At 55.0% G+C, this 53,115-nt stretch overlaps 1 protein-coding gene across 1 annotated transcript; it reads left to right on the top strand.

The window, feature by feature from the left end:
• The first annotated feature begins 10,328 nt into the window (after nucleotides 1-10,328).
• On the top strand, nucleotides 10,329-27,784 carry LURAP1 (leucine rich adaptor protein 1). Its single transcript, XM_048861511.2, has 2 exons — nucleotides 10,329-10,761; nucleotides 23,213-27,784. The coding sequence occupies exons 1-2, from the start codon at nucleotides 10,567-10,569 to the stop codon at nucleotides 23,948-23,950; spliced, it is 933 nt and encodes a 310-aa protein (XP_048717468.1). The 5' UTR covers nucleotides 10,329-10,566; the 3' UTR covers nucleotides 23,951-27,784.
• Nucleotides 27,785-53,115: the final 25,331 nt, after the last annotated feature.

The raw sequence follows: 53,115 nt of genomic DNA, 5'->3' as shown, positions 1-53,115 counted from the left end.
TTTGCACAGAAGAAACTTTTTGTGCACATGGCCTGTCAAAAAGTTGCACAGAAGAAATTTTTTGTGCACACGGCCTGTCAGAAATTAGAGGGAACATTGCCCGTGGGCCATCCAAGCTCTGCCTGATCTCCTCCTGCCCCAGTGGGGCCAGACGGGAAGTGCCACTCATTTCCAGCAGCTTCCCTTACTTGGGACCTTGGAGAGCCTAAGGCTGCTGCTGGAGGGGGGATGTCTTTCTCCTCTGGCCCAGATCCCTTCCACCAGGCTGCATGGTGAATCAAGATGGTCAAGACCTCTGAACTGCAGGGAAAGAAGAGCAGGGACCTGTCACTAGCAGCAGTGATGGCTGCTTGGCCGGAAAGACTGATTGTATCGCCGCACCACTAGGGGCCAGTGCAGGCTTTCTCACAGTTTACAGACTTCTAAAGTTTGCCAGGACTTTCCCACAGCCCTGGGTCCCATGCTTGCCTGGGGTTTGGATCACAGTGGCACAGCCCTGGGACATGGGGGAGTTAAATACAGGACATCGTTAGACTTTCATCGCGTCCATCCTGACCGTCTCTGCTCTAACCCATTTGTCCTGGAGCCACTACTCCCTTGTTCACGGGCTGTCCCCTGGAGAGGCTGGTGCTTGCTCTGCCTGTCCCAGAGCTGGGGTGGGGGTGAGGGGACAGGCTTTTCCATTTCAGTGAGAGACACTGGGCCCTTCGCGCTGCAGGGGGCTAATGCATTTTGGCTTTGCGGAAGCTCAGTTCGGGACAGCATAGGCTAGTCTGCGAGTTCGAAAGCAATGCTAAGATTTCAGGATGGGCCCAGAGTGACCTTTGGGTTCCCAGTGGGCTCCTGTTTCTCTTCTATGCCCTGTGTGAACACTACAGGTACAGCCGTCTGTCACCCCCACCCCTCACCCCGACCCAACTTGCATATCTGAGCAGCTCATAAGAGATTTATTCTCACACAGCACCCCAGCGAGGCACGGTGGAGCTGTTCTCCCCATGTTAGAGAGGGGAAACTGAGGCACAGAGAGACTTAGGGTCTTGCCCAGGGTCACCCAGGAAAGTCTGTGGCAGAGCAGGGAACAGGATCAAAGTCTCCCAGTCCCATGCTAGCACCCTGCCCACTGCACTGGCAACCCCATCGGTTGGGCCACTGCAAGCTACAGGAGCTAACGTGCTGCGAGGGAGGATCCTGCACCAGCTGGGCCTGAATTAGATTGGCCCTAAGGGGCCTTCTCCCACTGATAACTTCTAGGATTCTGCACAATTAAATAGTGAGACAGGAGCACCTGGGACACCACCTGCCTTGGTTTTTACAGCTGCCTTGGTAACAACCTCTCTAAGAGAGCCACCAGCAGGGCCTCCACCCAGGAGCTGCCGCACGGGCTTCTCCCACTTGAGCTAAAGGAAGAGCTCCATTAGCCCTGCTGGTGGTAGTAGGCCGTTATCCTCTAGTGGGCGCACGCTCAGCCAGTGTTACACCTACAGCACTTTGTGTGCCACCCCAGGAGCTGGAGAGTGGGTGTCAATGGGAGACCCATCCCCTCTTTTTGCCCATCCCCATCTCTCATCCTCCTCTCCTCAGGGCAGCCCAGCCTTCACCCATATCAAGACATAGGCCACACACAGGATCCTTGGCAGCAGCCGTCCGGCTGAGCCCACCTTTTCACGGCGTCAGGCAGTAGAGGAGTGGCAGGGCAGAGCTGGGCAGGGTCCCCCTTCGATTCCCGTCTCTGCTCAGAGCTGGCCCAAAGTCAAGCTGGGCCCCCTTCAGCAGCCTAGCTGAACCAGCGCCAGTTGGGGACTCTAGCTAGATTAGCAGCAGGCTGACTCCACCGAACAGCCGCAGGGGGAGCCTTGCTGCGTCTAGGCTGCTGTGCTAATTAAGTGTCGTGGCTATTGATGTAAATGTCACACCGAGGGGGAAGCCGGCTGTGGGTTCCCAGCCGTTATCCACTCAGCCCTGCAAGTCCAGCTGTGAGCTCTCGCAGGCACCTGGGATCAAACGGCGGCTCCAGCCTGTGCTGGAGTGAAGTGCTCTGAATGAAATACAGTCTAGGAGCCAGAGGCAGGGCCCGTGACTTGAAGGTGCAAGTTGTCCCCAAATCTGAAACGGTTGTGGGTGAGGACAAAGTCACAAAGCTCAGCTACCAGGTGTGCCGTGGCCTCATCAGGGATACTGTTCCTGACGGCTTGTAGCCCATCCTCGTGTGGAGTATTGGGGTGAAGAGTTTCTACGTCCATGGTGGCCAGAATGGTGTTTTCTGGAAGATCACCAGTGTATTGTAGTTTCCTCAGGAAGTTGGTGGTGTCTCAAAGGTAGCTGGGAGTGCTGGTAGCGTAGGGTCTGAGGAGAGAGTCCAAATAGCCAGACAATCCTGCTGTCAGGGTGCCAATGCCTGAGATGATGGGGCGTCCAGGATTTCCAGGTTTATGGATCTTGGGTAGCAGATAGAATACCCATGCTTGGGGCTCTAGGGATGTGTCCGTGTAGATTTGTTCCCGTGCTATAGCAGGGATTTTGTTGAGCAGATGGTGTAGTTTCTTTTGGTACTCCTCAGTGGGATCAGAGGATAGTGGCACGTAGAATGCGGTGTTGGAGAGCTGCCTGGCAGCCTCCTGTTCGTAATCCGACCTGTTCATGATGACGACAGCACCTTCTTGGTCAGCCCCTTTGATTATAATGTCAGAGGATTTTCCCTCTCTTGGTATTGACACCTCTTCATAAATTATTGGGAGTGGACCACATCCACCCTGACTGAATTTTCACTCCGTGCATCTGAAGAAGTGGGTTTTTTACCCACGAAAGCTTATGCCCAAATAAATCTGTTAGTCTTTAAGGTGCCACCGGACTCCTCGTTGTTTTGTGGATACAGACTAACATGGCTACCCCCCTGTTACTTGTAAATTCTTTGGATAAGTAACCTTGGCTGGGCCTTCCAGGTGCTACCATAATACACATTACAGCAAAGTATTCTTTCCTCTGCCACTGACTCACTGTGTGGCCCTGGGTGAGTCACTTAGGCCCAGATTTTCAAAACAGCCCAGCTCCCACGTTGGCACTACAATAAGTGACCAGATATTCAGAAGAGCTCTGCACTTCGGTCACTGAACAAGAAATCTGACTCCTGTTGTACCCATGCCTCAGTTTCCCAAAAAGTGACGTGCGGCGAGAATGACATATAAAGCATGCTATATGAGTGCTAGGCCTAATTAACTACTATGATGGCTTTGTTATATCTGTCATGCCTTGGAGCGGTCCCCTCCACATTCCTTACCAGGACTCTGGAGTAACTGAAGCAGAGACAGCTCCTGAGAACTGCATCTCCGGATTCTTCCCAGACTCAGCAGTCTGACGGGACCCCCTACTAGAGTGTTTAGCTTATTCTATGCAGAGTTGGAGCAAGGCTCCTAAATCAGCGGCCCTGTTTTCAAAAGTGAAGAGCAACCACCAGCTCCCATTGGCTTCATGGTGCTCAGTGCCTCGGAGATCAACAGCTGAGAAAGTGACCCGAGGTTGGACAAGTATGTCCCTGACCTCCAAAGATGATGCTCGTGGCCAGGCAGGCTGTGAAATCTCCAGCACTCTGGGGGAAGGGAAAAGGAAGGAAGGGTTCTCTTTTGACCTGGAGCTGCCAGCTGCGGTCGACACCCTGGCAGGGGGCGGACCGGCTAATCCCTGGGGTGCCCGCACTCGCATTATGGGTACTGCTGTGGCTGTTAACATCTCCAGAGATCCCTGGGCCACACACATCTCTGCCTGCCTGGCGGGAGCTTGTTAGTGCAGAGTCGTTTCAGAAATGGAGGCACCTCTAAGGACAACTTCCCTCCTTCCAGATCCTGAGCTGGTCTGAAGCTCCCCGTTGAAGTCAGTGGAGCTGTGCTGCGCCACTCCAGCGGTGGATCTCGCCCAAAGGTGTCTGCTCCGTGCCCCGTGGTGGGCTGCCTGGCCCCTCGTATTGGGGAACGCAGAGAGGAACATTGCGTCGTCATACAACAGCTCATGCAGGAGCAAAGATCAGGGCAAAGACCAGTCATCGGTGGGCAGCCCATTTGCCGGTGTTACTGTCAGATCTCTGCGTTTCCTCCCACCCGCCTTTCATACACGGAGTGAGGAAGGAGGGGATAGTGGTTAGAGCTCAGGGCCTGCAGAAAACCCTGCTTCACAGCTCTGCCAGTGACTTTCAGCGCAACCTCAGGCAGCTCCCAAACAGGCTGATTCTGTGGACCCCTCAACTTCCACTGAAGCAAAGAGCATCGAAGCGGCTCTGCGCCTCGGAGGATCAGGCTCAACACTCCCAAATCTCCATGTCTCGGTTTCCCCATCTGCAAGGCTGGCAGAATTTCCCCTCCCTGTTGGAAGGCTAAATTCATGTGAGGTTGTACAGCACTCGGAGAGCTGCGCATGTCAGAAGCCACAGAAGTGCGACGTATGATGATCAGAATCTCTTTACAGGGGCATAAGTGACAGCAGGCCGGCCTGCCTGACACTGATCAGCTGTTGCGGTTACATAGGTCGGCTGGGGAAAGCGGAGCTTGCTGTTGTTGGACAGATCCAGAAAAGGGGGGTAGTGCTAATGGGAAGCAAGCTGTGTAGCTGTCCAGAACTTCCTCCCTGGCTGGAGTTAAACTGTGTTAAGCAAGAGGGGAAAGATAGCTGAATAATCAGAAGTACTGCATTCCTCACAACTCGGAGACATCTTAACGTCCTTGTGGTCATCTGTGCAGCCAGGGAGGGAGGCCAGGTTTAGAGGCAAAGCTGTTCCACCGGAGGCCCAGAGATGAGTCCTGCTTTGAGCAAGGGGGTTGGACTAGATGACCTCCTGAGGTCCCTTCCAACCCTGATATTCTATGATATTCTATGATTCTATGAGTCAGTGAAGAAGGACTCCCAGCTGAGACAGGCTTGGCAGGGCTCCTGCCGGCTCAGTGAGGGGGCGGAAGGGAGCTATCTTGTAGGACAGCCGCCCGTGAGCCCACACAAGAGGTCTGTGTTTGGTACAGAACACACGTACATGTACACACACAGGGCGTGCAGCCACCCACCAGCGTTCTAATAAACATCGGCGTCTTGTCTAGCGCCTGGCTGCCAGCCGACAAACACACATCATTCCTGTGGTTGTTGAACTTCAGTCCTTCAGGTTCACCCCCTCCATGACCCAGTGCCATTCCCTGTGAATTACCAATAACACCAAGAGATCAGTGAGACCCACCCCTTCCCTGTGGAGGCCTCCGTCTAGGAAGGAAATGCTAACAGGAAGGGACTGGGAATCAGGAATCCTACGTCATAATCCCTGTCCTGGCATTAAACTGCAGTGTGGTCTTGGTTAAATCATTTAGTCTATCTGTGCCTCGGTTTCCCCATCATAAAATGGGGATAATGATCCTGACCCTGCCACCCGGGACTTTTGTGAAAATTAATGCTTGTAAAGTCTTTATGTAGCCCACACTTGGAGAGCGTGGGTATTAGTCTCCCTCTAGTGTTCCATGTACAAGGATAAGAGTCTACCACTGCTACCAGAGTTTCCTTTAGCTCAAGCAGTAGCTGCTCATGCTCTGAAGGCCCAGAGTGGGTTAGATATTAAGATCCCCCAGGTGCTGTGCAAATGCAAATTATTAGTGAATTATTATTATCATGCAAATGTTATTATTCTTATACAAAGTAGAATTAGACTGTGGAACTCATTGCCACAGGATGTTGTTGAGGCCAAACATTTAGGAAGACTGGAAAAGGGATTGGATATTTGTATGGCTAACAAGAATACCCAGAGTTATAACAGTTAATGCTCACAAAATTTTGGATGGGATATAAAGCCCCAGGCTGGGTTTAATCCAATCTTTAACTGTAAGGGATTAGGACGGTAATTAATGTGTGTGGTGAGGGAGAACCCATGGCAGGGTTCTTAAACCTTTCTCTGAAGCATCCAGTGCTGGTCGCTGTCAAAGAGACAAGATACTGGGCCAGATGAACCATGGGCGCATCCACTCTGCCAGTTCCTGTGTAGGAATGCATTTTTGCCTCTTGAAAGGAGACAGTCACAAGATCAGCAACCACCTGCCAGGCTGGCTTCCTTGCTCTGCTAAGGCTGAGTGATAAAAATAATAATAACGAAGAAGACTAGAGACAAATGAGCTGATCAGAGCTTCTGCCGCATTGAAAGGGAATCCTTGGCAAGGGCGGCAGTTGAATGCTTCAGGAAGCGGCCGGCCCCGGGGACTTTAGTGCTACGCCGGTCCGGTGCTGCAGTGGGTGATGCGTGCCAACTTGCTGCTCTGGCTGCGCTTTGTAACGCTTCGGGGGGAAGCCGTTTGGTATCTCCAGCCTGAGGATCAGCAGCACAGGACCCCCTCGCACTGCCTGTGCCAAGAGCAGATGTCACCCTTCATGCGGCTCGTCAGAGCGCCAACGCAAGCTCCCTCCTCCTGTAGGCCAGGCCCCTCACTGACCGACCGGCAGCCCCCTGCCAAATTTCCAGCACTAAGCCCTGGCAGTTCACTCCAACTGCAGCCCCGTGTAGTATAGAGTTTTAATCACTTGTCACCTGCCTCAGACCGATTTGCTTTTCATTCTGCTAAGCATAAAGAATGCTTTTTTTTAATATACAACATACAGTTAACCTGTGGAACTCACTGCCACATGATATTACAGAGGAAATTAAGGAGAAAAATAGAATCTGCAGGTACACTAGCTCCTATAAAAATAAAAAGGGCTGTCCATACTCCAATCTCATGATAGAAGCTCTGATCCAATTACTCCCTTTAAGGTCAATAACAAGATTCCCAGGTACTTCAGTCCCATAAACTGTTCTCCATCTGGGAACAAGAAGAAATATTCCCTAGATCTAGAATATTGTACATGTTGTACAGTGCCTAGGTCCATGACTGGGGCTCATAGGCAAATACAAATACGTGATAATCTGAATTGCATGTAGGGGTTTTGCACCTACCCCTGAAGTACGCAGCATTGTTTATTATTATTTATCACTTGTATTAAGGTAGCACCTGGAGGCTCTGACCAAGATAAAGGTGTTGGGCTAGGTGCTGTACAAACACACAGCGAGAGGCAGTCCCTGCTCCAAACAGATAAGACAGACGAAGGTGGGAGGAGAAACTGAGGCACAGAGTGGGGAAAAGACGTGCCCAAGGTCACACAGGGGTCTGGAGGCTGAATGGGGAGCAGTCCTCAGGTCTCCTGAGGCCCACACTGCCTCAGGCAGGGCTTCTGTACCAGATGGTGCAGAGGCCTGGTGCACTTCCTGCCTGGCAATTCCTACCTACCAAAGAGCCTCATTTTAATATCATTTTCTGGGGATTACAGAGCCCTGCTCTGTCGTATCCTTCCACAGCAGCGCTTGCTGTGTGCCTCCTCTGGGTTCAGTGAGCTGTTTCAAGTTCTGAAGCACACATGGTGTTCTTGGAGGCTAATTTTAGACTCGTTAGTGTCCCAGGCTGACATGGAGGGCAGGGGCAGTATTACAAAGGCAGCTATGCCTCCTCAACCCAGTGGGTTTTTTTAATGCATATAAATCAAGACACAAATTGCAGGCAAGGTTCAAAATGAAAACTGTTAAACCCCTTAGACCAAGAGAAGGCTAAGGATTTAGTCACAGCAATCGACTACCGGCATATCCATAAAGGCCTCCTGGCTTCTTGCCCAAGGATCAGTTGATCTCATGCACTTGGAGACCAATCCTGCACCTGACACTAAAACCACATTGATGGTTTTGGCACTTATTTAGCACCGTCTGTCAGAGGATCTCAGCAGGCTTTGCAAATAGCAGGTAGGTAGTTTTCATGACACATCTGTGAGGGAGGTCAGTCCTGTTCTCACCACTGGACATATTGGGAAACTGAGTCACAGAAAGGGGCATGACTTGCCCAACATCACACAGGAGATCTGTAACAGATTTAGGACTAAAGCTCACAATCTCTTCACACCCTGTCCTGTACTGTAACCTCAAGACAATCCTTCCTACATCCGTATGGGGCCTTTTGTCCAAATAACCATTCTTGGCACTTCCCTAGAGCTTTACAACTTCAAAACCCAGCTAAAATATTCACTACTGCATCCCAGAGCACCTTTACAAATAGATAGACAACGCTTCTCAGGGTTCGCCTTGACACTGAATTTCAGTGTGTTATTCTGTTGTGGATGCTTATCAGCGCGTACCAACTCAGTGTAGGACAGGAGAGGTGAGGAACCTACAAACGGCAGGGGGAATATTAGCCAGGCAGAATCAATATGATGCTTAGGTAGCATGGCGATGGGTGCCTTAGAAATACACTTCGAGCTTTTGAATGGGATTAGCTGTCTGGACTTTGGCACAGACTACCAGCACCCCTCACTGTTTGGAAAAGCATCACCAGCCAGATGGAAAGAGCTTCTATCTGTCCAGTCTATACTATTTCATAGATTCATTCATTGACTTTAAGACGAGAAGGACCATTGTGACTATCTACTTTGACCTCCCGTATAAGACAGGCCAGAGAACTTCATCCAGCGATTGTAGCATCAAGACCAAAACTTTTGATTGAGCCAGAGCATGTATTTTAGCAAGACACCTGGTCTTGATTTAAAGATCTGAAGGGATGAAGCATCCAGTACACCTCTAGGTGAGTTGTTCCAATGGTTAATTACCCTCCCTGTTAATAATTATTGCCAATTATTTGTCTAGCTTCAGTTTCCAGCCATTGGATTGTCTAATGCCTTTTTCTGCTAGATAGAGGGAGTGTCTCCTCTCAGAAATCTCTTCCCCATGTTGCCTTTTGAAGGGATCTATCACTACTGCCTAGCACCAAAGCATGTCCCAGGGGGTTCAATGCACGCCAGGCCATTTTTTGTCTTTTCTATGCTGTTTGGAGTTTTATTTTCTGTCTCCTCCTGGAATCCTGTGAGCGGCAACAACATTGTCTGGGAAAAGCCTCATCCAAAATGTGGGATCTGGACACCATCTGATCGCCTACGGTGAGACATTCCAAACCTGGAGTTCCAACACTAAGATAGGGATTTCTACACTCTACCCCAGCTTCGACACTGTTTTGCAGGGCAACCTTGGGCAAGGCACTTAAATCACCATGGATTTATCCTTACAACACCCCTCTGCCGTAGGGAAGTGCAATTATCCCCACTGTGCAGGGGGAACCAGGGGAACCAGGAAAGACTAAGGCCCAGCTCTTCAAATCAATGGAAGTTAGGAGCCTACATACCTTGGACCTTAGGTCAGGCCAGGCATGTAAGGACTGCTACTGGTAAACGTAACCCAGCACAATCTGCCATGGGTCAGGCACAGGGTGACTAAACCAGAAACCCCACCGCTCCCCATGTGTGGGGCACGCCAGCTCCGCGCTGGAATGAACAAACACCCACAAAGGCGTAACTCCAGCCAGTTCTTGGTTGAACAAAGGCTGGGGAGAAAACCCAGACCCAGATCTGCTGCAGAGAAAGCTTTGCCCTCTCCTGAGGTTGTGCTGGCTTCCAACTGGAACCCTTGGTACTGCCAAGGGGGGGCCTTATGTCCTAAGGCAAGCCTCTTTGTCTCTCTCCCCCGCCGCCTAGGTGTATGTGCTGAAAGTTCAGGAATGACCGTCGGACTGGAGATAGTTACAGGTGCGCTCACACCATTGCCTGTTGAGACTGACAGCTGCCAGCCCAGTACCAGCGAGGACCTGGGCCTAGAGAGCTTGCTTAGGTCACCCAGGAGGCTGGCGATAGAACAGGGACTTGAACCCAGGTCGGCCAAGCGCTAGGCCAATGCCCTGCCCATTGGCCCAGCCTTCCTCTGGCCGGCAAACAGGGGAACTGGGACAGCTTGCATAGTGCGGGTGCCGCGGGCCACTGAACCCAACTGTAAACTCTGCAGATGATGGAAACCACTTCAAGCCAGGGGGTGCGGCAGCCCCCCTAGTTCCAGCCCCTAGGCACGCAAATACCCCCAAGGGGCGGCTAACCTTTCCCTCCCCCGCTGGGGCTAACAGACCTGATCTTTACGAAGCCTTCCCAGTCCCGGGGATGGAAGCCAAAAAAAGAGGTGCCAGCTCTGAGGTGCCCCCCCCCCCTCCTTTAGCGTCTCTCCCATCCCCCCCCCCCGTTGCCTGCGGCGCCAAGGATTGGTCCGCAGCGGGCTCCGCCCCGCCCCCTCTTTTCGCTTGCTCTCCACTCGGAGAAATAAGGCAGCTGCGCCTGCACACGGGGCCTTACGGCCGCGGGCGGGTGGCGAGCGGAGTCTCCGCAGCGGCCGGGCGGGTTGCAGTCGGGCAGGTGGAAGAGGCGAGGCCGGGGCTGGATCCGCCGGGGCGGGGAAGGGGGGGGTCGCGGGGAGCCCGGCTGCAGGGCCCCCCTCCTGCCTTTGCACCCCCAGGGTTGGTTGGTTGGGGGGGAATCCTGCGTGGGGCTGATGCTGCATTAAGGACGCCCCAGCCGTCGGGGGGCAGGAGCTGGGGGGAGCCCCGCGGCGGGGGCGGGGGCGCGATGCGGGGCGCCCGGGGGCAGCTGGCGGCGTCGCGGGGGCTGCCCCCCTGCTGAGCCCGGGGGCTCCCCGCTGGGGGTTCGCCCGGCCCCGCCGCCTGCGGGATGGAGGGGCCGGGCTGCGGCGAGCCGCTGCCCCCCGACCTGAAGGAGCTGGAGAGCAAGGTGGGGCGGCGGGCCCCCGAGGGGCTGGTGCGCTGGCTGCGGGAGGACCCGGCCGCCGCGCTGCTCGGGGAGAGCCCGGCCCGGGGGCAGCGCCGGGGGCTGGCCGGGAAGATCAAGGCGCTGAAGCTGGAACTGGTGAGTGTGACTGGCCCTTTCTCGGTCCTGCCTGGCCTGCCCCCCCTCCGGGGGGTGGGGCACAGCCCCCAACTTCCCCCCCATCCCCTGGGACCCCAATCTCCCTCCCCATTTCCCCCTGTCTTCCCCCCACCTCTGGGGGGGCCCAGCCCCCAACTCCCCCCGACCTGCTCCCTATCTCTTCTCCCCACTCCCTGGGGTGCCAACCTCTCTTCCCATCTCCCTCCCCCCTACCTGTCCCCCATCCCCTAGGGACCCAATCTCCCTCCCTATTCCCCACCACCTGCCTCCTGGGGCTACAGCCCCCCCATCTCTTCCCCCCACATCCTAGGGTCTAAATGTCCCTTCCCATCTCCCTCCCCCCCCCCGCCCCTTGGGGCTACAGTGTCCCCTTTTCTCTTCTCTTCCCTTCCTCTTTGGGGCCACAGCCCCTCGCCCCCCCTCCCTGGGGCCACAGACCCTGTTTCCCCCTGCTCTGCCCCTGGGGCCACGGCCTCCCCCTTATTCTGCTCCTTTTACCCCCCCCATCTCCTCTCCTCTTCGCCCTGGGGCCACAACCCCCTCACTCCCCTTCTGCCTCTTGGCCCTCTGGGGCAATATCCTCCCCTCTTCTCTGCCCCATAGGAAGTTTGGGACAATAATCCCACTGTCTGCCCCCTGACGGGTATGTGTGTGTGTCACTGATCTTCTGCTGTGCCCATCACCAGGGTGCTTAGGCCCTTCTCCTCTCTAGACCCTAGAGGCTCAGAGGGAAGGTCGGTTAGGGTGGAAGATAACCCGGTTCTGAGCTCGGAGCCTGGGGACGTTCGAGGAGATGCCAGACCCAGGCTGGAGTTCCCAGCTCCCCGGTGCAATTCTCAGCTCTTGGCTTAGTTGCAGGCCCAGAGAGGCAGAAGGAGGTCGGGTGTTGTTACCCAGCCTGTGCTGTTCACACATGACCAGCGCGCTCACTTTCCGTTGGCCTTACGGGCACTCGGGATCAGGCTCCCCCTCCCAAGCTAGATTAGTGCCTTCCGGTGTTTCTGGATGGAAACACCAACTACTGTGACTAGCTGAGCCATTGATGATGAGAGCACAGGTAAGAGCTGCCTTTCCTAAGGGGATCAGTACACAGCAGCAGCTTGGAATTTCAGGGAGATCATCTAGTCCACCCCCCTGCTTAAAGCAGGGCCAATCCCCAATTTTTGCCCCAATCCCTAAATGCCCCCCTCAAGGATTGAACTCACACCCGTGGGTTTAGCAGGCTAATGCTCAAACCACTGAGCTATCCCTCCCTGGGGTCCTGCATGTCCACTAGCACCAGCTCCTGCTTTTGCGTAAGGCTTGTGAGGCATTTGATTTGATCGGTACGTTGGTAACTGAACACTTTAATTGACTGGGGAGCGGGGCCGCAAAAGCAAAAAATTTTAAAGGGGCCTCTAGATATATATTAGTGCTCTCCCTGTCATTTCAAAACTTCTCCTCCGGAAAGGAGCAAAGTCTTGTGGCTAAACCACAGGGCGGGGATTCAGGAGAGCTGGATTACTTTCCTGGCTCGTCCACTGAATTTCTTGGACAAGTCACTTCAGCTCTTTCTGTGCCTCAGTTTCCCCACCTGCAACTCCGACCCGTGGCTCATGTTAAAGCAGAGGATTTGTGGGCTCTGTTGCCGGCTTTGCCACTTGCTTCTTGTTCAGGCAAAAGTCTCTCATCTGGCCTGTAACTCAGTTTCCCCTGCTATAATGTGGATGCAGTCACATTCCCTTACCGCATAGCGGGCTTGGCCGGGGCTACTTTTGGCTCATGAGTGTAAAGTGCTTTGAGATCCTCGAAGACAAGAGGGCACAGAAGAGCAAAATATTATTATCCAGCCAAACCTTGGTACGCAGGTTTTTCTTCCCCAAAAGAACAGTCAAGACTGACTCGTCTTTGAAATCTCATGATGGAGAGAGAAGGGGGCTAGCGGAAATAACCTTTCTCCTTCCACGTATCGGCTGCTTTTTTGAGTCGCTTCTTTTCGCTGTCGATGATAGATGTTCTCACCCTATTTACCTCTGGGAAGGGGCAGCTGGCCTCTGTTCTACCTCCCGCATCGTCAGCTGTGTTCTGCGCACAGAACCCTAACGCTGCAAAAGGCAGGAAGGAAACAGCTGGCGAGTGACTCCCAGCTCAGCTGCTGGATGACTTAGGAGACAGCCGGCGGCGGGAGCTTAGAGGGGGGAGGGTGAATGATCCACTTTGGGTGCCGTGAACTGGCCAATTTCCAACCCCCTTACTCTAGTGGAAGCTCTTTAACGATTACAAGGGGTTAGGACCTCAGGTTTGTCTCTCATCGAAAAGACGCAGCTTCCAACAATGTGCTGACCCCCACCGCCGTGCAAGAGCATCCCCTCAGCGCTCGCATAGAAGGGAAAATAGTCACCACGGCTTCCTGCAGCATCCAGAGAAGTCTCCCTTCCAAAGTACTATCCCTGGGATGTAAATGTGCTGCCTGAGAGAAATACTCGTGTTGTAAGATGTCTGGCTGCTGCTCTCCACCCCAGAAGCAGCTGCATGTGAGTGGAGTTTTAAGGCCCCAGGTTTCTGACGTGCATTGTGATAACAGCTATGTATGTTTGGTATATTAGCAGATGCGATCTGGAACCAGAAACCTGAATTTGAAACCTCTCCCCTTCATTGATCTCTGGGGAAACTTGGGATTTGGATCCAAAAGGGCCCAAGCGCTAATGATCAGTATTAAACATTCCCGCAAATGGTCTCCAATCCAAACTCCTTGTTCCTGTGCTAGCATATGAAAACTAAAAAGAAACCCTCAGGGGAAAATGTACAATATCCTTTCAGCTTTAAAAATCTAAGGTATTACTAGTAACGTGGGCGGATTTTTATGTAGCGGGCCAAATTCCTCCCTGCTGTACCAAGGAATGCTCAGGGCCTGTTTTGTTGTATCCTGACTGATTCTCTTTCATATGCCACGTTTGGGGGGACAGACAGCCTGCTGTGGCTTTGAGAGAGCCGGGACTCTGAGTCGATAAATCTTGCTTCGCCATTATGCTGTGAAGAAACCGCCACCCTGGCTCACCCAGGCACTAAACTCCCCGTACATCAGCCCCACTCTCCACTTCTTGTTAAAGTTGCAAACCAAAGCGGGGGGTTTGAAATGGGGTAGGAGGGTTGGGAGGGGGGAGCCAGTTGGGTCAACATGCTTAGCAGTGGGGAGCCCTCCTTGCCTTGGCAGCAGCTAACGGGAATTATGGTGTCATTTAAACATCCTTGCTGGTAGAGAGACTAAGCACTGAATGAGTTGCATGGACTGACCTATCCCACCGCCCTGGTGACGGAGGGCAGGGACGCTTCTGGGTCTGCACAGTGCCTGTCACAATAGGATCTTGAGTGCAAGACGAGGGATCTTAAGCACTAGGGGAACACCAGCATATTTTCACCTTTCACGCCTTTGTTATATTTGACTGGGTTTACGTGTGGGTGGCATCTGCTCTGAACCGCTTTTAGCCTTCTGCTCAAAACGCATGCCCATTTAGCCTCCTTTCCCTGCCACTGACCGGGTGCATGGCTGGTGATAATGACAAAGTACCTCCAACCGCAGGGAAAGCCAGCTCAACTTGCTTCAAACCACTGGTTCCTCTTAAAGAGGCACCATCAACAAAAGCCCAGCTATGTTTACAAACTAATTTCCTCATCTGTGTTGCTGACAGCGCCTTGGATCATGAGAATGGAGATCTATTAAAAACCTATTTTTCACCATTGCTGCTGTTTACCAACTGGTCAGTTTCACATTTCATTTCCAGTTAGTTTCATTGCCTGTTTCTCATGCATATACACAGTGGGATTCTGGCTACCTTTGGTACTTACTGAGCTCGCCATTGCTGCAGGATCTAGCTTTTCACCTAGCTTCACAGCCCCCCTGTGAGGTAGGGCAATTGTTATACCTATTTCTCAGGTAGGGTACTGAGACACAGGGAGAGGAAATGAATCTGGAGTAAAGCAGGGAACTGGTTTATAGCTCTGCCTTAAGGAAAAGGAATACTAGTGGCACCTTAGAGACTAACCAATTTATTTGAGCATAAGCTTTCGTGAGCTACAGCTCACTTCATCAGATGCATACCGTGGAAACTGCAGAAGACATTATATACACAGAGACCATGTTTCCACGGTATGCATCCGATGAAGTGAGCTGTAGCTCACGAAAGCTTATGCTCAAATAAATGGGTTAGTCTCTAAGGTGCCACAAGTCCTCCTGTTCTTTTTGCGGATACAGACTAACACGGCTGCTGCTCTGAAACCTGTCAGCTCTGCCTTGTAATTTTTCATTCTGCCTGATGTAACTTGCGGCTGTTGTCCAGATCCATATAAGGGTCAACTCTCTTCTTCTGAATCTGCTGAGATCCACTCTGTGCATAGACTCTGTGCATACTCGGTTTTCCCAAGCTGTTTAATCTGTTCAGTTTGATTTCTTTGCTGCGTGGATCATGTCACAGCAAAATCACAGACAAAACCGTCAAGAGATGGATGAATTCCCAGAGGGGAGGGTGAATAAAGGAGCCACTGATACCTGACAGCTGATATTCAAAAGCATTCCGCCATACTTAGCAAGAATCCCATGGGCGATGTTTTGCTTCACCTTGGCGAAGAATCAACATGCTCGTGTTTGGAACCCATGGCAAAGAGATCTAGTCTGCTGTGTATCGAATCTGGTGCTTGATCCAAACTGGAATGGCACGTTCTAAGACAGGGATTCATTTAGTCCCAAACCCTGCCACCGCACTCCTCCACTTCGGGAAGGATTGGTGTAGATCTTCAGCATCTCACCCTTCCTCGCATGCCCTGATGACCAGTGAAATAGTCAGCGATGTTGACATGTAAATGACTAGCATGGGGCGCAGTTCACACCCCTGGGAGCCAGCGTGTCGGGCTATCTGCAAACATCACTGCAGCGGTTACACTTGGCTCCCGTTGGAAGAGTGGTCTTCACCACCATAGCAGCTAGAGACTTTGCATTTCAAGTACCAGCTGAGACTCTGGGGAACAGTAAAGAGGTCCATCTGTGCCCCTCCCCGCCTCTGCTAGCCCCCCATGCACCCCACGTCTTGGAAATCCTGCTGTATGGCAGCAGCGGCTCTTTAAAGAACACCAGCTGCGGGTCTTTTAAAGGGAACAATAGGAGCAATGTGCTGGAGACCTGTGGAGAGGCCATTTGTTCTGTATTTTCCGGAGGCCTGTGAACACTTCCTGGACAATGTTTCCTTACCCCTGATTCCTCCATCTGTTACTTCCCCTTGCTGAGGTCTGTCAAGACAGGCCCTTGGGGTCAAGCACAAGCTCACTGATCAGTCATGCTGCCCCCTCCTCCACAACAGCGTGGAACGTGGAGCCCCAGGCCAATCGTATTGAGTGCTCAAAGGAAAGTCTAGCGGGACATTTCCTACCGGATTCCCCTCGCCCCCCATTCTCCTCCTACCGGAGCTGAGGTGGACATGAGTAAGGTAGCAGCCATGTGGCTAAGCTCAGTCGCTGGAGACGAGGGGGGTCACTCTGTTGCCAGGATGCGACCACAGTTGGCTTGTGGGCAGGGGTTGTGGTCCCAGGTGTGGGCATGAGGGTGCTGTGTTTTAGGCCACTCTTGTGGGGAGACAGTGAGAAAGGAGCGGGGAAGGAGGATGGTAAATATGGAGTCAGCGGGTACCTCTACACTGCATAGAAAATCCACTGCAGTGCAAGTCTCAGAGCCCAGGTCAGTTGCAGGAGTGGAGCTACCGGGCTATAAAAAGCACTGTAGACCTCTCGGCCTGGGCTCCGAAACCCGGTGAGGGGGAGGGTCTTGGAGCCCAGGTTCCAGCCCAAGCTGGGACGTCTACACGGCTATTTTTAGTCCTGCAGCCCCGTGAGCCCGAGTCAGTTGGACCGGGCTCTGAGACTCGGTGCCAGGGGATTTTCTTTGCAGGGTAGACATGCCCAGAGAGGAAAAAAGATGCATTAAGTCAGCAGTTCCGAAACTTGATTGGCTCACATCCCACTTGCTGAAATAATGGCTGGTTGAAGGATGACATGCAAACATCTCCTTTTAGTGTCCATTTCTTTTAGGCCTCCATAGGGTTACCTTATTTAGGGACCCCAAGATCAGTACATTTTGAATTGGGCTGGTGGAGATGTATCAGGGGAGAAATTAGAAGAGGAGCGAGGGTGGGCTGGGACAGGTGGGAGGGTTGGAGGACGTGTGGCTTAGGGCTAGTTGGGAATTTTTTGACCCACTTTTTTTTGGATTTGTCAAAACCAAACCTTTTTGCAAGAATGCACCAGTTTCGCGGAACCTTTCCTTGAGAGAGATTCCTCGGGGCCAGGGTGGAGTTTCTGGTCAACCCCCCCCCCCCCCAGCCTGCTAGCCAGCGCAGTCAGCTGGGATGTGGGCGAGCCAGGTTCAAGACCCAGCACGGTGAATATTTATACATACCAAGTGGAACGGCTTTGACAGGCAAGATTGAGAAAGGCCTACCCTGGAATCGCCAATAGCCCGATCCAGGTCTCGCACAGCCCAGTGATTTCCCCCGGCACTGGCTATTCGGGGGTGGGTGGGGGGTCTCTTGCTGGGTTTTCAAGAAAACCTTTACAAGGGCTCCAGTTTGTGCCGATGGAGAATGGGAAACTTTTTGAAGCCCCAAAAGTTTTGAGTTTGCGGAAAACCATTTCCCCTCCCCGTGATCTAATGAGAGCCGGGTCTGGTTGGAGAGCAGAGGGCTCTGGGGGTTAGGTGGGGGTGTGTGTCTGTGTAATGGGGCGGGGAGGGCTTAGGTGGAGTTGAGAGGTGGGGAGTTTAGGCTAGAAGGGGGGTGCTTTCCCCGGTCCCCAGGCAGCTTCAGCTCCAATTCACCCTCATTCCAAGGGTGTAGGTTCCCAGTTCCCGTGGAGGCAGGGAGCCCTGGCAGTCCCACCGCAGCTCTGGGAGCGGCTTTCCCACAGGTCTCCCACCCCAGGCTCACAACTCCTTCCTCCTGGCCGAGGGATTCCTTGGCTTCCCTTTGTGCCGCTGTGTAGTGATGCAGGCAGGCTTCGCTACCCGGTGCTCCCCTGCACCCATCGTCCTCCACCTCAAGGTGCGCTCTCTGTCCTCCTGGGAGGCCCCTACCTGCTGGGTTTTCTCCTGTTCCGGAGGTAGCTCCCAGATTAATACCTGACCCCACTGAGCACCGGTGTCCTTAAATGGGCCGTATCTTGGAACAGGGTTGGCTGGCCCCAGGCCCCGCTCTCTTGGAAGGGGGGACAGCATCTTGAGCCAGTGCACCGCTGCATTTGTGAAGCCCTGTGTTTGCTCATCCACCCCGTCCCAACGCGGGATTGCCCCTTCCAGCCTGTTCCCCGAATCCCTGTGCGGCCTGGGTCCAAACGCTCCCATGATCATTATCGCGCCTGGGCTTATCCAAGCAGCTGCCAAGGAGCCGGTCCCTGCCCCAAGGACCTTACAATCTAAGGAGAAGCCGAGAGCCACCAGGTGGATACGGGAAGGACCTGGAGACAGGGAAACCACTGCTAGCTGCAATCCAGCACACCGCTCGCCTCGCCTGTGACTAGCTTTTGGTAAGCAGCTGGGGAGAGGAGCGTTTTAGTCTGTGTGGTGGGGTTTCCACCCGTCCCTTTAGGGCAGCGGTTCACGGCCTAATTAGCACGCAGCTGCCGCCCAGCTGTGTGCTAAAAAAAATTCAAAATTTTCCACCGGGATCTGAAAGGGGCTGGCTGAGGGGGAGATGGCGTCTGGCAGCCTGCGGGAGTGCTCCTGCCAGCAGGGGGCGGGTGAGGGGGGCAGGGGAGTGGGTCTCTGGGCAGGTTTGGGGGTGGTGGTGCTCTGGGCAGTGAGGGGGTGAGGGCGGTGAGTCGTAGGGGTTGGGGGGGTGCTGCAGCACCCCCAGGTTTTAGGCTGCCTGGCCCTGCATGGCGGGCTTCGGCGTGCAGGTGCCTGGCCCCGCGGCACAGGGTGTGGGGTCTGGCCCCACGCCCCTGGGTCTGGCTGCCTGGCTCTGGGGTGCAGACTCTGGCTGCCAGGCCCCACGCCCAGGGCTCTGCCTCTGGCCCTGCTCCATGGAGGGGTCTCTGGGCGGGGGGTGCTGGGCATAGGGGACTTTCGGGGGCGCAGTGGTTCTCAGCCTGCAGCTCAGGTGACACACCGGGGGCTGCGTATGCGGCCCACAATGATAAATAGATTGAGAACCACTGCGTTGGGGGTGCTGGGGCACAGGGGGAGGATTCATCCTTAGCCACACTTCCTTTCCTGCCTTGGCACTCACGCCCCTCCGGGCCGTGTCCAGCTTGGGTCAGTGCTCGGCCGCACCCAGCCTGATTTGATCTTCCAAGAAGGCCTCCTCAGCCAGTCCCCCCGCCCCAGACCTCTTCTAGCTTTGCTTTACCCCCCACCCCCCTGCCTGGCTGCGGGTTTCCGGCCCACGCCAGGGAAGCAGAGCCGCGTTTGGCAGGGAGCGGGGCATACGGCCAGGAATGTCTTGGCAGGATGGGATTTCTGTCCGCGAGCCAGATGTTGTAGCAACGGTTGATGCTGCAGCGGGCCTGGCCCCAGCCCTCAATTGGCCCGCCTCAGCGATTCAAAGCACGGCCTTTCAAATAGCAGGGCGCGCCCTCCCCCCGCCCCCGCCTCCCCCTTGTCACGTCCTCTGGGTCGTACCCTGCCCCCCAGCCTCCCTCCCTCCGCTCCCGTACGCTGTTGGAAGTGTAAGGCCCTAGTTAAAATGTCATCTCCCCCGTCACACGCACAGAGCAGGGCTGTCCCCTGCAGCAGGGGGCGGTAGGGATGGACAGACAGACACCCCCGCCCCACACACACACAGCGGGGCTATCCATTCCAGCGGGGGGGTGGGAGGGGTGTAGACGGACATCCCCCCCCACAGCTGGGTTGTCCCCTCCAGCAGGGGCCATAGGGACAGACAGGCAGAGGACCCCCCCACACACACACACAGCAGGGCTGTCTCCTCCAGCGGGGGGTGGGAGGGATGTAGAGACAGACAGACCCCCCCCACACACACACAGCAGGGCTGTCTCCTCCAGCGGGGGGTGGGAGGGGTGTAGAGACAGACAGACACCCCCACCCCCCACACACAGTAGGGCTGTCCCCTGCAGCAGGGGGCAGTAGGGGCGGACATGCACGCCCATGCCCCCCACCCGCTGCTTGGAGGAAGCTATTCCTGATGTTACATTACAGCCTAGTTGCACCAGCCAAGACCAGGGAAGTGACCAAAGCATCGCGCCCTCCTGCGGCGGGTGAGGACCGGAGGTAAAGAGGGCTAATAAGCTGATGGGGGGGGGGGGCTAGAGGCAGGTAAAGGCCAAATAGGCCTCAACCCGTGGGGGGTGAACACCCCCATGCCCGAGTGGAAAATGCCACGGGACTCTTAGGACAGCTGCCTGTCTTCGACATCTCTGCAAGGCAGCACGGTGCCGTCGTGCCAGGGCCTGGGCATGGCGGGATGGTGCCTGGGGTGTGCGTGTGATTGCCCCCTCCTGTCCACACACCACATGCTGCGACTGGGGTAGCTGGCCCTATGGAAGGGGTGCTGCTTTCACCCGGGCTGCTCCCCAACAGAGAAGGGGCCCCTGTGGGAGACGCCTCCCCCCCGCCAAAGAGGGCTTTGGGCTGGGCCAGCGTTCCCAGTTCAATGGGCTGGACTCGTGCCACGCTCGGAGCAGTGGGGGAATCGAGCCGGGGGCCTCAAAGCTGCAGCGGGTCCCGTGTGCAGTTGTCTGCTGCCCATCCGACTGGCCTCCGGCGCTGCAGACTCCGAGTGCCCCCTCCCGTCTGCGCATCCCCCCGAAAGGCAATCCGACGGCAGAGCCGGCCAGCAGGCCACTGGGGCTGATCCAGATCTGGGCGGGGGTGGGAGGCAAGCAATCCCCCCAGCCCCATTGCACACAGCTATTTGTCCGCTCCTGCAAGGCCTCCTTGCCGCCCGGCTCTTCTCTTGGCACCCTGCCTGCTCCCAAAGGGCAGCTGACCGAGCGTGCATTTATTTTCTGGTGTGTGACCATGTGGGGAGAGCCCATGCTCCCCTCCCACCCGCCAAGCTGCGTCTTCCCCCGGCCGTCACTCCATGCCCTGCTCCCAATTGAGATGTGGGGTGGCGTGAGTGGTTTGGGGGAGGCAGGAGCCTAGCGCGTCCGAGGGGAATTATACTCTTGAGTCCAGCCAGGGTAACTCTGGAGTGACTCCCCCTGGTGCAGTTACGCCAGTGTCAGAGAGCCGAATTTGGCCCCGGGGTGGCGATTTGAGGAGCAGGAGGAGGCAGGGTGCGGCTGCCCTTTGGGATTGTGGGAGACAGAGCTTGAGCTCACTAGGCCCAGGCCAGTGCTAACAGCCCTTCCTTGGTTGCTCTCCGAGCCCACATCCAAAAGTTCCTCCAAGGGCCCCGTTGTCTGTTACCCTATCCCCACCATAAGCATAGGAATGGAGGCAGGAGGGTGGCTTTATGATCCCCTTGAGCTTCCAATGTTCTCAGATCATCCAGGGTAGGTTAGAGCAGCCTTTGAGCTGCTCTACATTCTGCTCTGGGGGTATGAAAAGAAAGGCTACAGCACTCCCCTTCCCATCCCCCTCTTTCAGGGAGTCCCCTACAGTGTCAAAGCTGACTGCACTTGTCCAGGTGGGGCGCCCGCAGGCAACACTGCCAGGGAGGCCAGAGGAGGTGGTGATCTGTAGGAACCTGTGGGGTTTGGCAAGGGTCCTGGGGGTTCATAGAATCATAGAATATCAGGGTTGGAAGGGACCTCAGGAGGTCATCTACTCCAACCCCCTGCTCAAAAGCAGGACCAATCCCCAATTAAATCATCCCAGCCAGGGCTTTGTCAAGCCTGACCTTAAAAACTTCCAAGGAAGGAGATTCCACCACCTCCCTAGGTAACGCATTCCAGTGCTTCACCACCTTCCTAGTGAAAAAGTTTTTCCTAATATCCAACCTAAACCTCCCCCACTGCAACTTGAGACCATTACTCCTTGTCCTGTCCTCTTCTACACCTGAGAATAGTCTAGAACCATCCTCTCTGGAACCCCCTTTCAGGTAGTTGAAAGCAGCTATCAAATCCCCCCTCATTCTTCTCTTCTGCAGACTAAACAATCCCAGTTCCCTCAGCCTCTCCTCATAACTCATGTGTTCCAGACCCCTAATCATTTTTGTTGCCCTTCACTGGACTCTTTCCAATTTATCCACATCCTTCTTGTAGTGTGGGGCCCAAAACTGGACACAGTACTCCAGATGAGGCCTCACCAATGTTGAATAGAGAGGGACGATCACGTCCCTCGATCTGCTCGCTATGCCCCTACTTATACATCCCAAAATGCCATTGGCCTTCTTGGCAACAAGGGCACACTGCTGACTCATATCCAGCTTCTCGTCCACTGTCACCCCTAGGTCCTTTTCCGCAGAACTGCTGCCTAGCCATTCGGTCCCTAGTCTGTAGCTGTGCATTGGGTTCTTCCGTCCTAAGTGCAGGACCCTGCACTTATCCTTATTGAACCTCATCAGATTTCTTTTGGCCCAATCCTCCAATTTGTCCAGGTCCCTCTGTATCCTATCCCTGCCCTCCAGCATATCTACCACTCCTCCCAGTTTAGTATCATCCGCAAATTTGCTGAGAGTGCAATCCACACCATCCTCCAGATCATTTATGAAGATATTGAACAAAACCGGCCCCAGGACCGACCCCTGGGGCACTCCACTTGACACCGGCTGCCAACTAGCAGTTCCAACAGGCTGGGCCCGTCTTCACACCATCCTGCCAGCTCTGCTGGGGGCTGGAGCAGCCAAATTGCCTGTGGATTTGAGAGGAGCGGGCGGAGATGGATTTAGCTGCTCTGTGTATCTATGGCTCCCATCCCTGTCATATTTGAGTGCCTCCCAGCCTGTGATGTATTTGTCCCCCTCCCAGCAGCCCTGTGAGGTAGGGCTATGCTGTTATCCCCTTTGTAGAGATGGGAAACTGAGGCACAGTAGGACTAAGTGGCTTTCAGTTGGCCATCTCTGACAATAAGCTCTCAGGGGCACGGACTGTCTTTCCTTGTGCCTTGCACGGCATGGAGGATACCCTCGATACGGGATCGATGCAAGGCCCGCCCCTCCTCGTGCTCACCCTGCCTGGATAGCCGTGTAGCCCCAGTCAAGCGGCACCCGGCTCGCGCCAGGGTGAGAGGAGGAGTGGGCCCAGTGGACAGTAACAGAGAAGGCCAGAAGAGGGGTCTGTGGGCCCCCACGAGGCTGGCACATTGTCAATCCATGCCCTGCCCCTGGAAGGGCTTTGGTGACTCCTCCGTCTCTTCTGTTCTCTGCCGGGGGCACATCCCAGCCTAGCATCCTGAGGCCTGTAATGCTTTGCTCTAATTCCAGAGTGTGGGGGTGGCTCTCCCGGCCAGCGCCCTTGGGGAGACTCCGGGGTATAGGCTGACCCGTGTTCCCTTTGTCTCCCCACCCAGGCCTACCTGCGAGCCATCGACGTCAAGATCCTGCAGCAGCTGGTGGTGGTGAACGAGGGCATCGAGGCCGTGAAGTGGCTCCTGGAGGAGAAGGGGACCCTGACCAGCCACTGCAGCAGCTTGGCCAGCAGCCAGTACAGCTTGGTGGAGAGCCAGGAGACCTCGCGCCGGGGCAGCTGGACCAGCCTGCAGGACCCCAGTGAGAAGCTGGACAGCATCTCCGTTGGCAGCTACCTGGACACGCTAGCTGACGAGATGGACGAGTACTGCCATGGCTCCATGGAGCCTGTCCTGTCCTCCACGCCGGGCAGACCAGGCATCCCACCGGCCAGACTGGAGCAGGACTGGTCCAGGAGCGACCCAGACAGGGGCCTGCCCAGTAAGCCAGGCAGCCCGCAGGACAAACGCAAAGCGGACCCGGAGTGGCTCCGGATGGACCATTCCTTGGCCCGGCCTGCCCAGGAGCAGAGCACCAGGGACTCAGCCAGAGCAGCAAAGCAGCCTGCTGGCCCTCAGCCACCCCAGATGGCCAACGGCTTCTTGGGCAGACAGGCTCCTGCTTTGGAACCCAGTAAAGAGGCCAAGGGGGAGAGGCTGAGCAAGAGCAGCCCGGCTCGGACGGCCTGGAGGAACGGCCAAGTCGACTATGAGCCCTGCAAGCTCAAGGGCAAACTCCACCTGGAGTACGACGCCCACTGGCACTGGGTGCAGTCGCAGGACGATGTGACCTTCTTGTAGCCTCTGGAACCCGGCTCGTGAGGGGCCACGTGGAATCCTCCGCGCCCGCCCGGCCGATCCTCTCCCAGACGAGCACTCAGCGTACGGAGGGGGAGACTGAACTGGCTGCATTGGGCTTCCTCAAAATTCCCCACGAGCACCGGTGGGAACAGCCTGCGGAGCTCTCCACGGCGTCCCCTTTGCAATGTGACGTTTCCCTCGGGGTCGGCGTGGGACCTGCACGATGCCAGACCGTGGCGCTGCACAGTGGGAAGTTCGACTTCTCCTGAATGGCGAAGAGGGGTGATCACACTAGGGGGGTAACGGGACGAGCCAGGCTGCACCTCCCATAATGGCACTTGGGGCTCACCCGGCTTTTATTAGTGCAGATGCTAGTGCAGGATAGAGACCTCTTCTCCACTGGTTCGATCCTGCGGTCAGCCGTCACCCTGGGTTTAAGGAAGGGAGGATGGTGGAGTGATTAGAGCATGGGTCTGTTCCTGGCTCTGCCTCCGACTGGGACATTAGCCCCTTAACTTTGCCATGCCTCAGTTTACCCTTCTGCAAAATGGGGCCAATACGCTCCCTACCTGGCCGGAGCGGGTGTTTCCTGACGTGCCAATAGTGCTGCACCAGGGGGCAGACGGAGCCCAGCCCAGGGAGCACGGAGGTCCCGCAGACAGAGCCTGTTGGAGCGGGGCATGTCAGCACTTGGGGCATTGCAGCCTTTGCCATGGCTGGGGCTGGGAAGTCACGGGCTGGGCATGACCTCACTGGAGGACTGGGCCAGGGCAGCGGAGTGGTTGTAGAGTGGGAGCCCCATGTTTCAACAATGCATCCGGGTTGTTTCTAGAGCCTCTACGCTTTCCTTTTCTACGCCTGCTGCCCCGCCCCGCTCCTATCCTCACTGCCCCACTCCTGCCCCTCAAAACCAGGTGAGAGGGCTGGGGAGGCCTAACGGGCCCCTAAAAGCCCCAGTTGCAGTCAGGTGGGGATTTCCCCAGGGGCAGGCACTGTGGAGAACAACCGTAGGGCTGCCCTCCGAGGACTCTGCTGCAAGCCCTGGCGCAGGGGGCATGCTGGGAGGGGGCAGAGTGGAGTTTGGGGATGGACTCTAGGCAGTGCTGCAGACCATGGGACAGCCTGGGGAGGCGGCTGTAACTTAAACAGGCCCCCAGGAGTGCCTATGTTATAGGGGCCCTAGAGCAGCCCAAGATAAGAATGCAGCCCGGCATATTGGGCTGCATGAGTAGGAGCATGGCCAGCAGATCGAGGGAAGTGATTATTCCCCTCTATTCGGCACTGGTGAGGCCACATCTGGAGTATTGCGTCCAGTTTTGGGCCCCCCACTGCAGAAGAGATGTGGACAAATTAGAGAGAGTCCACAACGGAAATGATGAGGGGGCTGGGGCACATGACTTATGAGGAGAGGCTGTGGGAACTGGGATTGATTAGTCTTCAGAAGAGAAGAGTGAGGGGGGGTTTGATAGCATCCTTCAACTACCTGAAGGAGGGGGGTCCAAAGAGGATGGAGCTCGGCTGTTCTCAGTGGTGGCAGATGACCGAACAAGGAGCAATGGTCTCAAGTTGCAGTGGGGGAAGTCTGGATTGGATATTAGGAAACACTATTTCACTAGGAGGGTGGTGAAGCATGGGAATGGGTTACCTAGGGTGGTGGTGGAATCTCCTTCCTTAGATATTTTTAAGGTCAGGCTTGACAAAGCCCTGGCTGGGATGATTTAATTGGGGTTGGTCCTGCTTTGAGCAGGGGGTTGGACTAGATACCTCCTGAGGTCTCTTCCAACCCTAGTCTTCTATGATCAGGGTGCAAAGGTGGCTTAAAAGTCTCGAGAACACCCCTCTGGGTGGCAGGTTCTCGGCAGCACCTCTTGGCAGAGCACAGAATCCGCCCCGTGCGTATCGGGTCAGATCAAATTTGTAACTGCCCAGCCCCCAACCTTGCCCGGGGATCTGTAAGTCCAGCTTCGCCTCCCAGCCAGTCTGTCTGGCTCAGCCAAATTGCACTGCAGACGCAAGCAGGTACAATTGAAGTGTTCGCCCTGGCACACCTAGGTCGTTCTTCCCAAGCTGGGGTCGGTTTATTCCAGGGCTGAAAGCAGAAAAGTGATTAAAACTTTTTTGTCATTAAAATCAACCAGTGTGAATCTGAAGCCACCCAAGGAGCTGCCTTGTGCCATTTTTATGTGGGCACGTTCCATCGGAACTGCATTTTAAACCAGTTTTCTTCATGTTTCCAAACGCCTCTCTGTTTTGGGTAGAAGTTGAGCCGGGACATTGGTTGGCCTACAACTTTGCATTGCATCTTGAGATGGAAACCTGCCCCAGTCATAACCTAGGGGTGGATAACCAGGAGTTGGGAACCTAGCAGCCCATACCTGCAAGGCAAATGGGGTGATAATTTAAAGGAGACATGAAACCATCTAACCCGCCGTAGGTCTCTCTTTGTGACTGTTTCAAGCCCAACCCAACCGTTGCAGACGGACGCTGAACACCAAATCAATTGGCGAGGCAGAAAGACCCTCTGCCTGGCATACCCGCTCTTTGTCCTTCTCTTTCTGTGCTGAACGTGGCTTGGCTTGGGAGGTTCGTCCCAACGGTCTGAATCGCGGTCTGGAAGAACCCTGCAGGCCTGATTCCCTTTCCCTGATGCTGCTGCAAATCCAGAGCACTTCCATGGGAGGCAGTGTAAACACAAGTGTGCTGAAACTGGTTTGAAGTGGTTTCCATTATATCCAGGGGTTACAGTTTGGTCCAATGGCTCTCAGCACCCCACTATACAAATTGTTCCAGGCCCCCTGCAAGTGTAAGGGACGGGTAATCCCGGCAGTGTAAATTTCGGCAACTGGAGAAAAGGAAAAGCGGGTTCCCACATAGCATTGTCCCTTCCTTGACCCATGGAAGGGCGACGGGATTGCTGAACGCACTCGAGACCTGCTTATGCTCAGCCCAGGAATCTGTGAGAGCAATGGCTGCCCGCTGTCCTCAGACCCAGAAGCAGATAAAGTGTCAGAACCCATATTGCACCCGGATTGCCAGGTTCCCGGGATGGCACCGCCTGAACGACTGGGAATTCTGACTCCTCTTCCGTTGAGCCCTACAGGATTTGGCAGTCGCACCTTGGATATTGCTCTTAATATTAATTCACTACCGAGCCCTGACCTTCATTTGTGGTGGCTTGGTTTTTTTGTGTGTGGTTAAAACGCATCTTCCCAGTGCAGCTGATCCACATCTCGCTTATTTCCCCACAGCAGCAAGGCTGGATCCTCAGGGCTGGGTTGTACGTGGACAGGGCAAAAGCGGAACAAAACTGAGATTCATGGGACGGGGATGGGCGACCGAAAGGCCACCTTGGTCTCGGGAAGCCACAGTGACAAAACCCGGCAGTCCTGAAGCTTTCTGTATCGCATCCCCGGGACCAGCGCTGGGGCGGAGAAAAGACTGACTCCATAATGACCCATCCCAAGAGGCTGTCTGTCTGTCTCTGCCCTTCCCAGCCTCTCCTGGTTTGCTGCCATCCACAAACGTCACGTGTCCACACAGCTACCTTCGTTTCCCATATAACCAGCGAAGCACCTGAAAGCAGTGGCAGCCCATTGCCGGGGAAGGGGGCATCCTGCTTTATTTATCGATGTTGTGCCAACTAATGCTTCCTTTGCCATGTTGCATGTCAGCACATGGGCACCTCTGCTCTGACGGCTGGGTAGCGAGCCGGTACCCTGGGGGAGGGAGGAAACACAGGTCAGGATGCGCTCCAGGAGCAGGGTTGGCCAATGCTGTTAATAAAACCACTGTCAATGTGAATAGCCTGCTTAATAAACAATAACCCTCCTAAAACAGGCACAAAATATGGCATGCTTTTCTTCCTCTCCTCCCCAGAAAAGGGGGAGATTTTGGCCCAGGAAGTTGAACAGTAGAAATTCCTAACACAGCAGCCAGGTTACACATGACATAGCAACAGGGAAGGGTCGCTGTTTCGTCATTCTGTCCTCTGCATCCAGACATGATATGCACCATCCCTTAGCAAGGCTTACCTCCAGCCTCTAGGTATTTACACCGTGCTCATCACCGTGATGACAGGCCACCGAAGCAATCACCACTCACCCTAACTCTTCCTTTCACTCTGCATTCTGACATGCAAGCCTAGCTGGGTCCAGACTGGGAGCAATGTGTGGATCAGTTTACCGTGAGGGAGCCTTTGGTTTTGGGGGAACTCCCATTTGCCCATAAGTAACCAGGAAACGTACCATGATCGTTGTCTGGAGTTGATCTAGTTGGAAGGCATTCTGGCCGTTTCTAGTAGAAACGGTGACTGGAAATTCCAGTTCGAGGAGGATTTTGAGATTTCCAAATCCGGCTTAGCTCCAGCTCAACCCCCAACATTTGGAAATTCTTGGCAAAGGAAACTTCTGAAAAAAAGCTATTTTTGGATAGGTCAGATGGTTTTATTTTTGACACAATCAAAACGTGTTTTGATTTAACACTTTTGGGAAGCGTTCTAGGAGAACAGATAGCACCAAATAAAACAATTGGAAACAAAAAGCCATTTTGAAAGGAAAACATGTAAACATTTTTGTTCCAGAAATGTAAAAAAGGGACGTCTCAATGTTGTCAACACCTTTCCCCCACCCCGCATTTTCCCCCTCCGAATTGAACTTTCAGCGAAATGGTGTCAGTTTCGCAAAGAGATTCCGTTTTGACAGAATCGTTCCCCCAAAGTTTTTCCGAGCAGCTCTTGTTTCTAGCGCTGAAATGGTGATTGGAAAAATGAATTTAATTCTAGCCCTCTGCCCTCGGGCAAATTGAAGAGTCTAGAGGAACATTAGCAGTGTTATTTGCCCCACAAGCAGATTGGTATTTTGCTGTCTCTTAGGTAATGAGCGCCCTCAGGAGCTTTGAGAAAATGGGGTCCTTTAGGTTGCTCCTGTGATGTGGGGAGTTGGTGGTGACGGCTGGTGCTTTTTGGACTGTGGGGAGAAAGGGAAAAGAGGGGAAGGATGGTCTAGTGGTTAGAGCAGGAGACTAATCCACGGGAGACCTGAGGCTCTGGGCCGTGCCTCAGTTTCCCGTCTGTAAAATGTGGATAACAGCCCTGTCCTACCCCACAGTGGTGGCCTGACAGGCATTACATGATTGTGAAGTGCTCAGATACTAACAGGATTTGGTTAAGAGAGTCCTAACTACTGGAGAAGACTTGGTAGAGCCCTTGGAAGATGGGACAAATCGGAGTGCTGGTGATTTTCCTATGGCAACCCTATTGCTCTGAGAACAGAGCCAGGCATCACGGCTCTCTAGAGCAGGGATTCCCACCTTGGACACCCGCCCCCCCGCCCACTCTGCCCAGGAGCATTTCTGGACTAAGGAGAGAGCAGAGGACATAGCTAACCGAGAGACCCCCTTTTTGTGGGCTGATCTGACTGATTTGTACTCTCTGTTCGAGTCCGGAATGACTGGGGTGGGTTTCTTTCCAGTCACAAGAGCAGTTGCTCATAAAAACACAACGTGTTCCAAGGAAAATGCAAACCATATTCTCCAAGAATACATTCCAGTCTTAACCGGCATTATGGCTCCCTGCTTTTAAATACGAGCGTTTGCAGATGGCAACACAGAAGTCAAGGCTAGCAGAGTTAGTAGGATTTCCTGTTTTCCTTCAGGATTAAAATCCCATAGACGCTCCAAAACCTAAATGGGGCGGGGGGGGGGAGTGTTGTAAATTAGTAACAGCCAAGGGAGCCTTTAATCTCACCCGCTGATTCTACCCCAGGCCAAGGCGCTGGTGACTGATAAGAGGCAGGATGGTCCAGTGGTTAGGGCGTTAGCCAGTGAGAGAGAGGGATTCAATGTACTGCTGTGTCACAATCTGCCGGGGCAACCTTGGGTGAGTCACTTAGTGCCTCTTGCCTCAATTCTCCATCTGTAAAATGGGATGCCCACCACGGCCCTGCCTCCGGATTGCGAAGCACCCAGAAGCCCTGGCCATGGCGGGCCAGAGGAGTACTTCTGATGAGACAGACAGTTGTTATGACCTCTGCCATGGTGGTGTAGATCTGACAGGCGTTACGATCTAACCGCGGTTTGGTGCGCCCTTCAAAAAGCCTCCTGGCTGCTGGAAAGAGGTGGAGGTTTTGGACCGAGAGGAAATTTCCGTGTTTTTCAGGGGAGCTCACCCTGCAGGCCAGAAATTCCCCTCCAGGGGAAGCCAAATGTGAAAAGATCAAATAATGGGGAATTATTTGACGGGAGAAATACTAGCAGCTTGTCTTCATCTTGGACTAAAACGGCGGCCCAAGCGGGCATTTGGAATAAACGGCAGCCCAAGGGGGCATTATTATTCGCTGGCATTCCCTAGTTTAGATGAGGCCTAAAGCCACGCCGTGCATCGGCGCCTGGACTCCGAATTGAGTCTGTCCCGTGCCCAGCCTGCCGGATCCCGGTGCCGCCCAAGCAGCGCCATTCCATTGGGTTCATCGAAGTATTTGTGTCCGTTTCCCGTTTCAAATCAGAGCGCACCATTCCCCCAGAGACCAGAGCAGCGCTGGAGGGGAATCTACGTGTAGACGAAATAAAACCCAACGTTCCCCCCGAGGGTTTTTTTTCCTCGAGGTCAGGAGAGTTCCCATTTCCTTTCCCACCCTCCCGCTAACTGACCTTGTCCCCTACATTTCAGCCCTTCCCTCTGGAGCAGGTGCTCTGAAATCCCACCTCAGAGGCTCTTGTGCTATTTCTGTCCTAGCCGGAAGGTCCAGAATTATCTTTCTGCATAAGATCTGCAGACCCCCAGCCTGCTAGTTCAGAGAAACATCTCGATGTTAGGATGCGCGTCTCCACTGAATCTCTGACTGGCTCAGGTTCACCCATGGCGAACTGAAATGCCCTGAAGGCTGCTGGGACAGGGATCCTTTACCTGCTAGAGACTCAGCAGGTGATAAGGAGCTAACTGGGCCCAGGTGAAACTTCCCTAGCTTGGAAGGGAGGCCCCTGGTGAGCAATTGTGTGTGTCACCGACCACTAATCATAGAGACCCTCTCATCTGCCCTGCGGTGTCATTCAAAATAGGTGTTTAAACTCCCCAGGTCAATCCTGTAAGGGGACAATCACTCAAGGAATTCAGAAGCTTTCGGAAGAGGAAACCCGGACTCCTTTTCTCCCAACGCATTGTTCAGTCTCCCCCAAACTTTCCACGAACACGCTAATTGGGGCCGAGATGCACCCCAGGGCATTTCAGGCAGAGCAGGTTCGTTTTGGAGCATTTATAGGGGGATCAAAATCAGGCTAATAATGAAAACTGGCTTCAACTTTTACTATACATAGTGTTTCTAAACCAGTGCTTAATTTGTAACGAGAGACGTGCCGGGGCTTAAGCAATTAGTTGCCAGGGTTCAAGCAAGTTTTTTACGATCATAACTGACATGGCAAGCCTAGAGGTGCAGGGGCTCTGAACTGCCAGGCCTAGAGATGCCGGGGCTCAGCCCTGACACAAATTAAACGCTGCTCTAAATGCTCTCAAAATAAAAGTTTTCCTTTTGTCCCGGTCTTCCTTGGTCTGCCCCTGTGCTGCCTGTCTAAACCAGATCCAGATCCTGCTCGGTGTAAATATCGGGGCAGGATTTGGCCTTTAGCTTGATCGCTCCCATCCACGGTGTGATGATCATTATAATACCAGGCTAATCAAAAAGTGATAAAGCCTGCAACTTAATGAGGCACCAAACCCCTTTGGGGAAATCTCTCCTTATATTCCCCTTGTGCATTTCACTTCCCAGCCCTGTAAGAAGATTTGTCCCCTCTATAGCTTAGCCATTTAAGCAATTCATTCGCTGATCAGCTACTTGCTTGGAGGGCTTTGCCTTGTTTCCGCCCACGCGGCACCGGGAGGGGGCCAGTCTGAAATGAATCCCAGCTCAGTAATAGTGAACCGGGCCAAAGCCTGTATGGGGAGCCCGGCCCGGCCTCCTTCCCCCGCACAGGGATCCAGCCCCTCTCTTAAACAGCTGCGGCATTCCCTCGCCTCGCCTGGAGAGCGTTCTCATGACCTCGCTGGGAGGGTGAGGGCACGTCCCCCAAGGGGGGGCACGGATGCCATGCGGGCTGCTGAGGCAGCAAATTACAGGGCGAAGCCCCCCCCCTTCCGTCGCCCCCTCCACCGGCCCCGGCTCCCAGCGCACAGTTGGAGCGTTGTGTAAACGTTCTGCGGCACCAGTCTGGGAACCTGGCGAGCCGCGGGGGCCAAGGCCGGTCACGGGAAGCGGCTGGGGCTCCCCAACGTACCCGGTGTGGTTGAAATAGCTCCCGGCGAGGACACGTCAAACATTCAGCACTCGCTGCGCGCCCGGCAGTGGGGATCCAAGGGAAACGCAGGCGGGAGCTGATGGCAGGAGGAGCTGGGAGGCCGCGGGAGGTGGTAGAAACACCCCCCCCCCCGGCCCGTAGCGGGGGGCTGGAGAAACCACCCGGGAGCAAAGCCCTGGAGAGCTGGGAGCGCTTCCCCACCTCGAGGGTTGGCACGTCCCCCGTTAGTTCTTGTAGGGCTGGGCCTGAACCAGCCCCCTGGCACTGGCCAAATGCAGGCTAAGGGCAGCGCTGGGGGATGATGGCGGGGAGGGCTGGGCTAGCAGGGGGCTGCTGGAGGTCAGGGCTGAGGGTCACTGGCAGGGCTGTGATGGGCACAGGCGGGGGGTGGGCCAGACCTAGATTTGTGACACATGCTGCAAGTCGGGACCAAGGTGCATTGATGGAGATGAGTGTGGGGAGCCCAGCGCTAGGATAGAAGGGGGGGGCGGTGGGTCAGGATTGAGGGGTGTCGGCTGAGCTGTGTGTGGGGAGCCCAGGGCTGGGATAGAAGGGGGGGTCGGTGGGTCAGGACTGAGGGGTGTCGGCTGAGCTGTGTGTGGGGAGCCCAGGGCTGGGATAGAAGGGGGGGGCGGTGGGTCAGGATTGAGGGGTGTCGGCTGAGCTGTGTGTGGGGAGCCCAGGGCTGGGATAGAAGGGGGCGGGGCGGTGGGTCAGGATTGAGGGGTGTCGGCTGAGCTGTGTGTGGGGAGCCCAGGGCTGGGATAGAAGGGGGCGGGGCGGTGGGTCAGGATTGAGGGGTGTCGGCTGAGCTGTGTGTGGGGAGCTCAGGGCTGGGATAGAAGGGGGGGCGGTGGGTCAGGATTGAGGGGTGTCGGCTGAGCTGTGTGTGGGGAGCCCAGCGCTGGGATAGAAGGGGGGGCGGTGGGTCAGGATTGAGGGGTGTCGGCTGAGCTGTGTGTGGGGAGCCCAGGGCTGGGATAGAAGGGGGGGGCGGTGGGTCAGGACTGAGGGGTGTCGGCTGAGCTGTGTGTGGGGAGCCCAGGGCTGGGATAGAAGGGGGCGGTGCGGTGGGTCAGGATTGAGGGGTGTCGGCTGAGCTGTGTGTGGGGAGCCCAGCGCTGGGATAGAAGGGGGCGGGGCGGTGGGTCAGGATTGAGGGGTGTCGGCTGAGCTGTGTGTGGGGAGCCCAGGGCTGGGATAGAAGGGGGCGGGGCGGTGGGTCAGGATTGAGGGGTGTCGGCTGAGCTGTGTGTGGGGAGCCCAGGGCTGGGATAGAAGGGGGGGGCGGTGGGTCAGGATTGAGGGGTGTCGGCTGAGCTGTGTGTGGGGAGCCCAGGGCTGGGATAGAAGGGGGCGGGGCGGTGGGTCAGGATTGAGGGGTGTCGGCTGAGCTGTGTGTGGGGAGCCCAGGGCTGGGATAGAAGGGGGGGCGGTGGGTCAGGATTGAGGGGTGTCGGCTGAGCTGTGTGTGGGGAGCCCAGGGCTGGGATAGAAGGGGGCGGGGCGGTGGGTCAGGACTGAGGGGTGTCGGCTGAGCTGTGTGTGGGGAGCCCAGGGCTGGGATAGAAGGGGGGGGCGGTGGGTCAGGATTGAGGGGTGTCGGCTGAGCTGTGTGTGGGGAGCCCAGGGCTGGGATAGAAGGGGGCGGGGCGGTGGGTCAGGATTGAGGGGTGTCGGCTGAGCTGTGTGTGGGGAGCCCAGGGCTGGGATAGAAGGGGGGGCGGTGGGTCAGGATTGAGGGGTGTCGGCTGAGCTGTGTGTGGGGAGCCCAGGGCTGGGATAGAAGGGGGCGGGGCGGTGGGTCAGGACTGAGGGGTGTCGGCTGAGCTGTGTGTGGGGAGCCCAGCGCTGGGATAGAAGGGGGCGGGGCGGTGGGTCAGGATTGAGGGGTGTCGGCTGAGCTGTGTGTGGGGAGCCCAGGGCTGGGATAGAAGGGGGCGGGGCGGTGGGTCAGGATTGAGGGGTGTCGGCTGAGCTGTGTGTGGGGAGCCCAGGGCTGGGATAGAAGGGGGCGGGGCGGTGGGTCAGGATTGAGGGGTGTCGGCTGAGCTGTGTGTGGGGAGCCCAGGGCTGGGATAGAAGGGGGGGCGGTGGGTCAGGATTGAGGGGTGTCGGCTGAGCTGTGTGTGGGGAGCCCAGGGCTGGGATAGAAGGGGGGGCGGTGGGTCAGGATTGAGGGGTGTCGGCTGAGCTGTGTGTGGGGAGCCCAGGGCTGGGATAGAAGGGGGCGGGGCGGTGGGTCAGGATTGAGGGGTGTCGGCTGAGCTGTGTGTGGGGAGCCCAGGGCTGGGATAGAAGGGGGCGGGGCGGTGGGTCAGGATTGAGGGGTGTCGGCTGAGCTGTGTGTGGGGAGCCCAGGGCTGGGATAGAAGGGGGCGGGGCGGTGGGTCAGGATTGAGGGGTGTCGGCTGAGCTGTGTGTGGGGAGCCCAGGGCTGGGATAGAAGGGGGGGCGGTGGGTCAGGATTGAGGGGTGTCGGCTGAGCTGTGTGTGGGGAGCCCAGGGCTGGGATAGAAGGGGGGGGCGGTGGGTCAGGATTGAGGGGTGTCGGCTGAGCTGTGTGTGGGGAGCCCAGCGCTGTGAGCAGGGGGCTGTGGGTCAGGACTGAGATTCATTGGCAGAGCTGCCTGGGGGCTCAGGACCAGCATAATCCAGTCCATTTCAAGCCGCCGACGGCTGCTCTTTGAACCCACCCCAGAGCAAAGCCCCCCCCTACCCCACAGCAGTGCCCCCCGAGCCAGCCTCCCAGGAGAACGCAGGGCATTGCCATGGAAACAGAAGAAGGGGGGCACTTGAAAACCCAGATGGCCTCCGCGGATGGGTTTGCTGCCAACCCCAGGATGCAGGCAGAGGAGAGGTGCCATGCTTGGCTTGCCCTTAAAACCCTCTCCCCTCCCACGGGGGGGGCCTAACGAGGACTAATTTACATAAATACATTGATTAGGCAAATAACGCGGGCTCGGTGGCTGCCGGGGGCGTGTGCGTGTACAAGGGGCTATTGTCTGGGGTTGTTAGCGGAGGGGCATATTTGCAAGCAGGTCTCTCCCCGAATAGATGGGGTGGGGGGGTTGCATGGGGGTCATTAGCCCAGCCGCTGCCCAGACCCGGCCTTGTCTCTGGCTCATTGGACGCAAAGGCATTGCCATTGAGCAGGAGAACGGCAGAGGCCGGAATGGGAAATCCACGCAGGCCGGCCTCCCGCCACGGACCGGCTGGGCCTGGCCAGGCCCCCGCCCTTTGCATGCCACGTGCCCCCCCCCCAAACGCATACCCAGATCTGGGCCCCCTCTGCGCCCAGCCAATGGAGGCAGCGGCGTCGGGGTAGAGGAAGCCGTGCTAGCTGGCGCGATGCCGGGAGGGGGGTGCATGGGTGCAAATGGGACCAAGGTCCTGGTGCCCCCACCCTGGTGCTGACTGGGCCTGACCAGGGGCCCAGCCCCTCCTTGGTGCTCAGGGTGAGCGCGGCCGGGAGCTCCCGGGTCGGCACGCCAGGACAGAGGACGCTCGCTGCAGCTCGGGAAGAAGGAGACGCTGCTGCAAAGGCCGAGCCAAGGAAACACCCGCCCGAAGCAACGGCATCTGCCAGAGCAAGGTGGGGCCGATGGGTGCCGGGATGCCACAGACACACCCCTCTGCCTCCGCACTCACAGAGCCTCACAGGTCGGTAGAGGCCCTTGCGTGCCCGGCCTTACTTCCCAGCGGCGTGGAAAACGCCACCATGCCAAGATTTAAACGGACAGCAAAGCACAGAGAGCGGCTTTGCAAAGGCGTCTGGTCTAGACAGGGGTGCTTAGACGGCCGTCATCGCTGTTGGCTCTTGAAATTGTGAGTAGATTTTAGCCCTGGAAGCATTAGCCCATTTTACAGACGGGGAAATCGAGGCACGGGATCAATCCAGGGCCTTGCCTAAAATCACACAGGAAGCCTGTGGCGACATGAGGCATGGCACCAACGTCTCTCGCACCTCAGTGACCCGTCCCTTATATCTTCCTTCCCACCCTGTGCCTAGGACTGCAGGTGTGTGCCTATGGGTGTATGCAGCCATGAGCTCTGTGCATGCAGCAGGGGTGCATGTGTGAGATCCGCACCGCACCGACACCAGGGAGCTGTTACTAGACCCCCATTTTTACCTGGGGGGGGGTGATCATGTGTGAGATCAGGACAGTGAGATCAAAACCAAACCTAGGGAAATACTTCTGGAGCCAACTGCCTAGGAACACCCCAGGATCACTGACTCGAGCCCCTGAGCTTGGCCTTAAGTTTAGTTTCTACCTTGCAGATTTAGCAGCCTAACGGCACAGCGGACACCCAGCCTTCGGCCCAGGCCCAGCGCCCCATGCCACTCTGTGCGGGCACAGCCGGCAGGAGGGGGGGGAACATGCTGCCGCCTGGATTCAGAAGCATTTCCCTTTGCTTTGCTCTCACGGTTCACGGGGGGGAAAGTGGGCTCTACCAGGGGCCAGCTCCTATGCCGCCTGAGTGAAGCCCCTCTGGCTGGAGGTTCCCCTGGGGGGGGCACCGTTTCCCCAGGAATGATACCACCACAGACGTGCAGCCACTGCGGAGTCCGGGCCTTTGGGGGAGAACGCCTGGATTCCTATTCCCGGTGACACAGACGAGCCCTACACTAAGGCAAACCCTTGGGCCAGAATCCCAGATGTAGGTTCTGAGCTGAATTTTCTCTGATCTAGCTCAGTGGTGGGCCAAATCAAACATGCTTGAATGCTGAAAAAGTTAGATCTGGGTTTTGAACCCTCACATCACGGATTGTTCCAATTAAAATGTATGGATATTCTTATTTTCCCTATGAAATCTGTGGACTTCCCCATTATAACCTATGGACAGACTCTTTGTTTTTTTGACATGCCTTTTAGTTAGTCCCAGGCCAAGAACATCACTCAGCTGCCACAGGACGACCCAGGGAGCCCCAATTCCCTCCCTGCTCCCCCTTATTCCAGGAGGTAGTGACTTTTGGCTGGCTACCCCAGAAGCAAATGAGGACATGCTGACACCGGCGTGGGATCGGCTCTGCTGGCTGGCACATTGGGCTCCGCTCGCTCTCCTCCCTGCTCCTTCCCTGCAGGCCTGACCAGGGTTGGGGGTGGGGAGTCAGTGGGAATATAGTTCCCCTTCCTCCTGCATGCCCAGACCTAAAGCCCATACAGGGCATCAAGTGGGGATTGAATTCCACAAGTTGCAGGAGGGAAGAGTTTGGCGGAGACACCAGGGTCAGTCAGTCTGTGTGCAAGTGGCTGGAATGACAGCTAAAAGCGCAGCGCTTCTTTAAATAGGCCTCTTAATGAAGAGGCAGTTTAGTTTTACAAGCATGGAGTCCTCTCATGGTATTACCTGGCAGGTGGTACATGAAATGTCGGGTAACGCGGAGTAATTCCACTGAAGTCAGTAGCGTTTTTCCAGCTTGCAGTTGCTGTGAGAGCTAAGTTCCAATGCAGCATCAGTTTCATAGCTGATACTCACTCCCTCAAGGGCTTGTGCCCAGCCCAGACGCGATACCCTACTGGCTCTTTTCCGTCTCTGATTCCTATGATGGATCCACGCAGGCCTGTGCAAGGTACATCTGTCACTAGTAGCTGAAGCATGTGCATGAGACATTGCTCAGTGTCATATTTGTAAAGAGTGGATTTGGATTCCCTCTCAATGAGCTCGCAATTGCTCGTTCCATGTAATCTCTGACCTCTCTGTTTATATAAAGCTTTTTATAGCGTGGTGGTGTGCAGCGATGGTAGGAAGTGCCTCGCCTCGTGTGTGAGCCCTGGGCACCAGCACGGGGTGACCGCACACTGCAGGGTTGCTAGAATGCAGGAGATTGTAAGGAAGGGACTCAAGGCAGAGCAGGCCCTCTTGACAGAGGCTCAGCTATGGTTAGCCATTTCAGCTTGCAAATGCTGACAACTATGGGGGCGTGGGGGTGTGAGAACCCAACCCCTGGCCCCCAACCCTGCTCACTCCAGAAGCTGTGGAATATCAAATCCAGACTGATATCCGGAATGCAAGGCTCTCTCTGGAAGCACCGAACGTCTAAAAAGTCCAGAGTCAGGCCCCCAAAATAATTAGATTTTAAAAAATAACTGGTGTGAGGTTCTCTTAGTTGCTTTCTGGGTTTCAAGCATTTAGGGGTCAAGCTCTCTTCCACATCCACTAAGGCTAGAAATGTGCTATTTGTTTTCATGGGGGAGAAGGGAGACCTGAGTTCCATTCCTGGCTCAGCACTGGGCTGCTGGGTGATCTTGGGATGTCACGTCCCCACCCTGTGCCTCAGTTTCCCCACCTGTAAAGTGGGCATAATGCCACTGACCTCGTCTGTAAAGCACTTTGAGAGCCACTGATTCGAGACACAAGAGACAGCTGTGTCTGGTGGTGGTATTATTTGGCATGTAAATGGAAAGTCACAGGTTATCCCAGGACTCCAGAAAGTGGGGCTTTCAGAAAAACTCCCCAAATGGCGAAAACCAGGATAAATGCAGGGGAATTAGCAACACTATAGAAGCTGCACAAACCCTGTCTCAGACCTTCTCCGTCAGCCTCCGGATCTCTTACCAAACCCCATTACTCCGGCAAAACTGCCGGTGTCTTGTGTAAGGACCCCAGGCTTTGATACATCATGATGATCTGAACCGATTTGCTCTCCACAGCAAGGGCAGCATTGGGGGGCAGAGATTTTCCAGCACCTAGCGCGATGGGGCTCTGGGTCTGATGGGGCCTCAGGGGGCTACCAGAAGGCAGCTATTTACTGGCAACTGGCTGCTTCTCTTGCTCTGAGCCGAGCGCCTTGTGCAGAGTAACACGGTGTTACAAATGGAGAAGGAGGGGCCGCCAAACCTGAGTGGGCAGTGGGGTGCCCAGTGCTGCTCTGCCTTGCTGCTGGAGTGGGGCCGGCTCCTGCACCCTGGTTCACCCCTGGGGGCCTGCCCGGCCTCGCCCCACTTCCAGCAGCCCGAGCCCTGGGTGCCCCTGCCAACAGTGTGCCCTGTGCGTACGGCAGTGGGAGCCGTGTGACGCCCAGGTGGCCCATGCCAAGGTGCCCGGCTCCCTGGCTGCCCGTCCAGATGCGGGGCTGGCCCCTGGCACAGGAAACACTCAGCCATTCCTGGGGGCCTCCCCCAGATTATCAGCAATGAGTCCAGGTGCCCATTAGGGGGCAGCACAGGGCACATGGCCCAAAGGGGCAGTTGGTTGTTAGCGAAGACTCCTGCCCCCTCCCCTGCCTAATAACAATTACTTAATAATAAGCGCTCATAAGGATAATTAATTATAACTTCTCCATCCTCCAGTCTCTAACTTATCTCCTTCCCCTCTCACTATCTCCCCGGCCAGCTCCCTCTCCCCTGGGAGCCGCTCTGTATTCCTTGCCTGGAATAAACCCCGTGTTGCTACTCAGGGCTGATCCGTCCTGCAGATGCACCCTCTCCCTGGCCTGCCGCTGGGCCCCCAGCAAGTTTGTTTTCTCACAGGCAGCCTCAAAGTCTCCTGACCCCGTGTCTGGGCCAAGGTGGTGGAGAGAGATTACGTCGGCTCCACCGGGAAGCTGGGCTAAAGTCTCTTCACCTCAGCCCCAAAGCCCTAAGCTTTACTCGGGTTTGGATGTCTGTTTCTTGAAGAGGCAGCCACGCTCCTGGGAAAACCACCCCAGCCTTGGGCGTCTCTTCCCCCTACACCTGGCACGGAGCCCCCAATTAACAGGCCTGCTTCGGGAAGTTCTGGGAAAGCTGTTCCATCTGGGCCCCAGGTGTCACATGTGCTTCCCCCATGCCGCTGTCATGCAGCTCTTGTCGCCCGGAGGATCTCAAAGCGCTCAACAGAGAAAGATCAGTTTCTTTAGCCCTCTGGGAGAAACTGAGGCACAGAGCGGGGAAGTGACTTGCTCAGGGTCAGAGCTAGGAACAGCAACACTGCCTTCTTGCTGAGGTTGGACGCTTCCAAGAAAGCCCAGAACTGGTTTGCAAAGGAATCTGTGCTGGAATCTGGAGCTTTCCACTTAATCCAAAGGGAGAGGGTCTCTGATGTGCCCCAGCAAGGGGGGGGGGGTGAGAAAGGGAGGAGGCAACAGGGGTTCAGTGCTTGCTCCAGGCAGTATGAAACCCTTACACAGCAAATATCTTCCTGGCGTTTCACCCTGGGACTCCTCTCTAATGGCCCTGCCGCTGAGAGAAACCGAGGCAGACAAGACGCTGGGTCTTGGGCCACTAGAGTGAACCAGTATGAAGAGCATCCCAATGCCCAGTTGTGCTGATCCCAGGCACGTCGCTGCAGACTCACCCCCGGATCTGTGCGCCCTGTTGGGGGCGGAGTAACTGGGTGAGCCAAAGGGCACCTGCCGTCCCACAGGACACTGGCACCCAGATGTGTGTTCAGACCGCTCCCCCCAGCTAAAGAATGACGTTTAGTGGTGAAGCAGTAAGAGGACAGGACCACCAGCCTGGATCCTAGAAAAACCTGAGCCACTCACTGACTTGGAGCAAATCCTGTCACCCAGGCCTCTGTCACTCCAACAAGAGCAGAAGCTCTCCCCGAGCTGGGCTGGGAAATAAAGTGCAATTTTTCACCCCCCTGGCGAAGCCGGACAAGAAGCCAAAGGGAACGCGAAAAGAAACAGAGCACAATCTGGGATGGCCTTGCCCAGGTGTCCCGAGCAGAGGGCCCATCGCCGGGGGCACGTGTGAACCGCTCGAGCGTCCGTTGCTCCTGGCGGGTGAAATATGCCACAAATGCAGAGAGAGCTTTATGCATTGTGGGGTGAGGTGGAGAGAGTGTGTGTGTGGATCCGACACAGCAATGAGGAAAGTGTGTAGTGGGTGCTCTCCCCAAGCACCTCACCGACACCAGGGAACTGTTACTAGACCCCCATTTTTACCTTGGGGGAGGGGGGTGATCAAGTACTTTACAAACATGAATCATCCCTCCCTGCATGCAGCCCGGGGCGGGGGTGTTCTCCCCATTCGGCCGTGACTTTTGCTTGCCTCAGTTTCCCCATCGCAGCCAGTTAGTGTCTGATCGGCTCTAACAGCTGCTCTGCTCTCATTCATCAGGCGCAGTCAGACGCCGGCCCCAGCGGCCGCGGGGCGGGAGGAGTCGTGGATTGTCGGTGCAGCTGGCAATGTGGAACTTGGCCAGCTGCATCCTGGCTGCGCCGGTAAATGGGCTTTGTTGTGTCCCAGGTTCTTTGTTCCAAGTAGCTTTGGCCCCCTGCCCCGAAGGAGGAGAAACCCCACTGCGCTTCGCGATGCTCCTGTCACCGTCCCTTCCGCTCCTGGAGCCCCGGCCACGTCAGAGGATCCCAAAGCACTTTGCAGGCTCGCCTTGCTCTGTCCCAGTGCGTCGCAGTGCGGGGCCATGCCACCTGTTCGGCCCTGGGCGCTGCCCTCCCCTGCACTGGGCTGCCACGGGGGTGCTAAGTGGCTGGGAAGTCAGGATGGCCTGGCTGTGCCTGCCCCAGAATAGTACCTGCCCCCACAGCTCTTGCTCGGGGAGAGTGGTGGGTTTACATGTGCCCTGCAGCCCCTGGAGGCCCGATGGCCATGGGGCAGAGATGACTGTAGCCCAGCGTGTGTAGCCCTGTGCTGTGCATACGAGGCACGTCACCCACGCAAAGGCACCTGCTGGAGGAGTGTGGCCTAGCGGTTAGAACCAAGTGCCTGCACAGCGGCCTTGGCCGAATGCCACAGGCCCAGCGTTTCTCCTCGTCTGACCGTTGGGCCTGGTTTCCGGAGATGCGCTCAGGGCAATGTCACGCCATTGGCAGGGGGTGTGGCTGTGGGGGTGGGGAGGAGAAGGGTGGCATTGAAGAAGGATCAGCTGGCAACAAAGCAAAGGGGATGGGGACAAAAAATCCAGAGCCCGAGCGTCCGAGCTGAGTGAATAGTGGGGTCAGAAGCCATGGAGGCTGCTCCTGCCCCACGGAGGTGGGGGAGGAGGCAGCTGGGGTCTGGGGTCTTTTTACCTGGCTCTCAGACACTTGACTATCTCTGCAGGCTCGATTCTCAGTCGCATCTGTTAGCATCAATGGGAATGTGCCTCTGAAAATCAGCCCCTCTATGAAACAGGCATGGTCCCATATCTCCCACATCGTCCTGCAGAGAAAGGGGACACCACTACAAGGCCGTGTTTACTTGCCGTATACTGTTCAGCCACTAGATGTCCCTGTGTGCAGTACAGAGTTCCAGGCAGACTGTGGGTGCTGGTAAACAAGGGAGACAAAGTTGGAACTCAAGCTGGGTGCAAGCCTCTCTGTTTGTAGCTGTAGCTGTTTCTTTTAATAAACACCTTCTATTTCAGAAGGGCGGTGATTCTGGATAGCGGAGCCCCCTGTTGCAGCTATCATCTTTTCTCCATGTGCCAGTAAAAGCATTTTTGTGGGAGCTCCCCTAGGACCAGAGTGCATTAGTAGTCCCTGGAGTAGCAGGGTGAGTGGAAGTTGGTTTTGTTCCTGTTTGCTTCCCCACTCACAGAGCCTGCAGTGGCGCTGGCTAAGCCAAGCGGAACACCTTTGTGTGATTACATTCTCTGGAAGCCCTTGCTGGCTGCTGGCCAGGCCTTCGCTCTGGACCATAATCGCTGGGTCTGGCTTTGTTCAAAACCTTTCTACGTGCTCCTCGGAAATGAAAAACAAGCCAGTGTTGTCGGCACCATCCCATTGCTCTCGGGGAGAGAGTCGGGTTGTGAGAGAGGCCTGGGCTGTGTCAAGAAGAGAGGAGCAGATGTCTGGGGGCGGTAACGCTGTTATGCTCATGCCTTTTATCTGCATGGCTCTTCATCCCAGCTGTTAGGCTGAGGACTGGAAAGACCCCTTGAGTCCCATGTGCACTCTGATGTTCCCTCCCCCTCACACTTTTGCAAGACTCTATTTTGCAAACTCCACAGAGCTGAGACGGTGATCCCTGACTCCAGAGGGTGTGCCCATCACACCGCGGGCTGTTAACTCCTCTGGGGCTTGACCCACGGCTCTTTGGTGTTAATAGAAGCAGTGTAACCTAGAGGATCGTGTATTGGACTAGCACTCGGGAGACAGAGATTCGATTCCCAACTCTGCCTCTGGCTTGCTGGGCCACCTTGGGAAAATTGCTTCCCCACTCTGTGCCTCAGTTTCCTCATATGTCAAACTCACCTCCCTTTGTTAAGCACTTTGAGATCTACTGATGAAAAGCCAGGGACTGTTATTATTTGGCTAAGTAGTGTGTGCTATAGCGGGTAACAAGCATTATATTTCTGTTCCCTTCAGGTTCTTGTACTGGGCCCACCTCAGTGGTATCTGACCTTCTCAGTGGCAGAACCACGCCCTGCCAACCCTTTGGAATCCCACAGTTATGCCTAAACTGGTCACATGTGATAGCAAGGTTCCATTTATAAATGATTGGCAGGTGTTTTAAGAAATGGTTAATCAATTGTTACAGAGTCCAGCAGGTCAACAGGTAATTTATAACTATGGTTTATAAGCATCTCTAACCCTTCTTCTGGTGTGATTATAATAATCTGTACCACATGCTATTCCTGTTTGTAACATGCTTGTAATGTCTATTAGCCCTTTATCAATGTAAAGTATGACCCCTCAATCCACTAGATCACACTGCTTCCCAGTCAAGTCCCTTAATCTCTCTGTATCTTAGTTTTTCCATGTGTAAAGCAGGGGCTGAGGAAATAGACATAATTAAAGTTTCCCACAGTCATGTGGACAGTAGATCTGAGACCCTACTGGGCCCCTGGCAAACAATGCTTATGCACAGGAAGGCTAGGAGATGTAAACGCCAATCCTCTCTCTGAGACCGAGTTACTGTGTGACCTATGCCAAGTCACTTAAACTCTTTAGCCCTCCATTTGCAAAATAATTCTAGTCACCTGCTGAATAGTGTTTTAGACAAGTGTTGCTCAAGTGAAAAATATTATTAACAGCAGTGATTGCCAGGGGTGGGATTAGAACTCAGGACTAACTGGCCCCAGTTCTTATGCAGAGGCCAGTAGACGTTTTTGGAGGTGTCCCGACCCCATTCCTCTGCGAACATCTCAGCTGTGGATTTTCAATTGCTCATGTGCTTCCTTGAAAATGGTTTCCAGTCACTCGAAATTCAGTGGGGCTGGGGTGCGTGCATGATCAGGCATGACACACTGGTGAAAGATTTCACTATTTTTTCAAGTGCCTGTTTCCATTCATCTTTGGAAATCCTAGGAACACATTGAGCTCCTCAGGCGGAAGCCTCTGTAGAAGGACTAAGTGCCTGAAACTTTCATAAATCACACCTCATATCCCCTCTGGTAGGTATTTTCCCCATTTCCCAGATGGGAAAACTGAGTCACAGACCCCCTGGCTCCACAAAGGTAGTGAGACACCTTGTTCCCATTGAAATCAATGCTGGTGCCTCAGCAGCCGCTGGTCCATGGACATCCCTCCTCGCTCCAAAATGCCACGCAGGGCTTTAGCAACTCCTCCACCAGGCGCGGGGCAACTCCCGGCAGGCTTAGAGCAGGTCAGCACAGAGCGCAGGATGTGCAGATACAACCCATGAGGATGCTGCCGTTGGATCCAGGCCTTGAACTGCAAGTGAAGCACCATCCATCCAGCCTGCTTGCTGGCTCTTGGGGCCGACAGCAGTGCCCAGAGACGTGCAGGAACAGAGAAGGGAGGGGGAGGATACGGGCGATGCAGCTTCCTCCCAGAGAGGGCTCTGGGGATTAGAGTGACAGACCCACTGAAGAAAGGAAAGGTGGCCTTGCTAAGGATCTAGAGGGGGCCTCAGGGGATGTCGGTTCAATTCTTGACCCTAACGAGAGGCAAGAGAGCCACTTCAGCACTCTCTGCCTCAGTTTCCCCCCCTCTGTCAAATGGCCATAATAATGCTTCCTTTGCCCACTTGGGCTCTTCAGGGCAGCAACTGGCTCTCACTGTGCATTTGCACTAAGCTTAGTTCAACCCTGTTTGGGACATGTAGGTGTGATGCTAATGCAACAATAAAGAGGCAGTTGTGGAAATGTCACATGTAGGGTCGCCACCCATCTGGTTTTCACCTGGACAGTCCAGGTTTTGGATTGTGTGTCAGGGTGCCATTAGACAATCCCTGATGGCCAGGTTTTTTGATGGGGGGGGGCTTTGGGGAAAAGGCAGAGCAGGAGCGGGGCCTTGGGGGTGCGGTTTCCAGCCATTAAAAAGTTGTCAACCCTAGTCACGCAAGAGCCACTGGGTTATCTTAACAGGGCGTGTTAAATACACCCGACACCGATTGACACGATCAGCTAAGTAGATGCAGAGCAAGGGAGGCCGCTGTTCCCTCCTGAGTGGCAGTAGGGAAGACAACCCCAGCATGGCATACTGCAGAGCTGGTCCCAGCTATTCTGGGCCCGACGGTTGGCCCGCGCCCTCCGACTGCAAAGTCCCAGAGCCCCCGGCTGAACGCTGGCTCTGTCATCCTGGGCGCTTGCAAAAGACAATAGGATCAGTGAATGCAGCAGCACGGTCTTTACGGGAAATCAGGGCATCTGGGGGCAGCCATTGGCAAAGGCTCCGGGCACACAGGCACAAGGGTGCTCGTTAACACGAGTTAATTGGTAATCGCTTCCTCGGAGGTAAGACCCTCTAGTGGGGAGACAACCCCAAGTGAACCCTCCCCTCCCCTGCCCCCCCATCCCCCCGCGCTGGTTGAGGTAACATGAACCTGCAGCTGTTGAGATAATAATGGTCCTGTCCTTGTTGATTGAATAAACCCAAACGGCAGCAGCTGCCTGGCCTCCCTGCCTTTCCCAACCCCAGTTGGCCAGGGACATTCAGCTGCTCCTCTCATCTTCTCTTCCAGGACAGCAGCCATGGGAAGGCGGCAGCTGCCGTCGCTTTCTCACGGGGATCTCTGCTCTGCGGGTCTTTGTTTGGCAGCAAAGCCAAAGGAAACCCATTCTGCAGCCAGCCATAGACAGTCTGAGCTTCCTCCTGCTGCTCCTGTCTCTGCACCGAGTTCCCAGCGTGACCCGGCTGTAGCCCACTTCCGAGAGGCCGGTCCCATGTGGTCACGTTAGACAGGCCATGGTAGGGGCTGAGTGACTTGGGTGGAATCTAACGCTACTTCTAGGCTGCCAGTTCAAATCCAGCCCAGGTTGGTGGCAAGCCATGACCCAGGTGCCAACTGGCTGTGGGCACAGGGCGTGCCCAGGGTTTTCCAGATCTGCTGGGCTGGATATCTGCACAATAATTCACCACCGGGTGGCACGGGAGGTCTCTACCAAGAGCCTGTTGCCCACAGTACAGAGGCACCAATGGGGGTCACTTGCCTTTCCAGCAGCAAGGTGATGGGCTTTATTCTTTCATTGCCAACACAGCCTCAGCAAACCACTGATATATCTGCAGAGCTTAAGTTAGGAACATTGGCCCAAGGATTTAGGCACCTAACTCCCACTGAAATCAAGGGGCTCTTGGCACCTAAATACCGTTGAGGATCAGGGCCATAGTGTCCTCCACACTAGAACAGACCCATGGGCCATCTAGTCTGGCATCCTGGCTCCAGCAGTGGTCAACACCGGATGCTTCCGAAGAAGGCAAATGCCCCTGTGATTAGCCTAGCCAGGCAAGTATGCATCCTAGAGGGACTGCAGTGGACTGTGCCTTTAAGGGTGTGTCTACACACAATGATTGCAGCACGTGTAGATTTACCTCAGCTACCTACATGAGCTGCTTGAGTGCAAACCCAGCATACTGGGAAGTTTAACTGTTTGTGGGCCCCGGTGCTAGGGCCATGGCCCCGCCTCCTGCTCCGCCCACACTTTGCCCTGAGGCTCCACCCACCAGTTGCATAGTGGGAGGGGGCAGACAGGAGTGAGTGGCGGGCGGGGAGGGGGCGGAAAGGAGCGAGGGGGAGGCAGGGCCTTGCCACGGGGTGAAGAGGCCAAGCTGGAGTGGAGCCTTGGGGCGGAGTGTAGGTGGAGCAGGGTCCAGATGCCGGGGCCCCTTCTGAGTGTGGGCCCGGTGCCACAACCCCATTGGTGCCATTGTAAACCAGGTACTGGGGCTAGCCCGTGAAACCGCCTGAACCGCTGCAGCTGCCCTGCTCTTGGAAGCAGATCAAAGCTAGCAGGGCTATGTCTACACCTGCTGCAATCGCACCGCCCGGTGGCAGTGTAGACACACTCTCAGAGCCCCCGTCGGGGGCACAGCCCAGGAGGTGAAGCAGCTGGAGCCAGGCATGATGCAGGCAAGTGGGTAGTTTTAGAAAGGCCTGGCTGGGGAACCTCCTGGCTCATGTCTCTCCATTGCATCCACACAGCTCAGTGACTTGTGGGCTGGGCGGGTACCCCTGGGTGCAAAGCGCGGCTGCTAGGCCCTGTGCATTCTGGGTGGACTGAGGGGTGTCTTCCGCTGCCAAGTGGAAATACGGGACTGGGGGTCAAACTCCCAGGATTCCTCCTGCTCTATCCCAGAATTCCTCTGGCTCTTGCTAGCCCGCTCCATTGGCCATCATTAGATGGTGGGAAGAGAAGAGAGCTGGTTGATGGTGGAGAGCGTCTTCTCTTACTAAACTGATTATTTAATTGCAACAAACAAGATCAGCCCAATCTGTTTCGGTCTGTTACCCCTGGAAAGACAAAGGCGGAGCAGCAGAAGTATCCCTTACATGAATCTCCCCCCGCCTCCAGTGGCATGGCCACCAGGTAAAGTCCACGGTTCTGGCAGTTCCAGGAATTAAGTGACTTAATTAAAAGGCGGGAGGCTGCATTTGACTGATTGTTAAGCCCCCCCCGGCGAGAGTCCCCCGGTGACCTTTAATGAATGGTGACCCAGGTCCACACTGTTCCATGCTCACAAGTCTGCAGCTATTTTTAATGCGCAGGAACCTTAAAGAAAACAGTACAGCTCATTAACTCACTGCAGAGGGTTTTAATTAGTTTTGCTTGGGTCTCCTCCACACTATTCCCGGATGGAATTATCTTTATATAGCACCTTCCATCCTGACTCACAATTCATTCAGCCCCACAACACCTGCGTGAAGTAGTGAGGGTGATAATATTATCCCCATTTTGCAGACAGGAAAACTGAGGCACACAGAGACCACCTGTATCTCAAGCTGCTGCCTCAACCACAAGCACACCCGCCCTCTCTACAAGCTCCTGTTTGATCCCTTTCGCTGTCGCTGTGCAGAACCACACCCTGAGCTGCCACCGAGCTTTTCCAGCCGTCAAAAGAAAATGACAACAACTCCACTTATACGGAGTAGGTTCAGATGTGACATGGGGACTACTACAGGTCTGAACAGCGCCCCATAACAAGGGCATTCTCTGGCTCACTGTAGCTGTATGAATTGAAAACGCAGAGCCCCTGAACTTCAATGGGTGATGGAGCAGGCCCCAAAGGAGCAGCTGGGACTGGATTCAACTTGAGTTATGGGACCGGGATGGGGCTTCATTCCAAATCCTGCTGCAGAATTCTTGGGTGACCTAGGACACATGCCCCATGCCTCAGTTTCCCCATCTGTAAGAAAGCTATAAAACTTCCCTGCCTCCCAGGGGGTGCTGGGAGAGGACTTGAGAACCTAGGCTGGAAATCAGAGACACGCAGGCCAGATCCTCAGCTGGTGTAAACCGAGCTAGTTCCATAGACTTCAATGGAGGTCTGTAGATTGACACCAGTCTGGGGCCTCCAGCGCTGTCCACTCTCACCATGGGATTGAAAGCCTCACAATACTGGATGTTTTACTTAAAGACCCAGCTTCTGGAGGCATGTGATTATGTGAGACTCTTAGCTTCCATTTTGAAAACAAGCCCACATGGCCACAGAGAAAATGTGACCTGAGTCCACCCCAACGGCTCAAAATGCAGAGGGAAATAGAAAGAATCTATTTAAAAAGAAAAATGTTCAAGATTTTTAAGTCAATTTCATGGTTTGGAGTTGCGGCCTACCTCGTGATCTTGGCTGTGGTGTGTTGAAAACTCTGTTCAAATTGTAAGCTCTGGCTTTAAATTCTCAGGAGTTTTCCTGATCCTGCTTGCAGGCTAGGGGGTTCTGTAGGGAAGCATGCAGTCTGGGCCAAGCAGCAGTCAGTCTGCAGCCAGCCCGCCCAGAGTAAAGTGGGGTGAGTTGTTTAATTGAGCAGCCTGTTTTCTCTCTCTGTGTGTGTTTTTGGGTGCTTGTGTGTTATTGTTTTGGCTGCTCAGAAATAAAGTTTCAGAGTAACAGCCGTGTTAGTCTGTCTTCACAAAAAGAAAAGGAGTACTTGTGGCACCTTAGAGACTAACCAATTTATTTGAGCATGAGCTTTTGTGAGCTACAGCTCACTTCATCAGATGCATGCTGTGGAAACTGCAGAAGACATTATATACACACAGAGACCATGAAACAATACCTCCTCCCACCCCACTGTCCTGCTGGTAATAGCTTATCTAAAGTGATCATCAAGTTGGGCCATTTCCAACACAAATCCAGGTTTTCTCACCCTCCGCGCCCCCCCCCCCCAAACTCACTCTCCTGCTGGTAATAGCCCATCCAAAGTGACCACTCTCTTCACAATGTGTATGATAATCAAGGTGGGCCATTTCCAGCACAAATCCAGGCTTTCTCACCCCCCCCCCCCCCCCCGGAAACACACACACACACACACAAACTTACTCTCCTGCTGGCAATAAATAAATAAAGTTGTATCTTGGTGAAACCTTCCAGCAAGAGTATTTTATGTTTTTTTATCTAACTTCTCTGTATGCCGTGAACATAACATTGGTGAGATGGGGGCTGGCTAGCAAAGGATTCTTCTTATCCGCTCCCTTTAGTGAAATAAACAAGGTTTCACTCCTGTTAGCACCGCAGGGCTCCAGAGCAGTAGGAGAGCGAGCTGGTGTCAATTCTGCCTTGTGTCTCATAAAGAGGCTTATCACAGATGACTTCCATTGGCAGTACAGAGGCAGGAGGGTCACGGTGTTTCAGCAAGGGGCTACCAGACCCGGAGCGAGAGGTCGCCATGCATACTGCAGCTGAGCCCAGCGTTGCTGGCCAAAAGAATGCTCATCTTTTCCTAGCTGGGATTTTCTTTAGCCTCGTTTATTTAACATCTCCGGCATTTGCTTTATTCAAAGCTGTGTGTTGCCATGGCCCCTTCAGATCACTTTTGCCTGGCGGACATTCAGGTGGGTTCAGGCAGAAGGATCAGGCTGGGTATATGGGGACTGACCAACGAATGCCTAGAAGGGAATGAGTGTTTGCTGAGTTCTGGTGGCCCAGTGTGATGGGAACCTCTGGCGGAGGAAGGAGTGTGGGGGGGAGTCGCAGCTGGGGACCATTAGCAGAATGCATTCCTGGGACGCATTGGAATGTTTGGATGAACTCTCAGCCGTCCTTCCAGCGGGCTGGTTAAAAATAGGCCGGGGGGTGTGTGAAAAGTGGCCATGAAGAGCATCAGTGAGAACTGGCTGGAAAACCAGCAGCCAGATCCCGAGCTGTCATAGCTGGTATGTGGGCCTCACACACAGGCAGCGTTGGAGCAGGAGGGTGGGGATCATAGCGCAGAACCCACCTGCAGGCATGAGAAAGAAGGTGCAAAGCAAAGCAATCTTCACCTGCTTTATCACCTGCCCCTCTGCTGATGGTGTCTCCCAGCAAAAACCCCGCCCTGCAGTTCCACCTGCTCAGAGCTGCCAGTTGTCAGTTACACATTGATATTTTTCTTAAAGCCCCAGCTCCTGGAGTCATGTGCTTCCATGAGAATCTCAGCTTCCATTTCTTTAAGAGAAAGGAGTTTCTAGTCTTCGTCGGTATGGGGTAAAGGTTGACAATGTGACCTGGGTATGCCCCTTCAGGCTCAGGACCCAGAAGGCAAAGAAAAAGACCCCCCCCAAATATCTCATGATTTCTAAGCCAATCTCACGATTTTGGGGTCTCCCAATTGAGCTTGCCTTTACTGCATGTTGCCTTGGCTGGAGATCAGCGGCAAACACCTGACCGACAGGTACGGTTGCCCGAAATGGCCAGGAGCCGCCTCTAAAATAAATAAATAATGAGAATCAATTGGCTCAGCCCAGAGGCACGAGCAGAGCTAATCCCACTCCCCTGCCATTCAGTGCCCGCATTTCCTCCCTGCAGAGCTCCCCACGAACAAGAGATTTATCTACATCCACCATGGGACCATTAAGCAAAGCAAAGAAACAGGCAAGACTGGAGATGGCAGTAAAGACAATATGGGAAATGGACATTTGGGGCTCATTAAGGGCACGGGGGAGGGGAATCCTGGGCCTCGTCCAGAGTAGTCCCTTTTTGTGATGTGGTTGGCAAAGTGAACGCCCGGCTTAGAAGAGCTAGCCAAGCCTCTGAGTTGTTCCCTTGGCAAAGGGACAGCCAGTGAGCAATGTGGAGCGTTCAAAACCAACTAATTCGTCTAAAAGCTCCTGTTCATTTGCAATATCTGGGGCCCTGGGACTACGCCAGAGCTGGGATTTCACAGCATTTGGTGGAAGAAAACATACAGGGGAGGCCACCAGTGAAGAGCATGTGTCTCTCAGAATCCCCTCTTCAAGAAACAGGCAGCTGCTGTTTGAGAGGGAGTGTGGTCTAGTGGGTAGGTTGCTGGACTGGGAAGTCATGGGACCTGCATTCTTTTCCAGCTCTGCTGTGGGAGCTTGAGTAAGTCATGTGCCCTCGCTGTGTCTATTTGCCATTTGTCTACTAGAGTATAAACTCTTTGGGGTGGGGGCTGTCTGTTTGTACAGCACCTAGTGCCAGGGGGCCCTGATCTGGGCTGGGTTCTCTGTCTAAGCAAAGAGCTTTCACAGGGGCGCTATCACCGATTAATTGGGGAGGTTAATTAAACTGTCTGAAAATCAAAATATTTCAATTTGGAAATGCCATCACGGTGCCTCATGGGAATTGTAGTTTGGGTGCCTCATGTCCTTCTTCTTCTCTTCGCCCAGCCAGACTTCATCTCCTATGATGCAGTATGGCCATGGCACTCCCATGAGACATTGCCTCCCTTCTCCAAGAGGGTGCATCGTGGGAGATGTAGTCTGACCAGGGACTCCAGAGCCTACAGAGGAGAATGGGAGCATGAGGCATCAGAACTACAACTCCCATGAGACACTATTGCGGTATTTCCAAATAGAAATATTTGGGGATTTGATTTTTTTTTTTTGCCATAAAGTTGCAACTGACAGATTGTACCCCTGTATTCGCCCCTTGCACACTATTATAATAATCTTTGTAGAAAGTATGCCTTGTGAGGTATCATTTGAAAACTCATAATTTCCTGGTCATTATTGTCCTGGTAAAATATGTGGGGCAACAATATATGTAAAGTTATAAGGTTCCACGAGATGGTGTCACTAAAACATGTTTCAAGTCTGGGGAGTGGCCAAACCAGTTCCTCAGAGTCACAGGGGTGCCGGAACAGGGGGGGACAAAGGGTCCATGGCCTTCCCACTTTTGAAAGTGGATGGGTGACCACTTTTCGCCACAGGTCCTGCCCCCTGTGCCTCCTCTTCCCTCCTCTGCCCCCCGCCCCAGGCCATGCTGGAAGCTGGAGCCTGACCCAGGTGAGAGCAGCATGGGGGGCCAGGGCAGCTGTGGGGAGCTGCGGATGTTCCACCTGTCCTGGGCGGGGCATCCCGGGGGTTGGGGACATGGGTCAGGGCGGCTGCTTTCAAACCTCCCCATCCCAGGCACATGGAGGGGCCCGGGCTCCCTGGCCCACCTAAGGCTTCCAGCTTGGCCAGGGGGTGGGGCCTCCGGGAGAAGAGACGGGGTTGGGGCGGGGCCAGGGAGGGGGCGGGGCCTGGTGACCCCTCCTCCCCACTTTAAGGAAGAATCCGTCGCCCTGCTCAGAGACAAAGGCCGAGCGGACCCCTTAGTCAGGTGTAACCAAGGTCAAATGGGCCATCCCCTGCTAAGTGGCTGTTCATTGGCAGGAAAAGGGGCC

Source organism: Caretta caretta, chromosome 8 (genome assembly GCF_965140235.1).
Source record: "Caretta caretta isolate rCarCar2 chromosome 8, rCarCar1.hap1, whole genome shotgun sequence".
In the NCBI taxonomy this organism is placed as follows: Eukaryota; Metazoa; Chordata; order Testudines; family Cheloniidae; genus Caretta; species Caretta caretta.
This window is presented reverse-complemented; position numbering and strand designations above follow the sequence as displayed.

What these genes read in the sequence shown, in the direction of transcription:
- LURAP1 (XM_048861511.2), top strand. Translation starts at nt 10,567, where the DNA reads ATGGAGGGGCCGGGCTGCGGCGAGCCGCTGCCCCCCGACCTGAAGGAG. An exon ending in AGGCGCTGAAGCTGGAACTG is followed by an intron (nt 10,762 to 23,212) that starts GTGAGTGTGACT and finishes CTCCCCACCCAG; the next exon opens with GCCTACCTGCGAGCCATCGA.